This window comes from Xiphophorus maculatus, chromosome 11, assembly GCF_002775205.1.
Source record: "Xiphophorus maculatus strain JP 163 A chromosome 11, X_maculatus-5.0-male, whole genome shotgun sequence".
Lineage (NCBI taxonomy): Eukaryota > Metazoa > Chordata > Actinopteri > Cyprinodontiformes > Poeciliidae > Xiphophorus > Xiphophorus maculatus.
The window spans coordinates 14,327,568-14,397,585 of NC_036453.1; the positions used below are offsets into that span (position 1 = coordinate 14,327,568).

General features: G+C 40.7%; 5 protein-coding genes and 1 non-coding gene across 7 annotated transcripts in view; 4 read left to right on the top strand and 2 right to left on the bottom strand.

Moving 5' to 3' along the window:
• Positions 1-9,554: 9,554 nt before the first annotated feature.
• On the bottom strand, positions 9,555-22,237 carry LOC102232317 (alpha-1A adrenergic receptor-like). The gene is made up of 5 exons (XM_005811602.3): positions 21,436-22,237; positions 18,438-18,689; positions 14,699-15,092; positions 10,673-10,794; positions 9,555-10,606 (listed from the first exon to the last, which is right to left on the bottom strand). Exons 1-5 carry the CDS (start codon positions 21,724-21,726, stop codon positions 10,322-10,324), a joined length of 1,344 nt encoding a protein of 447 aa, XP_005811659.1. The 5' UTR covers positions 21,727-22,237; the 3' UTR covers positions 9,555-10,321.
• A 24,363-nt stretch (positions 22,238-46,600) lies between these two features.
• On the top strand, positions 46,601-50,391 carry LOC102232058 (hepatitis A virus cellular receptor 1 homolog). The gene is made up of 7 exons (XM_023341926.1): positions 46,601-46,715; positions 48,281-48,482; positions 48,638-48,777; positions 48,874-48,945; positions 49,108-49,181; positions 49,403-49,511; positions 49,607-50,391. The coding sequence occupies exons 1-7, from the start codon at positions 46,682-46,684 to the stop codon at positions 49,687-49,689; spliced, it is 714 nt and encodes a 237-aa protein (XP_023197694.1). The 5' UTR covers positions 46,601-46,681; the 3' UTR covers positions 49,690-50,391.
• A 4,518-nt stretch (positions 50,392-54,909) lies between these two features.
• trnad-guc lies at positions 54,910-54,981 on the top strand. The gene has a single exon. It is a non-coding gene; the product is annotated as a tRNA-Asp (tRNA).
• A 1,179-nt stretch (positions 54,982-56,160) lies between these two features.
• Positions 56,161-64,433, top strand: LOC102231803 (hepatitis A virus cellular receptor 1 homolog). Of its 2 annotated transcripts, none has more exons than XM_023341763.1 (7): positions 56,161-56,288; positions 56,629-56,970; positions 58,957-59,025; positions 59,245-59,306; positions 60,578-60,668; positions 61,722-61,746; positions 63,306-64,433. In XM_023341763.1, the coding sequence occupies exons 1-7, from the start codon at positions 56,255-56,257 to the stop codon at positions 63,463-63,465; spliced, it is 783 nt and encodes a 260-aa protein (XP_023197531.1). In that variant the 5' UTR covers positions 56,161-56,254; the 3' UTR covers positions 63,466-64,433. The 2 variants fall into 2 exon arrangements, with proteins under 2 accessions (XP_023197531.1, XP_023197530.1); XM_023341762.1 differs by having other exon boundaries at positions 59,242-59,306; positions 63,306-64,431.
• A 178-nt stretch (positions 64,434-64,611) lies between these two features.
• On the bottom strand, positions 64,612-68,086 carry LOC111610008 (urokinase plasminogen activator surface receptor-like). Its single transcript, XM_023341870.1, has 5 exons — positions 68,020-68,086; positions 66,943-67,047; positions 66,702-66,857; positions 66,513-66,620; positions 64,612-65,893 (listed from the first exon to the last, which is right to left on the bottom strand). The coding sequence occupies exons 1-5, from the start codon at positions 68,066-68,068 to the stop codon at positions 65,619-65,621; spliced, it is 693 nt and encodes a 230-aa protein (XP_023197638.1). The 5' UTR covers positions 68,069-68,086; the 3' UTR covers positions 64,612-65,618.
• Positions 68,087-68,420: 334 nt separating this feature from the next.
• LOC102231536 (cornifelin homolog B-like) overlaps positions 68,421-70,018 on the top strand; it is a 2,060-nt gene continuing 462 nt past the window's right edge. Inside the window, exons 1-3 of the mRNA XM_023341871.1 lie at positions 68,421-68,513; positions 68,824-69,402; positions 69,713-69,867. Coding sequence (XP_023197639.1) covers positions 69,297-69,402; positions 69,713-69,867 — 261 coding nt within the window. The 5' untranslated portion in view covers positions 68,421-68,513; positions 68,824-69,296. The remainder of the gene's footprint in view (positions 68,514-68,823; positions 69,403-69,712; positions 69,868-70,018) is intronic.

A 70,018-nucleotide genomic window follows, 5' to 3' on the forward strand; every position in this document is an offset into this window, starting at 1 on the left:
CATGTTTTCAAAAAGCTCCTGAGTTTTCTGAGCAGAATCGAAAGCCAAGTGGACCATCTGTAAGACACTTGTGCCTTTCAGATGTTCCCCTGGCTCACACATGTCGGGTATGATGCTCCTCGGGATCCTCCAGCCTTTGGTAATTAAATAATTTATGGAAAGGTGGAAAATCATGAGGAGCACGATGGAGGAAATGGTCCAGCTAAACCACACTGTGCACATGTACAGACAGAAAAAACAGGCTGTCATGTACACAGAGCGCCAGCTGGATAAAGCAGACAGGTTTCTAAAAAAGTGTGCCACAGATCTGAAGTCTCGTTCAAGGCGTCTCATGTTTTTTGTGATCTTTATGGGGCTTAGTGGGTCCTCCCTCTCCACAATAGTCTTCTGGTGGAAACAGAGGTTTTCCATAAAACCTCTAAAGCGATTGTTAATCCTCATTTCGGCTGCTGTTGATCCTGGTCTCTATGAAAACTGTGTGGGCTTAAGTGTTGCTTATGCTCAGGGTGCTTGGTCTCTACATGGCGAAGCAGTTTGAAGCTTCATTGCCTCATTAACGAGCTGGTCACCACATTATGCAGAGCGGGCTTGGAATGTGGGAATAACCTACCAGGGTAAATCTATTTTCCTGTCTCTTCTCTGGGTCTTTTCCACTTCGCTAAGAAACTTTCCAAAGACATCTGATCTGTTTCTTACTCATTTTGCTGCTTGTGGGCTCAATGTTGGCGCGCAAGACGTAACCGAGAGAATCCGGTTAAATGATTTTCAAAACAATAGATCCTCCAGACTCAAGTAATACATAAAACGGAAATATTTAATTATTTCTTGCCCGGGGGTTGGGCATCACTGTATTAAAGGATCTCTATTCACCTTTCACGCTGGGGAATAGAGATTGGCAGTATTAAGAGGAAAAGTTGGGTTAAAGTCCCAGAGGAAATAAAAATTTAAAAATATATAAAATAAATAAATAAAAGAGGGGTGGGGTAGAGTCCCTCCCAGATGTTTGGGTTCGAGTCCCAAACCGGGTTAAGAGAAAAAAAAGGAACCACAGGTTTCTAGGTTAGAGTCCTAGTGAAAGTCCTTATTGGTAAACAAGGCAAGTATTTTCTTGAGTTTTGGTTTTCTACATTGAGGGAACTAAACCCTTAGAGAATCCTAAAGACCTTTATCGGAAATAAAGGCCCCTCTTAGAGCAGTAAGAGGCAGAGCGACCACAAAGCTGATTTGTTGGATTCTGCAAAGACGTTTGCAGTCTAAAGAGGATAAGCCACCCAATTCAAGAAGAATGGGTCTACGTGGTTCCAGAACGCAATCTCCTCCTCCGGGTGAAATGTTTGACTGTATGATAATTAAATATGGAGAAAAAAAGTGTGTATGGTGTGGATGAATCGGTAAAAAGTGGTATTTTCCCTATGGGTGGTTCATTGAAACTGACTGTTTTGAAAGGAGTTCCAGGTGGATTCCAGGTAGATTCCAGGTAGACTCCAGAGATGCGCATCACAGCAGCTGTTCCTCCAGGGCCGGCCCAAGGTAATATGGGGCCTTAGACAGAACCCTCTGGAACCCGTCCTACTAAGAACCTCAGCATCACTAACATGTTTAAATATCGATCAGGTGAATCTGTGAGAAGGAGACCAGGTTTATTGGCCCAGTTTAAAATCAATCACTGATTATTGGTTATTTGCTGTGATGCATTTGTGAACAAACCCAATTCAAACACAAAGATTACACCATATTGTAGCCATGGTAACACAACAATCAAACTATCAAGATGATTCTTTAAACTTTTACAAAGTAAACGTCCTAATTAAATCCTAAATGTACTATCTATTTTTCTCAGCTGAATGCATTAAATAAAATGTAATAACATTGTCATTCTCTATAAATGATGCTACAGGTTTAGATCTACGGTCTGTGTTACAATTAAACCATTTCTAGGGGCCCCTGAGTGTCTGGAGGCCCCTGAATGGCCCCTACCAGCAGCTATTGAGTTTTCTTTGCCTTGATATCCCAGTCTTATAATTCTAGATCTAGAAGTCTAACATCAAACTATTATATAGAGTTAACCCCTTTGAGCTTTTTGATCTATAAATCAATCTGCAGCCAGGTTGTTCTAGAGGTTAAATAGATATTATTAGGACTTAATTAGTAAAATGGCAGCAAATTTTCTTATTTCATAACTTCATAACCTTTGACCTTCTCTCCTCTGGTCTGTTTAACAGCTACAGTCTCAGATCAGCTCAGATCTCCAGGACTGTCAGCAGCAGAAACAGAAACTTTATACCTGTTGGGAAAAATATAGACTAGATTTGCTTTGAATTTCCCCACATGATGGCAATGATACAGTAGGAACCAATTAGATTCTTGATTAATATGGGTTGTTGCTATGTTGTTGTACGGAGTTTTTGTTCAATGTGCCCCTTTTTTAAATTTGAGCCCCGGCCCCTCCATAGGTCTCTGCACGGCCCTGACCCGGAGCAACAGAACCACCAACATTGAAACACCAAAATGATGAAACATCCATCAGTCAGACAGGAAATCCTGATTTACAATCAATCAATCAATTGAGTAATAAATCAACAAATTTATGGTTAATAACAACATTTATTCTAACATGATTGGACTGCAGTGAACATTAAACTCGTCCCAGCAGGCAGGTCAGGATTTTGTTTCTGTTTACCCAGCAGGTAAATCACCTGACTGGAATAAACCTGAAAACATCCAGATTTTTATTAATATGTCAGATAAAACAATGCAAAAAAATCTAAATTATTAATTATTCTGAAGCCACCTGGTGGAGAAAAGCTCCGATCAAAACAAACAATACTAGTAATAATAATAATAACAATAATAATAATCAATGATAATAAATGTGAATTTGATTCTTCCGGTTTAAATTATTTTATCACCAGATTAAATGAGACAATCTGATCAATGTGTGAGTGAGGAAGAGGAGGAGTGAGGAAGGCGCAGGCTGCTCTACCTGGGCCTGCGGCGCCACGATCTGATTGGATGCTGGGAGACACCAGTGTGTTCAAGTTGTGCTAAAAGCAGTTAGCCTGTCAGAAAGCTATGCTAGCCTAAAATAGCCTCAATGCTAAACATGTAGGAGCTAATACAAATGTTAGCATTTATAATCACATTTCTACAGACGTTCCATGAAATTGTGAAGATAAAAGGATAGAAAAACATTTTGAACCTGAAGAACAGATTAAAAATGATAAATATCTTTGTTATTTATTTCTATGACTTGTGATGTAAAGCAACAAGAACTGCTGTTGCTGAAATGTGCCGTAAAACAGGCTTTATACAGGAATCCTAGACTTGAATTTACTACCTATGTTTACTATCACTGCAATATTTTTACTCCATCCATCCATCCATCCATCCATCCATCCATCCATCCATCCATCCATCCATCCATCCATCCATCCATCCATCCATCCATCCATCCATCGTTGGTAGGTTGGGTTGGAGGTAGGATCTTAAAAAGGGAGGACCAGACTTCCCTCTCCCCAGCCACTTGTTCCAGTTCCTCCAGGGGAATCCCGAGGCGTTCCCAGGCCAGCCGAGAGACATAGTCCCTCCAGCGTGTCCTGGGTCTTCCCCGGGGCCTCCTCCCGGTGGGACGTGCCCGGAACACCTCATCAGGGAGGCGTCCAGGAGGCATCCTGACCAGATGCCCAAGCCACCTCAACTGGCTCCTCTCGATGTGAAGGAGCAGCGGCTCTACTCTGAGTCCCTCCCGGATGACTGAGCTTCTCACCCTATCTCTAAGGGAGAGCCCAGACAACCTACGGAGAAAACCCATTTCGGCCGCTTGTATCTGTGATCTCGTTCTATCGGTCATGACCCAAAGCTCATGACCATAGATGAGGGTGGGAACGTAGATCGACCGGTAAATCGAGAGCTTCGCTTTTTCACTCAGCTCTCTCTTCACCACGACAGACCGGTACAGCGCCCGCTTGACGGCAGACGCTGTGCCAATCCGCTTGTCGATCTCCAGCTCCCTTCTTCTCCCTCAATCGTGAACAAGATCTCGAGATACTTGAACTCCTCCACTTGGGGCAGGACACCTCCTACTCCCACCCCTCCACCCCCGACCCGGAGAAGGCACTCTACCCTTTTCTGGCTGAAGACCATGGACTCAGATTTGGAGGCACTGATCTTCATCCCGGCCGCTTCACACTCGGCTGCAAACCGCTTCAGCGAGAGCTGCAGATCACGACCTGATGAAGCCAACAGGACCACATCATCCACAAAAAGCAGAGACGTGATCTTAAGGCCACCAAAAAGGATCCCCTCAACACCTTGGCTGGTCCAGTGTTCCACAACCAGGACGAAAACCACATTGCTCTTCCTGAATCCGAGGTTCAACTATCCGATAGAACCTCCTCTCCAAGACCCCTGAATAGACCTTGCCAGGGAGGTTTAAGAGTGTGACACTCCGGTAATTGGAGCACACCCTCTGGTCCCCCTTTTTGAACAGGGGGACCACCACCCCAATCTGCCAATCCAGGGGACCTGCCCCCAATGTCCATGCAATATTGCAGAGTCGCGTCAGCCAACACAACCCTACAACATTCAGAGCCTTAAGGAACTCCGGACGAATCTCATCCACCCCCGGGGCCCTGCCACCGAGGAGCTTTTTAAGCACCTCGGCGACCTCATCCCCGGAGACTGAAGAGCCCAACCCAGAGTCCACAGGCTCAGCTTCCTCAATGGAAGGCCCTCCGATTTTCCGCCTCCTGGTGCTCCCTCGTCGCCTCCAGGTGGTCACAGGGCTCCCTCGTCGCCTCCAGGTGGTCCCAGGGCTCCCTCGACGACTCCAGGTGGTCTCAGGGCTCCCTCGACGCCTCCAGGTGGTCCCAGGGCTCCCTCGACGCCTCCAGGTGGTCCCAGGGCTCCCTCGACGCCTCCAGGTGGTCCCAGGGCTCCCTCGACGACTCCAGGTGGTCTCAGGGCTCCCTCAACGCCTCCAGGTGGTCACAGGGCTCCCTCGTCGCCTCCAGGTGGTCCCAGGGCTCCCTCGTCGCCTCCAGGTGGTCCCAGGGCTCCCTCGTCGCCTCTAGGTGGTCCCATGGCTCCCTCGTCGCCTCCAGGTGGTCCCAGGGCTCCCTCGTCGCCTCCAGGTGGTCCCAGGGCTCCCTCGTCGCCTCTAAGTGGTCCCAGGGCTCCCTCGTCGCCTCTAAGTGGTCCCAGGGCTCCCTCGTCGCCTCCAGGTGGTCCCAGGGCTCCCTCGTCGCCTCCAGGTGGTCCCAGGGCTCCCTCGTCGCCTCTAGGTGGTCCCAGGGCTCCCTCGTCGCCTCCAGGTGGTCCCAGGGCTCCCTCGTCGCCTCTAGGTGGTCCCAGGGCTCCCTCGTCGCCTCCAGGTGGTCCGGCCCCTGCGCCGACATTGTCCGCCGGACCGGCCTTCAGGGATTCGCCTCCTGCACCACCAACGTTGCCCCCTTGCTGGATGGATGGATAGTTTTGGCCCCACTTGGAGAACATTCAATCCCCATGAAGACAGAAGAGCCAAGGCTGGGTTCCCGAAGCTGCGGCAGCGGTTTGACACCCCCTATACCTTCTGGGCTAATTTACCCACCGACCTGCAGCTTAGGAAGCCCAGAAACACCATCCTGAGCAGATGGATTACCACAGCAAGGGGCAGCCATCTTGCTGTGGTAATCCACATTTTAGAAAACAAAAGAAATGTTTTAATCACACCTTAGCAGAATATAGAGACCAATTAACTAAAGTTGTGATTTTAGACTGTGGCAGGAAGCCGGAGTACCCGGAGAGAAACCTGCAAACTGGAAACTACTTTTTGAAGAGAGGGGGCAAAGGTCAACTAGACAAGCCAAATCAACCAACAGTCATTTTGTTGGACTCTGGGATGAAGCCGGAGAGAACCCACTAATGCACTTGGAGAAAATGCAAACCCCATAAAGACAAAAGAACCCAGGCAGGAACTCAGACCCAGGCAAATGTCTTATTCAAAGAAAAGAAAAGAAAAGAAATCACACCTAAGCAAAATTTAGAAACCAATTAAGTAAACAGTCTCAATTTCAGACTGTGGCAGGAAGCCGGAGCACCCGGAGAGAAACCTGCAAACAGGAAACCTGTCAAATCTTTTTACCTTTAAATCTAATAATTTAATTTAACTGAACACATCAGGATAAGTGTTCAGTCCCAGTCAGATTTCTCCAGCCTCAAATGGTCAATTATGATTTGTTCTGGGATTTTTTTATCTTCCGAATTTGTTATTTTTAGCTCCTCTCCAAAAGATCCTTGATCATGTTGAAGAGGAGGGGCTGGAGAAACTGTAACGTCAGGTGTGATTTCATTTCTTACCTTTTCCCAAAGACATCCGCCGGTTGTTCCTTGCCGTTGAAACGCCTTTCCAAAACTAGTTGCTGCCGTCGTCCAGACAGACCTGGGACACACTTTTGTCCGCTATCTCCTCCTAACCCGACATCGCCACTTTTGGAAGGTCCCAATGAATCGAGAGGGTTTCCTCCAGCGTTGAGGGAGAAAACGCCTCTCTCTGGCACCGAGAAGAGCATTAGAAATGCTCCTTCGGGCCGTGCTCCATCGGGCCCTTGCCGTGGCAATCCATCTGCTCCACCAGGTGTTTCTGGGCTCCCTCAGCTGCAGGTCGGTGGGTAAACTAGCCCAGAAGTTGTAGGGGGTGTTAAACCGCTGCCGCAGCTTCGGGAACCTTTCAAAGATCAAGTCAATGATGAAAATCTTGATCCCTACAGAAACACCTAGGATAAAACCCAGCAGCTGGCATGGCAACACGCATGAGAAGATCAAAACCAGCCAGAGTCCCACGTAGATCTTTACTGTGAGCTCTGGCCGGACCCAAATGCACAGATTTTTGATCTTCTCAAGCGTGTCGGCCATGTTTCCAAAAAGCTCCTGGGTTTTCTGAGCAGAATTGAAAGCCAAGTGAACCATCTGTAAGACATTTGTGCCTTTCAGATGTTCCCCTGGCTCACACATGTCGGGTATGATGCTCCCCGGGATCCTCCAGCCTTTGGAAATTAAATAATTTATGGAAAGTTGAAGAATCCCGAGGAGCACGATGGAGGAAAATGTCCAGCTAAACCACACTGTGCACATGTACAGACAGAAAAAACAGGCTGTCATGTACACAGAGTGCCAGCTGGACAAAGCAGACAGGTTTTTAGAAAGGTGTGCCACAGGTCTGAAGTCTCGTTCAAGGCGTCTCATGTTCTTTGTGATCTTTATGGGGCTTAGTGGGTCCTCCCTCTCCACGATCGCCTTTGGGTGGAAACTAAGTTTTTCCCTAAACGCTCTAAGGCGATCGCAGATCTTCATCTTGGCTGCCGTTGTTCCTGGTCTCTATGAAAACTCTGTGGGCTCAATGTTGGAGCAACACATTAAATCTTTAGAACTTCTTTGATCTATTGTGATGTACATGATGTCATCTATGACCTCATCAGTGAGCTCACTGGACTTCTGGGGCAAGGTCTTGCTTCTGATCGTTGCTATGGAAACGATCAGAACAGTTCTGAATGAGTCAAGCTGAAATAATGACTAAATACTTAAATATTAAGTAATATTTTTTATTTAACATGAAGAGATTAACAGTAGATTTCTACAAATTAGAATTTTTGCGTTTGTGGTTTTCCGTACCTGCGGTGGTATAAGTGGTTGTGTATTCCAACCCTGACTGGTTTCGATGGAGTAGGTGGGTGTGGCGGCGTGGCGAAGTGACCTGTAACACCATTGCCATATGTTTGGCTCTAGATTCCACATGTTTCGACTGAGCTGCACCAAACTTACTGGGATGGATCCTTATCCAGCCCCAGACAGGAATCCATAAGAATCCTTGGTGGGCGTGGCCTAATTTATCTACAGCGCCCCCTAGAAGCTTTTAAAACATCAGCTCCAAGCCATGCTTCAACCCAGACATATGAAACTTGGTACACATGTGTATCTCGTCAGGACCTACAAAAACATCTCTTGGAGCCATGGTCCAAACTCAACAGGAAGACGGTCATTTTGGATCAAAGCCGCCATTTCCTCTTTTTTATAGACGTCTCATCTGATCGAACTCGTCCTACAGCTTTTGAGATACAGACTTCAGAATCACTCAGCATAACCTTGAGGCACTGAAGGTCAAACAGTTATCACAGGATTTTTCATGTGGGCGTGGCTTAGTGTCAAAGTCTGACTATTTGCCATAAAACATCAAGGTGCAATAACTTCCACATACAAAGTCAGAGCTGCATCAGACTTTCTATGTCTCATTATAGACCAGCCCTCATCACATTCACATGGTTACCTGATGACATAACCTGCGCCCCTCCCACTTCCAACAGGAAGTCACCTGTTTTTTCTGCTGGATTTCTTACTTTTACACTTTGATTCACATATAAGTGACATAAATGACATGATGATGAAGTCTCTCAGAAAATACTGAAATTATTGTTTGATCCCTACTTCTTCACTGTGTGTATGATCAAATGGGATTATCTAACTCTTCATAACAACACATCATGTCTATCAAACCCTACAGGAAGTTCTTGCTAATCTTTCACTACTAAACAGGAAGTGACAATAACTCATCTCCTGGATGTCAGACATCAGCCATCACATTTTTACACAACATGTGCTCCTTTACCCAATAACAACACTTTTGATAAGCAACTATCGACTCACAGTCGACAATAAACGTTTTGATTCATATTCAATTGCCCTGATTAAATGATTTTTTCCTGTGCCAGCACCACCTGTAACAAAAATGTGCAGTGGTTAAGGATTTATTCCATTAAGCTTGGCTAAACAATACTGCCTGATTTAATTTAAAAAAAACAAAACAACAGAGAACTGTTTTTCATTCAAAGATCTAATCAATGCAGGTCCATCTGATGCAGTTGGAACCGATCCCGAAAGGAGGAAATGTTCTGGCCTGGTTTCTCCTCAGTCACCTGATGTTAGCATTAACTGAAAACAGGTGTTTTTTTGTTGTTGTTTTTTTTACAGCGAGTTTTAATCTTAATCTTGTTTGACTTCTTTGCATATTTCCACTGATTTAAGTTTAGCTTTTTATCTACACAAATAAATGAAGTTTATTAGTAAAGATCATTTCAGCAACAAGACAGTTCAAAGTCCTTCACAAGGGAAAAACATAGTACAGTACGCTGTTATGAAATAAGTGACCAATTTGTAATTAAATATACATAAATATACATGAATAAATGTTCCAGTTATGAATCAAAAGCAGTTATAAACAGGTGGGTTTTATCCTCGGTTTAAAAGAACTCAGTGTTTCGGTTGTTTTGCAGTTTTCTGGGAGTTAGTTTCTGACTAGTGTAGAATAGAAGCTACTTGTTTGGTTCTAACTGCAGCGGCCAAGAGGGGCCAGAACTTTTAAGAAATGAGCAGGGATAAAATTACATCACACTATAATGTTGTGCAACACCACCGAGGCAATCTAAAAAACTAAAACTACAAAACGATGCAAAACCTGCAGTGATTCCAACTCAGGGTTCGGTCCAGATCGGCTCCAGATGAGAGCAGAAACACCCAGGCATGAGTTTACAACACAGCAAACAGGTTTTTATTGAACCGAACAGAGGAGGTGAACTCACACAGACCTGCTGATGCTGGAAGTAGAAAAACATTAAAACAGAGAATCAAAGCGGCTGCAGTTCTACCGCTGTCCGCCAGGTGGTGCTGCAGGAACACAGCAGCAGTCTTCCTGCAACCAGGTTAAAACTAACAGTTCCCAACTTCCTGCCTGTCTCAGAACTTCATCAAAACGTCATTAGAACTTCTTCATCCTCGGGTCGCTGCAGGAACATCTGGGGGGCACAGCTGGATTCAATTCAACACTGAGATATAAAAAACCCTTCACAATAAAAGTCATAATACAACCACTGATACTTTCACAATAAAAGCCTGCAAGGATATGAACGTTTTCATCACAATGTAAAACAGAATAAATAAATATCAAGTTTAAGAGAATCTGTACTTAAAATCAGTTTAAACTCGGCGTATATTTGCTTTATTTATTTTACAGCTTTAAGCAGATAAACTGACTCATTATGGATTTATCTCCTATTAATAAAAACTCTCTGATTAAATTAAATAAAATGCAGATCTGATCCGGTTCTGTTTTTACATGATCTTAATTGCCTCCTTCACAATAAAAGCGTGGAGTTCTTAGTCTACACCTGGAATTGGAGGAGCCAGGTGCGTCCATGAGACTGAGAGCCTGATTGGTCAGTGCTTATGACATCACTTCCTGTCTGTTCTCAGAGGGCGTTTCCCCCGTGTCGTTCCTCTTCCTCTCTGGTGATTCTCATGCCGTTGGCCCCGTCCCCGGCCTCCCAGCATCCTTTGCGAGCGGGAACGGACCGGGCCTTGGCGCCGACCCGGGCAGCGGGCGCTTGGCGGCGGAGGGCCAAGGCGGTGGGCGGAGCTTGGTGGAGACGCAGCAGGGGCTATGGCCGGCGGAGGACAGCGTCTGCTGGCTGCCGTTCAGGAAGGACGAGGCGTTTGACCCTTGCTGGCAGCGGTAGTTGTAGTACGCCTGCCAGCCCTGCCGCTTGCTCTTCCAGCGGCAGCGCAGGATGCGGATGAAGGCCTGCGGGCGGAGCAGAGCGGTGAGAAAAGCTCCGGGGAGGGGAGGAGCTTCTCCTCATAGCCTTACCTGTTTGAACTCGCGGCTGTAGCAGGGGTAGATGATGGGGTTCAGGCAGCTGTTGAAGTATCCCAACCAGAAGATGACCTTGAAGAGCGTTTCTGGAGGTCGTAGGCTGCTGTTGAACGAGCCTGAGGACCAACAGAGAAGAAGATCATCGTTTCTAACGAGGCTCGTTAAGGAACAAACCAAATTAACAGCAAGTAGCCTGAACCAGGAGAAAACATATGAATGTTCATTTATCAAAGTCATATTTTTACCATATTCATTTATAAATGTCACAGTTTAAAGCTAAATATTTAGCTAGCTCAGAAGTAAATCATTTAGTCTGAAACTAAATAGTGAAGAGAAAGTGAGACGAGAGAAGATAACGGAACAATGGAGGATATAAATGTTTTTATTTATACTTCATTATCGATGCACAGACCCACTTTTTCACTTCTGATATCAATATTTGAGGTTTAGTATCGGATCTGATACAGAAAAACAGCTGAATTCACTTCAAATGTTTCTTACACAAAAACACAGACATAAATATCCTGAATTACACATGAATTTGATAACTGCATCAGAAGAGCTCATCATAACACCAACAGCTCCACCAGCTGGTCAAACATGTTAAAACAACTTTAATGTGTTAGTCAGAGCAGGTAGGAGAATTACAGCCACTAGAAAATAACAACAGGTTGACTGTCTTTGTCAAACATGTCAAAGATAAACTTCAACAAACCTTCTTTCAAATGGTTCAGAAAGTGCAGGTAGAAATGCTAAATATAATGTCTAATGTCTTTAATTTGAATAAAAAACAGGCCAGTCAGACAGTATTCACATCATTCTACATAATCAGTGGAATCAAACCCTTCTGATAACGCTGGGAATAATTCAGCTTTAGTGTAACTTTAACATTTAAAATGAAAAATAAAAACTCAGCTTCTCAGTCTCAGCTTCGCCTCTGAAGGAAAGCTTCCTCGTCTTCCTCGGCTCGTCCCAGAGCTCGCGCTGATTATCCTCTGATGATTCGCAGCGTGTCCCTGGATCTTCCTGGACTTAAGCGGGATCAGGTTCTGGATCGACCCAGCTCCTCAGCAGGTGGATCAGCGCCGCTGCTCATGGACTTGTAAGGCCATCCTGCGCCTGAGGCTCTGATCTCTGACTATATATGAAGAGTTTCCTGGTTGAACCAGACGATGGAGCCATGTGACACCTGCCCGCCGTGCAGCAGTCCCAGGAAAACTCATCTTTCCAAGTTTGGAGATCCTCCTCCAAACCGGCAGCAGGGCTTATTTTGGTTGGAGTCGAGGGGAAGTTTTGGGTTCCTGCCACGTCGTCCAGCGGTTCCCAGGAGCTTCTGGAGGAATTCAGCTGGTTTCAGGCCAGTTAGAGGGACTCTGAAGTGGTTTCTGGCAACTGAGAAGAAAAACTATCAATAAAACCGACGACGACATGTCTGGGTCGCTAGGAAACCATAGAGGACACTCCAGACGCTGCCTGATGGACGGAAAGCAGGTTTCAGTGGGACAGCTGGACTGAACGGAGGAGCTGGACTCAGGGTTCCACCTGGAACCTTTGTTTTCATGTGTTTCTGGTACGCCGCATTTCTGACACACATCCGCCAACAGCAGCAATGGAGGACGAAGCAGCTTCTCTTAATTTTAGTTTCTGCTTCTAAACAACCAGATTTGAACAGGCTATTGTTGTGTTCAAGTTGGGCTAAAAGCAGTTAGCCTGTCAGCAAAGCTATGCTAGCCTAAAATAGCATCTCAACGCTAAACATGTAGCAGCTAATGCTAATGTTAGCATCCACAGCCTTGATTTCTAAAGAAGCTTCACTTGTTGTTGAGCTCATGCGGCTGTTTATTCAATAATTTAGCAGCAAAAAGGTTTTATGAATTGAAAATGTTGATTTTGTTGATATATGGTTTGATTAAAATGTGATTATTAATTACAGAGCCTGGAATTAGCTCCATTAAAAATTAAAACGTCCAACCCCTAATGAAAATATATTTCTGAAAATGGTATCCAGATTAATTCAAAGCTACAGAAAATTAAAGATTAAATTAGTTTGGACTTCACCTTTTAGTTTAAGTTTCAAAATAATGAAATTAATTTAAATATTTTTAGAAATATCTGATTTTTAAAATAGTAATCCTAAATCACCTAACTAATTTTATTGTTTCTGATCTCAGAGGAAAAGTTAAACGACTTTTTTAAGAAAACATAATATTATTTTAAGTGTAATAATATAAACTAAGCTGAGTTTAAGAAAATATAAAGCATTATTAAAGGCTTTATTTGCTACTTTGTTCTTTGTAACTCCTGGATCCGAAGGTCAGATGCTGCAGCTGCTCTGCTGCAGCAGATTTAATGCAACACTGCAGAGCTTCCTGTGAGGACGCAGTGCAGATCATGACTCAGCAGAGAGACGAGTCCCTGAGTGGACCGTCCTCATCACCGTCCTGAGCCTGTTGGAAAATGGAAACTCAGCCTGAGACAAACTCCCCACATTATTGAAGAGAAAACAGCTGAGCTGGTCTGGTCCGGTCCGGTCTGTCAGATAACCAGGCTGCAGGTCCTATGAGACTGAGTTTACTCTAGATGTTGAAGCAACCATGTTTTAAGAGTCCAGAGGAACCGGGTCGGGTTCAGAGTCAAACCAACCAAACCCTTTGAGCAACCTGTTCCTCTCCTGGCCTGTGGGGGCGCCGCACCAACAACCACTGAAGGAAACGACACAAAAACCTCTGAAGATGCTGAGAGCAACTTCCTTCTTCACCAAATGCAAACTAAAATGGAGGCGTCAAATTTCAGTGGTTGGAGGATTTCTCTTTAGTCTTTGCTTAAAAACCATGAGCCATTTCTCCTGCTAGCGCTAGGTTAGCACGTTTGTTTTGGTTGTATTTACCCAGAATGCCCTGCACCGTAGTCCACTTCCTGCTTTTGGAGCAGTCTCCGGTTCGCTTGGCGTTCACATATACATTCAAACCGAACCAGAGTTCACTTCAACCGAACCCAGACCAAAATTATAGGACCAGAGGTCAGAGGTCGATTAGCATTCAGACCTCATCAACCGAACCGGACTTTCTAGGCAAACGGACTGGAGTGGGATTAAAGAAGACGGAACAGGGCTGGTGGAAAGTGTTCGGTTTGGATCCAGTTCTTTTAAAGACGTAAAACTTTGGTAATTAGTTTGTTGAAATGAAAAACAGAACAGATGATTAGAATAACCTGTTGCTGGTGGTTTGAGTTTATTAAATCCTCCTCAGTACTCAGATGATCCGTGTGGCAGCACAGATCTCACAAACTGTTTACAAACCGCTTCCTGTCTGCTGGGATCGGCTGGATCTAGAGTGATAAACTTCCATGATGTGGGAAATAAACTTCCTGGTGAGGAAACTGGACCAGTTTCAGGTTCTTTTCTGTGAAAGTTGGTGAGCCGCAGCTGAGACTATTCCAGACATTCAGCATCAGTCGGCTCTTATTGGGGTAAAAATGGCTCTGGTTTCATCCTGGAAACACGGTGAGGCCTGCTGAGAGAACTATGGGCCCACAGCTAACAGCTTTCAGTGTAGAACCAGAGGAAATTATGTTTGCTCCGGATTGATGGGAGGCGGCGTGTCGGACTGATTTTCAGCTGGACTTCTTGTTTCTCCTCTAATGAAGCGCCTCAGTTCTGCTGTGACGGGTTCTGACCCAGAAACAGATGTATCAAAGTGAGAAAATAACATCCCACCTCCGATAATAATCTCATTAAGAATCTCTAATGTTTACTCTACTTTGACTTTTACTTCTGAAGGTTATGAAAAGCTGGACTGAACAACATTTTCAGTCCCTTTGACACATTTTTTGTCAGCTAATAGACAAATAGAAGATCTTTGATGGATGATCTGTTGAAGACACTTCAGTCTTTTTTAATCTCTATAGATTAAAAAAGACTGTTTCTGGCTGACTTCAGCTAACACCTCTGCAGACCCCACACATACTGGATATGGCCTGTCTGGTTTAGATGAACCAATCAGCATTGTTGTATAGACTTACTGATGGGCAGAACCAGGAAGAAGGGCAGCCAGCAGAGGATGAACATGCCCACCACCACGCCCAGCGTCTTGGCAGCTTTCTTCTCTCGTGAGAACTTGAGCAGCTTGACGGTGAGAGCGCCCCGGCCGGCCGAGGCTCCGCCCCCTGCGGCCTTGGCGGGAGGGCAGAGGTCGTGGATCTGCTGGTTCCGGCAGTGGATCCTGAGGGTGAGCTCGTTGGAGTCCTCGGCGCGGTCCCTCATCATGCCGGCCTCCAGGTTCCTGGTGGTGCGCTTGGCCACCACGTAGACGCGGCAGTACATGGCCAGGATGACGGCCAGCGGGATGTAGAAGGACCCCAGCGACGAGAACAGGGCGTAGAAAGGCTCCTCTGTGATCACACACACCGTGTCATCCTGCACACACACACACACACACACACACACACACAGCGGAACTTTAGCCTGACCTTTCACCTCTCAGTACCCTGGAGAACACCTGCTGCTGGTTTTCACACTGAGGAGAGTCATCTAAATAAACATCAGAAGATAAAAGTGTCTTAAAGAGAATAGATTTATATCCTGACTGAAATGATTCATCATGATTAATGGATTATTGAAATAATCAACTAATTTACTAATGGATTAACCGTTATCTGGATTATACAGACTCTAAAAAGGCCATTAGCTGAAAGGACAATACTCAGAGCAGAAGTTAAAGTATCGTGTGTTTTATAGCACAGTTAAGTAATTATGCTAACTTCAGTTGGTTTAAAAATGCTAAATACTGTGTATCAAATATGACTTAAAAGAAATTTTACTTCCTGATTTAATTCCTTGAAATTGCACCTTTGTCTCTTTGTCTGTACCTGAAGTTCTGCCCAATATGGCTCCTCTATTAACCCTTTAATAACGTTTTTACCAGCGTTGCTCAGAGAAGTAACTCCTGTAATGAGCTCAGCAGTTCCACCAGCTGTTTGCTAATTACTGCTGGCTAGTCTGAAGGTGCTGAGTGGGGGGAGGAGCTGCGTCTCTAAGGCGGGGCTAAGCCCACTCAGGCGTTTTGAACAGCTAAACGGTTGCTATAGAGATTGACGGATTTTTCAAGAATGAAAAAAATCAAAACAACACGGCAAGTTTGATTTTAATGAGGCAAAAAACATTATGACACCTATTGAGTCCGGTTATTGATCAGTTAATCCATAATTAATCCCCAGATCAATACAATGTATTGATGTTCAATCCAGCAGAAAGTTTGATATTTGAAAAAGGTTTTAGCTGCAGAGGCATCCTTTGCTCTAAAGGAATGCTGTTATTTGCTTTTACACAATAAAAAGTTTATTTTATAATTTCTATAAATGTTTGTATTTTTTTATTAAGATTTATTTATTTGCGTATTTTAATGCGTTGTTCATATCTAAAATAAAATAAGTTGTTAAATAAGAAATCTGCAGAATGAGAACTTTTGGGGGGGGTTTTACAGTAAATTGTCAAAATAATCGATTCCAAAACAACCATTAGATGCAGCCCCAATGTATAATTTTGACCCTGTTTGGATTATTTAAATCCAGTAATCTAAACAGTAATCTGCACAGGGTTCCTGTTAAACTGTCTCATCAACCGACTGAGGATGAAGACCAGAACCAGAAAATCCTTAAAGGTCCAAAATAACCTGAGCTTCAGGTCAGGATGAGAGGAGATGAGTCACCTGGTTTTCTTTATCAATCACAGAAAGAAGAAACAATGTTACCAAACGGAAAATATCATCAGTAAAATAATTTGATCAGTTTTTACTGATCTCCAGGTTTTTGAGATTAAAAAAAAACCCAGATTTGCTGAAGATGAAGGTGGGTGGAGGACTGAAGCTTCTGCTTCTGACCCACAGAGGAATTCAGAGACGTATGAACAGACGAAGAACCGTCTGCTGATGATCCACAAACAGATTCTGGGAACTAGTTCATCTGCTGCTAAAAGAACCTGAACCGTCTGGAACTGGAACGACTCAAAACTCACCAACACAGATAGAAATACAGATAATAAGCAATACTGACACAGCAACGCTGTCAGTATTGATAACTAATACAGAGAGATAAAGAGATAATATTTAATCCTAAAGTATTAAAAAGTAACATACTGAACAACCAGGAGGGTTAGATCCTGATTTCTGTTTCAACTCATCAGGTTAAAACAGCATTTAAAAATTAGAAATATTATTTCCTGCAGCTTATTATCTTACTTAAATGTTAGTTTTTAATAATTTAACAACTTTTAAATTTAATATAATTTATTAATCCCATCTAAAAAATTAATGTGTAGAATATGAGGAAAATAATAAAAACAGAGATTAACCTCACAGTGAAGTTTTCATCTGTTTATATTTTTATAAATGTTTTTCTGTTTCTGTTAAATGATAGATAATCTTTAACTTGTTTTTGATCATATTGTCTCATCGTTTACCGTTTGTGTTTCCAGGTTGATATTATTGTAGGATGTTCATATAAACTTATTCTTGTTCGTACTGATTTGACCTGATTCTTCTGGCTGGTGGTTCATGTTTCAGAGTGACGCAGCCTGAATCAATCTGAGGAGAGATTAGGGTGATGGTACAGAGCCTCCTTTCTTCACCACAGAGTAACCATGACAACTAGAGAAACAAAGAAATACTGACTTTCCCATTAATCATTTTAAAAAAGACATTTTTATAAAATACATTAATAAAAAGTGATTTTTTTCCCCCCTAAAATGAGTTCCTGTGTTTATCATTTTATCAGCTTTTGAGGCTCCAGGTGTATGAATATTTATGGGCTCATCTGTTTTTCCTCAATGCAAAAATGAAAATCCCCACCTTGAGTTGGAACCCTGAACACATCCAAAGGTTAAACTCTGTAAATGTGGTGATGAATTGAGGTGATAAAACAGCTAACAGAGTCTGGCCTCTAGTCACCATTCAGTTTTTATTCTGACTTGTGTCTGAATGAGGCAGAAACAAAAACAGCTGATCCCACCGGAGGAGGAAAAAGCTGCTAAATGATTTGAGTCTTCAGCTGTGGAGAAAATCTCAGTAATATTTAACTCAGTTTCCAGAGGATGAATGAACTCTTTGTTTTTCCGACGCTGTTTGCTAAAATGAGATGAAAACATGATGAGCCAATGTGACTGTGCGACCACCCACAGTGACGTGTGTGTTGGATTATTTCAGCTCGTCTCTCTGTGGAAACGAAGTTTCCCTGAACGCCTCGACGCTCACAGCCTCAGAGGTCAGAACTGACCGTCCATCAGACGAACGAAAGAGCAACACACTCACAGCAAATATAAACATTATAAAACATTCTTTATCTGAAAATCTGTTCCGCCATAAGCTTCACTGTCTGTGAATGAACCTATTAATCACCTTTTGAATCCAGTTATTAAATAATCACAGTATTGAAGTTCAGGTCTGAGCTTCTTCATGTTCTGAGGATTTTTTAGCTACAAATATGGAGATACATTTGTCTCAGTATTATTTAATCAAACAAAAACTAATCTCAATTTTTAAAAGTTGTGTGCAGAACGTGATAATAGTGCAAACTGGCTGCAGCATTAATATCATCTACATACAGATCTGTTTACATCCATGATGGAAATAAACTGAGATGAATCCAGTAAATAGTTTCCTCTGGTTTCTGGACCTGGAGCGTGAAAGCATTTAATAAATATCTGATGTTGTTCTTATCCTGTTCCAGTCAGACGGTTCTGATCTGGTCCAAACGGGCCCGGTGTTACCTGTGACGGCGGCTGCTTCCAGCCCAGCAGCGGCCCGATGGAGATGACCAGCGCCAGGATCCAGACTCCCAGCATGGCCAGCAGCGCGCGCCTCCTGGTGACCACCATGGGGTACTGCAGTGGGTAGCGCACGCCCACGTAGCGGTCGATGGAGATGACGCAGAGCGACATGATGGAGGCCGTGCAGCACAGCACGTCCACCGCCGCCCAGATGTCACAGAAGATCCGACCAAACACCCAGTAGCCAAGAACCTGCAGGAACCAGGAGGAACGTCAGAGAGACTGGCCCACCGCACCGTTCAGATTCACACACAACGCTTCAGGGATGTTCTGCTGGTTTTAAACCAGTCCCACCGGTTCTGTGAGGATAACCAGTAGGCTTCTGAACTGGAACAAAGTTTTTAAAGAATCCGTTGGACCTGAACAGAAAAAACATTTAGTTCAGCCTACATGGTGATGTGTGTGTGTGTTTGATATGGCTGTGTGTGTTTTAGAGTTTAGTTTTATTATCTTTGTTTTATAAAATGTCTCGTATGAAATGTCCATTTTGTGTGAATTTAAAACAAAGTTTCTACTGTACAGGCCTGTCACCATAACACATTAATCCTGGACGATAAATCGTCCCAAATTATCATGATAAACGATAATATTGTTGTTTTGAGACAATTTTCAAGTTATATTATAGGTAAGATCAAAGATCAATAAACTATGAAATCTAATAAACATTTAGCACTGAGAGATCTGGAAGACATTTAGATATCCAAAACAAATAAACAAAACAACAGAAACAACAAATAAAATTAATTATTAAATTAAACAAAATTATCCTTCAAATAAAAGAGAAATCTAAACACCAGAGTGAAAACTTTTATTATCCGGTTTTTGGTAGACGGAGAAACAATAAATCATGGAAATTATTGAGTTAATTTTAATTTATCCTGTTAGTTATTGATTTATTGCTTTTTGCAACAGGTTTATTACTGTATGTTAAATGATGTAAAATTATTTACCTATTAGTTCTGGATTTAGCTCCATGAATCTTCTGACCATCTTTACTGTCCCCCACAGCATGATGCTGCCACCACCAAAACAAATCAGTCTTTGGTTCCGAAACTGAACAAACTTGAGCTTTTGACCAGCCAATGGTACCATGGGATAAAATGTCCCAGAAATGATCATAATAAAAGATTTTATTGACATTTTGAGACAATTTTTAACTAATATAATCATAAAATGAGAATAATGCAAGATCCTGTTTTTGCTAATCCGCAGTCACAGCGTGGTTCAAAGGTGAGGAATCGCTGCTGATGTTTCCTCTTCAGGATGAACCGGCGGCCATGTTGGCTGGAACAGAAACATTTACTGAGTTTGTTTCTGGGCTGGATCAAAAAATGAACCGTCTGGCCTAAAATAGAATAGAAAGGTGCGTGTGGATGTGCAGGTTGTGTGTTTCCTGCAGCTGGTCTTCATTACGCCGATTCTTTAAAACGAGTCAACAACTGTTTCCAAACAGAGCCGTTCTGTCTGCCGTCAGCTAATGGAATAATCTGATCTGCTGCTGAAGCCAAAAGTCATCTGAGGAAACAGATATTTCACATTTTTACACAAACTGATTAAATCGCTTCAACTCAAATGATTTCTGTTTTCACCTCTTTTATTTTCCTCCATCTGGGTGCAACTAATTATATCATTATTATTGTTATTATTGTTATTATTACTGCATTTACAGTAACAGTTCCCCCTACTACAGCATTACAAGTAACACCAACAGGATGTTAGTATTTCTACAAACGTTACATGTTTATGTTATTGTTCGAAAAGCTGCAAAACACAACAAATTATAATTATTATTGTAATATCAAAATATGCATAATCATAACACCGAAGCATTGCTTGGATATAATATATGGCAGGCTGACATTTCAGCTGACATTTCCTTTCAACTTTCAGACAGTGGTGAAGCGTAACCATGGCAATGCTTTGTTTTACGACGGGGAGCAGCTGATTAGCATTTCTACAGCTAAAATAATCCCTGAACTTTGACCCTGAAGAGTCTTCCAGGGCCGATCATCTCGTCTCCCAGACTCCAGCATCTCCAACCAGAGAGGAGCGGCTGAAGCAAAGGAGGCCGAGCAGCAGCTGATGATGTCTTAAAGGATATGCTGGTGTTAGCATGTCGTTACAGTCATTAGCCTGTTAGACAGCAACAGTCTTCAGTCAGAGGCCTGTTCAGAGCCGTAGCTGGACTGAGTGCTACAGGAAATCCTTCCAGCTCAGAGCATCGCCATCAGCAGAGACCTGGTGAAACCAGTTCTGATCAAATTTTGTTTCCTTTTGGGATAAATGAAGGATTTTTATTCATCTGTTTTTGTTCTATTGCTTTATTAATTTGGAGCCATTTAAAAAGAAGAAACGTGCATGTATATAAAATATACACATACACTCATCTGGTTGCCACAGTGATTTCAGATTTGGTCACTTTTCTACATCATACAGCTAATAAATACTATTTATTATATGTTAAAATATAAATAAAATATACTATTCCTACATGTTTATTACAATAAGATATATTGAATTGATTTGAATTTAATTAAAGGATTTATTCAATGTTAAAATGAATTGCTATTTTAGATTTCCAGGTTGCTGTGCAGCCATAATTATTACACTTGTTACATTTGCATTTATCTCACTAATATTAGCAATATGGTACAATAAATGCTGACATTTTCCATGTCTTTGTTATTATTATTATTATTAATGTTATCTTTTCCAATCTTGTTTTCTCAGCCACATAAAAAGGAAACCAAACAATTGAGTTTAAAGCAGAACTAAATATTGCTATTTTTCACCTTTACTGTAATTTTACCAATTTATTCAATATAAAAATAACTTTTCCTACTTTCTGGGTTTCGCTGGAGCTGTTCAGAGCTGAAAGTTAACAGGTATATAATCCATAATTATCAGAGACTGATCGATCAGTGTTGCGTTCACTGACCTCCAGGGTGGCGGACACGGGCAGCACGGTGGTGCCCAGCAGCAGGTCCGCCATGGCCAGGTTGATGATGAAGTAGTTGGTGGGGGTCCGCAGGTGCCGGTTGCAGACCACCGACAGGATGACCAGGATGTTCCCCACGATGGCGAACATGATGAAGGAGGCCAGCACCATTCCGACCGGCACCGCCCGGCTCAGGTCCAGTGGAGCGGCGGGGTCCGGCGGCCCGGTCCGATTGGAGGAGGAGTTCTGGTGGAACAGGTCCGGCAGGGAGCCGTTAGTCCGCAGACTCATGCTGGGAAGCGGTCAGATGTTTAAATGGAAAAGAACGTTCACTGCGGATAACAGCGGGACTTACTTTGATCCAGTCAGGGGAAGGGGGGGAGGGGAGGGGGGGGACTCTTTAAATGTGTTTTAGAGTCCAAACCGCTCCGGTTCCGCTAGTTTAAAAAGAGTTTTTGGATGAAAACTTGTAAAAAAGAGAGAAATGACCCGCTTCTGGTTCTGGTTAAATCCCGGGCTGAGCTGGGCGCTCGTGCGGAGCTCGCTCGGTTTGAGCGGGAGGCGCGCGCTGTGCAGCGGCAGGTGGAGGCTCGGGTCCGCTCGGGTCCATTCGGACTCCTTCGGGGGGCTTGGGGCTCTGCGGAGCGGCTGGCGGGCTCCTGCCGGCCCAGCGGAGCTCCTCCTCGGCTTGAGCTGCTGATTCAGGCGCAGGGAGAAGATCTGCGTCTCCTTTTATGGTCCAAGTGTTTAATGTGGGAAAGTTGGGAGAGATGAGGGGGAAAAAGGCAGAGACACTGAAACACACTCAGCTGCATCACTCCCTCCCAGAGGCAGAGCGGGACTCATCTGATGTCAAGATGCAGCTTCAATTTAAACCTGCAGCCATAAACTACAATGTTTTACTGGGATTTTATGTGACAGACCAAAAGGGTAAACAGCTGTGACGATTGCTTTTCAATCTGAAAAGTGTGGACGGTCCTGGTGGTACTGCAGGGACTGATGGATTGATCAATGATTGGGATGTTGTACCAAAACAGCAATCAATTTCTGCACATAATCCAGCTGAATTAAAGTAATTTAGAGCCATAAATGTTACATAAATTTTTTTTTTTAAACTGATAAATGCCTATTTAAGAAAATTGTGATTCGTCCCCCATTTTATCGCTATTTTTAGGCATTTAAATAAAGAAAAACTTAAAACTTTTCCCAAAAGAAGATGGATGCATTTTCTTCTATGGGGTGTTAACATTTGTGGAAAATATTTAATTAAAAATGGCATAAAACAAGATCTTAGACAGCACAACTGGTACTTTTAGTGTAATTTATTTGTGGAAATTCATTGCAATTGTCACTTAAACAAAATTATATTTAAAAAAAAAAAAAACCTGCCTAAAACACGCTCCATGTGCAGAGAGTATAACCTTTAGTGAATCCTCAGTAAAGCAACAAAACGTGTGACTGATTCTTCCTGCTGAGTGCCAGTTTCAGGAACAAAATGTTTCTAATGTTTCACATCTTTAGTAAAACATAATTTCTTCCTTGTTTGTGTTTCATACTAAATCTATAAGAAATAAGGAATGAATTGTGGCACAAACAGAAAAGAGAACCAGATTTTTGACTATAACCAACACAAATCAATGCAATCAAATATCAGACTGGTGGTAGTTTATTAAAATAGCTTTATTCGTAACTCAGGAGCGCCTTCTGTTTGCTGCTCTGCATCTCATCCTCCTACGTTAAAGTCGGCATATTTCATGTTCCAGAGTCTGTTTCTCTGCAGACACCAGGCTTCAGCCTCCAAGTGAATAATTCAGTGACTGTAATTAACTCCTCATAATGGAGAGCAGAGGAAGGTTCGCCACTCATTTAATATCACTCGGTGCGTCGGCTGTTACAGGAGCAGAGGATGGAGGTATAAAACGTTCCTCTGCTGGAGGTGAGCCAGCAAATAAAACCTGATATAGAGAAAAGCCTCAAACTGCAAACAATTTCCTTCAGACGCTCAAAGCTTCGTAACCACAGCCGCATTCTCAGGGCCAGTTCAGTTTGGTTTAAGTTTATTTAATCATTTACACGTTTCTGCAGGTTTGGATGACTGTTCGGGTTTTGGTGCTTAAAGATTTTTTTTATTCTAATTGTGTTGGCTTCAACAGGAAATGTCAACGTTTCTCTTTTACTCCAGAACTCCATCTCTCTGTGATCCAGCATAGCAGCCTAATTTATGAGTGATCAGTTGTTTCCCACGGTCCACATAAAAATATTTGGCCATACCACAGAAAATATGAATATTTTTGGTGTTAAAGGGGACCTGTTATGCTCTATTTTATGCAAGTTGCTATATCTGTATGGGCAAATAAACATTTTTATTACATTTTTTTGCACAAAATCCTCCTCAGATAGTCAGAGCAGTAGAGCTCAAGGTTAGAATAGTTCAGGTTTTGGGTGTCTTTGGGTTTTAGACACCCAAATTACAGAACAAACACTTTCAAAACGAAAAGTGACTTCTGCATAGCAGGCACTGTTCAAACTTACCAGGGTTTCTTCTGCTAATTTATAATGTTTAAGTGATTAAAAGCTTTCTATGGTGTTTTCAACCACATGTCATGATATGGTTCAAAATGCGGCCGTTACATCAAGAGATGCCATTCGTTGTGTTACTTAATGTTTATTGGTTCATCTCAACTGATTCTTTTCTTCGAATGCCTAAAATTCAAAACTAATCTGAGTTCAAAATTGGTCCATTTATGGAAACCAGTTCAGTCCAGTTCAGGTTGTTTGACCTGAACCACAGCAGAAAATGTGATTTTCTTTTCCCGTCTGCTGAATGGATGGATGAATTTACCCTCACACCCCCACCGTAGAGGATAAAGTACTAATTTAATTCTAAAGTTAAAGTAATTTCTAAAAGACCAGCTTGATTCAACATAATTGGCTCTAAATAATTGGATGAATTTGATTGTATTTGACCTTTCACCCCTTCACTAGAAGAGTTAAAGCCATTCACTGAGTGATTCTGTTTACTGCTGTAAAGTTGGCTTTACCAACAAGCTTTAAAATTCATGCGCATTTTATTGCATTTTGCTCAAACAGCCGCAGGCAAGGTTGTGTTAATTAAATGCAGTCAGGTAATAGTGAACAGTTGTTTTAATTATCAGCATGCAGGACAGTTATTTCCTTTTCTAATTAATGTCTCCCACTTGTAGCCGAACAGATAATATTCTGAATAACATATTCAGGCTTGAGGCAATTTATTATTCAGCCGTGAAAGTTTTAAAACAATAGCCCTAAAACTTCATGAAATTATGTCACAAAAACACTCAAGAAACTAGATTTAATATGTAAGATGTGAACTTAAACATTCAGGTTTACATCCATTCATCGTAGACATGACGAGTTAATTTGGGACATTTATGGATTAATTTAAACCGTACTAAAACCATAAGAACTGGGTGAACAAGTTGGGATATATTATATAGATATTGTTTCTACTGATTATATAATTATGCAATTTGACATTTAGAAAATAAATTCACTTAATGGAAACACGGCAAAAATGTTGTTCCATAAAAAGTTTTGGTGCTCGGTTGAGGTGGGGGTTTTTTGCGGGGGTTTAGCTAAACTGCGATGTTGCATCACTGCATCACACAAGTCACGTGATAAACAACCAGATGTTACTACTGGTGGAAACGCAGAGGAGGAAGACAGGAAGTTGTTGGAGGATGATTCCGCTGCTACTGCGTGTTTTTAAATGACTTATTGTGTGGAAAAAACTTATTCACATGTGGATTAAATTGCATTTCCTATTTAATGGAAGCTCAGCAAAACTGTGGGTTTCTTTTTAGCAAAATGTTGACAACGTTTTGCACACATTTATAATGGAAACGATGCATAGGGTCAAAGTTAGTAAAACAATGTGCAATATTTGGCCAAACGTGTAAAACGCCATGAAGCAATTTGAACCTCAACCTGCACATGTTTGGGATTTATGGAGGGGAAAGAAACACCAAGGCAGCTCTGTCTCATGTCAGCAGATTCATTCAACCTGTTATTAGCATATATGCTAATGCTAATAACAGGTTAACATGTTAACATTGGAGCCAATTTTTTGTTTAGCGCGTAAGAGTTTTTGCTAACCTTCAAAATGTTTATCGCTCTTAGCTTCCACTGCATTCATTTTTCCAGATAAATTCTTCTTGTTTGCGTATGCTGCTTATGCGTCAGATTTACAGACGTACCAGAAACAATTAAGCACAAAAGTTCCACCTTGGGACTTTACAAAAGGTACATAAATAAAAGCAATTTTTTGTGTTAAATTTTTTAGCTCATTAAAATGTATGCTACTACATAATCTAACCTCTGTAAAGCCTTGGCTCTGTAAAATCATGTAACTATGATTGAATGAATCTGGATTTGCTGCAGTTCCTCTCGTTCAGCTGCTGGTTTTTGAGAGGAAACATTGACACTTGGTGGAGGTCACTTCAGCCCCCCGGGGGTCCGTCCACCAGCACCACAGCACTCAGTTCATTCCTGGAGGCTCCATTAACAAAGCTAATAAATTTCCTGGAAACGCTGAAGCTGACGGCGAATGTCCTCAAACACAGAAATGATTTAATGAGCAGATTAAATGCGTCTGGGCTGCTTCCCTCCGGAACAATCAGAACCACCGGGTACTGACCCGCCGAGGAGGCGGAGCGGCTTGTTTGTCAGGTTTCACTCAGAAACAAGACACCGGGTCCGGATCCAGGCCGGACCGGGCAGAGTCCCGCCCCGCCCTCTGGGGGTGATGCAAGACCAAGGCTGCATCACTCCCAGTCAAGGTCGCCCAGTTCCAGCTGGTAAAAGTAGCCTAGCTGCTATTTCCAGTTAGCAATGCGCAGAATCCCGTCAACAACATGGCAGCAGTAACCGCCCTGACAGCGGCAGCCAATCACAGCGCAGGTCCACAGGCGGGAGTCTCAGGTTCAGTTGGTGTTGCCACCTTCAGTTTGACATCTGATGAGTAACATCACACAGGTTTCTCCAGCGGCCCATTGGAGCCACAGTACAGTGACGGAAAAGGAGCAAATTTCTGCCAAAAGCTCAGAAATTCTGGGAATATTTTCTAGAAAGAAATGAAGTTTGTTTTTTTTTTAAAGTAGAAAATGTGCAAGAAAAAAACTCTGAAACTGTGAGAATAATCTAACAAATTGCCTAGAAATTGAAAATTTCTGAGTTTCAAAAATCAAAACAATTATTAGAATATTAATAATATTCTAAGATATTTTTCAATTAATCTCAGAAATTAGAGACAAAATGTGAAATTTCCTCAGTTTCAAAAGCTCAAAGTTTAAAACTAATAAGTTTCACAAATTTTCTATTTTTGCAGATTATAGATCTTGTTTTTTTTTTCTAGAAAGATTCTGTTTTTTGGCACAAATTTACTCCTCTTTTGTTTTTCTCTCTGTGATGGCCCTAATAGGCCGCCGTAGGTTCCTTCATCAGCCTGGCATTAAAACACTGTGTGACCCCCACATGGAGGCTGTTCATCAGTCAGGAGGCACAGAGAGCTTTCTAACGGTCTGAGCGGAGGAGGAGGAGTGTGAGTCAGACTGAGGTGAGGCAACGTCAGCACAGCTTTAAATTCCACACAGACTCCTTAAATCTGCCGCTGACAGGCTGATGGGGAGGATGAGGAGGAAAACGGTCAGAGGACCCAGAGTCTAAAAAAGACCAAACGCGTCATCAAGGTCCTTTTTCGCCTCCGGAGCTCTTTAATGATCTCTGTTTCAGTCACTTATCGATTCTCTGGTGGGGTTTTATCTCTTGAAGCTGCTGTGAGGGAGAGCGTATGATTTGAGAGACAAAGGGAGCTGAATGTGCAGGTCAGCGCCGCTGCAGGTTGAATCTAAACATAAACAGTCAACAGAGACAGAGCCGTGTTCGTTCTACAGTTTAAACGTCCAGTTTGGTCCAAGGCTGAATCCACCTTTACAGACAGATTTTAAACCCATGAGGATTAAATCTGCTCCTTTCTCTCTTTTAATTGTTTACACTGAGTGATGCTGCCTTTCTGGGAAAACCGAACCAGCCAGTGTTGGTTCCAGTGTTCCAGTTGGGATTCGCTGCTGGTTGGGCTATGTCACCAGTGTGCTACAAGCTGAGAACTTTAGATTTATATGTATTTGATACATTCAGCCACTAAACGAACATGTTTACTGTGAACAAGAGACAAAACATGCAAAGTCCAAACCAACGGTTCACTCTCCTGGTTTGTTGGTTGGTTCATTCATGGGTTAATAGGATGATTGGTTTTATTGGTTGATTGGTCTGTAGGTTGGTTCATTCATTGGTTGATAGGATGATTGGTTTTATTGGTTGATTGGTCTGTAGGTTGGTTCATTCATTGGTTGTCTGGTGTCGGTGTAGCCATGGACTCAGAGTTAAACTTAAACAAACATAAAGTCCATAACCAAATCATCCAACTGTCGCGTTCCAAGTACTGTCAGAAATGTGGCTGTAATAGTTTTAGTTATGGAGCTGAAGCGGCGCCATACTTTACTGATCTCAGAGTTTTTGTCATCAGAAACATCTTTACTCTGTTTCCAGAACCAGAACTAGAGAGGCTTGTATGAAAACACGAGATGTTCTAGAAACTGTTCAACACTGAAACTGTATTGCTACTGCAGTGGTTTAGCACTTTACGCATTTATTTGGTAAAAATTAATTGTACTGCTTCTTTCTTTAAACCTCATGACTAAGCTGTTGTTTATTTTATTTCCTCAGAGATTTCTATGGTTTGTAAAACTGTTTTATTTGCCGTGTGAGGAACGAGGCTCCATAAATAAACCAGATCTTTTCAGGTTTATCTTTTACATTTCTGATGGCTGGACGTGTCATCGCCTCATGTTGTTGTTTATCTCCACCGTCGCTGACGGATGGAGAAGCTGGTGGCGCTCAGGAGCTCTGATGAACACACACATCATCCAGAGATGTCGCAGTGTGTGTGTGTGTGTGTGTGTGTGTGTGTGTGTGTGTGTGTGTGTGTTTGGCACTATGATTAGTTCAATAATATCTGCAGGGCTCGTCTGAGAGCGAGCCAACGCTCGGTCAGCAGATGGTGCTTTTAAAAGGTTGTGATGCTGCTCATTATTCAACTGCAGGGAAACTTTAGCGCCGCGGCCGGCGAGCTCAGCAGCAAAAACACTCCGTTACCCCACAGACCTTCTCCTCCTCCTCCGCTGCTTTCAGGCCCTCAAACATGTCAATTATCCTTTTAATCCAAAACACAAATACAAGCAATTATTAGAGTTTTAGGGGGACTAAGCGCTGAGCAGCACTGGCTTCTTCCCATGACCCCCGAGGTCGCCATGTTAGAAAACATCTCACGCAGACGGAAAGACAAAAACTCCAGTTTTCAGAGTCTGCGTTGGCCCCCTGAGGCCCCCTGAGGTAGCCGGGCCCCTGCTGACCCTCATTATGTTCATGTCTGAACCCAGAGTTCAGTTGGACCCGCTGGTTCAACATTAACTCACATCTAAGGTTTCAGAGTGAAGTCTTTGGAAAAATATGACTTTTAAATGAAATCCTGGCATATAAAACTACAAAGTCATAATATTAGCAGGAGAAAGTCCTAATTTTATGGCTTCCATGCAAAGTTAATTGTACGCTATATTAATCATATAGTGGGTTTTTTTTCAGTAAAGCCCAAAACAATTTACAATTTTTCCTTTTTAAAAGCAAATATGCAAAATCATCTTTTAGTTTTGGATCTGCAATAATTTAAAGAATCATTTGTCTTTTTTACAAAGCAACATTTGCTTTGTAAATTTAGTTTTGGAAGAAACCTAAAGTCAAAATGCACTAGGACAGTTTTGTCCCGCGTGACAAGAAGTTTGGACACCCTGATCTTAGTGAACTGAGATGAGTCCTGCAGCACAGTGTGTGTGGGTGCTTGTGCACGCCCACACACTGTGAGCCAAATTCTGCATCTCTCTGTGCGCGTGTGTGTGTGTTGGATTGTGAAGGTGGCCCTCTCCTGCCTTGGCTCTGATCCGGGTTTCAGTGTCCCACAGGAACCATCAGTCAGTTCCTATTCCTGCTGCCGGCCAGGAAGTGATGCTGACTCAAAGTGCTGAATCTGGGATGAATCTCTGCATCTCTACCACATCACAACAGCCGAATGAAACATCATCAGTAACATGTGCAACAAAATATGAAAACACATTCATGTTATTTTCATAGAAAATATCAGTCTTTCCAAATCTATAAAATAGTTTATCTAAAAGCTCCAGAGTACAAAACTACTCAAGATTCCACACTGTTGTTATTTTTTTAAACAATGCGTTTAAACTGGATTTAATGGCGTTTTTCCTCCTAATGGTCTGGTCGACCCAGTTCTATTGGGTCCAAAGCTTCATCATCTGTTCCAACTCTGGCTGCTGTGGTTCTCTTTCTCTCTGCTCTGAGTCAAACCAACCAAACCCTCTGAGCAACCTGTTCCCCTCCTCATCTGTGGGGTCGCTGCACCGAGAACCACTGAAGGAAACGACACAAAAACCTCTGAAGACACCGAGCGTGACTTCCTTCTTCACCATTTTGGAAACTAAGATGGAGGCGTCAGATTTTAGCGGTTCTAGGATTTCTCTTTAGACTTTGGCTATAAAACCATGAGCCATTTCTATAGCTAGCGCTAGGCTAGCACGTTAGCTATGATTGTATTTACCCAGAATGCCCTGTGCTGTCGTCCACTTCCTGCTTTTGGAGCGGTCTCCAGTCCGCTTGGCGTTCACATATGCATTCAGACCAAACCAGAGCTCACTTCAACCGAACCCAGACCGAGGTTTGGAGGACCAGAGGTCAGAGGTCGGTTAGCGAAACAAACAAAGCGAACTGGACTTTTTAGGCAGACGGCCTAGAGTTTGACTAATGCAGATTAAATAATGACTTCAGTTGGATTTCGTTAGTTTTAAGACCCTAAGCGTTGCAGCATGGTGTACTTTCTTTTTTCAGAGACTGTGTGTGAGAACATGGTGTTTGTCCTGTAGGGATCATTGATCTATCATCAGCGCTGTCATGAAGAACAGATTGGTTTGTTTTCCTCCAGCAGGAAATGAGGGATGAACTTCAGACGCTCTGGGAAGCAGAAAGAAAAAAGAAACACGTCAGCTGAGAAAGTTCAGTCAGACAACGAGGAGAGGAGTCATCAGGTAGCAGACTGCCATCAACACACAGGATGTCAGATTCACACACCCTTCAGTGCTGGTGAAGTTAGAATTGACAAAGCATGACTTTCTGTCACTTTAGTCTTTTAAAAGCAAGACCTGACGCTCCAAACGATTCATTCTGATCCGGTTCAAACTATTGACCTGTCTAATAAAACTATCCATGTCTAAACTCCGGCCATCTGGCTTTGTCTCAGCGAGCTTCTTCAAATATAAATCGAAAACGCTGCGGCGCTCTTGATGCAATCTAGTCGAGTTTCCTGCCGATAAACAAACAAAGTTTCAACTCTAGGATATGATTTCACATCAGGTGTAGAAATACACACTGCAGATCCAAACCATCACTGTTCATTAGGCATCAACATCCTGGCTGCTTTGACAGACGTTAAAAAGTCTCATCCAGGTGACTTTTACGTCATTGATGTGAGAAATGTGTCATAATTCTGCAGCAGAAAAAGCCAGATAAACTTCCAGAAAACTGCAAAACAGCCAAAAACACTGAGTGTCTTCAAATCTAGACTAAACCCCCTAAAACTAAAGGTAATTTAGAGTTGTTGCTGAAATGTTCTGCACTATTAAACTGGAACTTGTTTGGATCTGGTGACCATTCTGTCAGTTCAGAAGAACCTTTCAGAGGGGCAGTGCTATGTGTTTTCCAGCCACAAAGAGCCTAGTTACAGCATCATCAAGCAGCTATATTTCCTTCAGTTGGTATAAAATTGCTGTTTGCAGCTGAATGGTTGCAATGGAGATTAAAGGATTTATCAAACATGATAGGATCAAAGCAACACTCCAGGGTTTTTCTTTTGATGATGGAAAACATTATAACATGGTGCAAAGCTAAAAAAGTCAATTTTACATGATACTGTCTACTTAAAGTCCATCCGTAGACAGCGGCGGCCATTATTACTGCTGTAAACAGAGCGCTGCTGGACGTCGTCTACTTTCTTTTTCTGCGCATGCGTGTCGCTTCGGGGATCACACAGAAGTCTGGTTGCGGTTGGGTTTAATTAGTAGAACCGTGCAGGTAAAAAAGTTGGATTTCAGCTAAAAATCATAATTCTGGATCTGGTCTGCAGCAGTGTTTCTTTGTTGGGATTGATCTGCTGATCGGGACACCAGTGCTGAGAGCGGCCTGCAGCTCTCTGATCTTGAATTATTCCTCTCCGGTCTAAAAAGAGCAGCACGCCCCTTTAAATTTCAGCCCCACATTCCTGGGATTGCAGCTTTCAGCGCTGGCCGCTCAGGCGTGCGACAGCTTGGAAACAAGCGGCGTCAGGCTCTCCGTTGTTCTGACCCTGATGGACCAGCTCTGCATGATTCTAAATAGGGAAATGCAGGACTTCAGAGTTTGGGAGAAGTTTTAGTTGATTGTCCTCCTCCGCTCCGGCTGGACCGGCGGCTTTCAGCAGCTGGTGGGAGTTTCACCATGATGGATGGAGGAGGACGCCATGCTGCTCAGCTGCAGGACTGATGTCATAACGACTGAATTCAGGTCAGATCCGGACCTTAACCTGATACCTGGAGGTTCTTACCGCTGCAGGGAGCCGGGGCCTCAGGATGATCAGAAGAAGAGAGTTTTCCCTCTGATGGTGGAGCAGATTGAGGTGTTGCGTAACTGGATGATTCAGAGCAGCAGATTTAGTGATGAAGATGAGGATGGTGAGGTTCAGCAGCAGGTGGAGGAGGAGGGGGAGAAGGCTGCTCTGGAGTTTAAAACCATCAATCTGAATCCTTCAGCTCAGTTTCTGCCTTAAAAACATGTCCAAGATTTTATAACAGACCATCAAAATGGAGAGGAAGAATATTATTTAAAGTCTGGCTGCATACATGTTCAGCTTTTTTATTAACAGCTTTTGGATTGCTATGGTAAAACCTCCTAAAACAAGAATTATTTTCCTTCCAACTCACTGTTATGTAATATTTTGTGCTGGTTTGTCACAATCTCAACAAAGACAGTGAAAGCTACACAATTTTTAAAAAGCAACTCCAGCAAACCAGTTGTGTACCCATTTGTAACATCTTCTACGTCTTATAGCTGATTTTATGTTTTCTGTTTGTTGGTTAGTTGCTTCATGTGTAAATGTTGTATTTTATGTAACTCTTTTAATAGAATATGTGTACTGGGTTTTGTCCTGTGAATTATATAGTGAGGCTGTTTTGATTTTTCTGCTTACTTGTCTTGAGACAAAGGATGAAATTTAGCTGTTGTGCCAACTCCTGTATATTTACAGTGCAGTGAATTGTGGTAATGTGGATTAAACCTTAAAGGGCTGGTATTATGTTTTTTCCAGGCACATAGTGTCATTTACATTATGTTCCTGTAGTGGCACATAGTGTCACTACACAATGTGTAGTGACAATGCTACATATACCAAACATGACTTAAAAGAAATTTGATTTCGTAATTTAACTCCTTGAAATTGGCTCCCTGTCTCTTTAAGAACCTCCTGGTCTTTCTGAAACTCTGCTTTCAGGAGCCCATCTCAACGAAACTCCTCCATGATGTTGTTTTCAACCATTCTGGAGCTCAGAAGATGTGCAGTTCCACCAGGTGTTTCCAATTGCTGCTGCCACTAGTGTGAAGGAGCTGCATGGGGATCTGGGGGCGGAGCTTTGTGGAAAGAGGTGGAGCTTTGTGAGAGCAAGCGTTTAGACACCAGAATAGTTGGCATGGAGATTAAAGAAATTCTAAAACATGCACAAGAGAATCAAACAAACACTCCAGGAATGTTTTAGATGAGGTAATAATATTAAAACAAAAAAGCAAAACTTTACATAATACTCCTCCTTTAAACATCTTTAATCCTAGAAATGTGGATCTCCTGCTGAAGAATCTACTTTGGTCCCCATAAAACCAATGGACTTCAGGAAAAGTCCTAAATAGGCATTAAAAACAAATACACACCCTCTCATACCCCCCCCCCCCCCACACACACACACACACACGCCCACACACGTGGCTTACCTAAACACACACACATGTGCGCTCGCACAGACACACACACTCGGCTTACGGCCTTGAGGATTATTTCTATCCTTCCTGAAGCATTTGAGAGCTTTATCGCAGCATCTATTTACTCTATTTCTATCTGTGGAACATGTCAGAGCACTCAGAGCCTCTGCTGGCTTTATCCAGATCGCTTTTATTCACTTTAAACTTTGCCAATATAATTTAAATGGCCTTAGATTAAAGGTAATTTTTTTGTTTTTAGTTCCATTTGGGCAGATTAAAATAATAATAAAAATTATAGGGGGTGATTACTATTTCCCAAAGACAGGTTTAGGGGTTGTTGTTTTTTTTTTACCTTTAATAAAAACAATTAAATAAACAAAATATATTAGAAATCTGCTGTTTTTATTTTCTTAAGTCCTCTTTATCTGATATAATAACATCTGTTTGATCTGAAATATTTATCTGTGCTTTTAAGGGTGTAAAAACTTTCACACTATTGCACCATATTCTGTGTAATCTGCAGCTCCTGTTTCCGAAGAAATTATGAGAGGAATTTGTTCCTTTTCAAACAAATTGTGTAAAGTTGCATGTGAGTTGGCTTGATAATTTATTTGATAATTTTTACAAATATTTTTACTTTTGATTGTCTGAAAAACATTAATTTGATGGAATAGGATAAAAAACAAATCTCTCTTCTGGAGAAACAGTAGAAAAATTATTCCCATTCATGTTGCATCCATAGTTTGTCTACAGCCTGAGGCTTTCCTGAATAAATCAGAAACATAAAATAAACTTTGTTTTGTTTTGTAATGTGTTGTGCTTCATGCTTCTGTCTTGAAAAACTGAAAATAAAAGCAACAAGATGAAAAAAAAGCATAATGAGGAATGTGAACTCAAGCACAATTTGTTTAATATAAAGTTTTTGTAATATTTCATGTTCTGTTTAGTTTATGTTTTTCTTTGTGAAAACACAAACAGTTACAATAAAACCGTCATGCTGTATTTATGTAACATTGCTTTTTTTCTTGTTAGTTTGAACACAAATGTTGATTTAAAATCAGACTCAGCACATTTAATCCACCCATCTTAAAACTAAATATCTGTTTTCAAAATGTTTTTCTATCTGTTTTCATGTCCATATTCAACTGGATAAAATATGAAAATATAACCAAACATTAAACTGACTTCCTCGTTGTGTGAAACTCCCTGGGAGACGCGACAGCAGGCCTTTAGATTTCACAATGGAAAACTGCCAAGAACAGCTTTTATGCTCCAAGTACAACTGTTGGTGCTTTTCTTTTCTTCTTTTTATTTTTTTTATTCACATTTCTTCAGATGGATTTACTTTTTTCTGCAGCAAAAAGTCCTTTGGTTTATGAAGAGAGCCACAAAGTTATCAAGAATCTTTGTACCTTGTACACAAAGAAAGAGAAACATTTAAATTGTTCATACTAATTCACTCCTGCTTATGTTGTTAAATTTAACTTTGAACGTTCCTGGATTTCTAAAGTCATACTGATTTTCCTGAAATATAAATTTTATACAGTCTGTGCTTCTGAAATCTTACACATTTCCAAATATGTAAAAGGCTGTACAGTGGATTATTTGGTGGTTAATAGTTTTAATTGTTCTTTTTTTTAACCTTGTAGTTGTGATTTTACTGTGAGTATAATGTTTAGTTGCTTGTTGATTTTACAGTTACTAATTATAAATGTAAGTTTTATTTTAGCTTGCTGAAGTTCATTGCTTTAAGCTGTTTATTTTAACTGTTTTAAAATGTGGTCAAAGGAAACCTAATAGTTGCTATAAATGTACATTTAAATAAATTAGGACCAAAGAGAGAACCATGAGGGGCTAAATCTAATAATGTTCCTAATTTTATTTCTGATCTTTTGGTTTTCATTTTCATTATATAATTTATATATATATATAATTCCTCTCATGTTGTAAATCAGTTTCAACATTTCTTTAAAAATGTTTCTACAGCTACATTACGTTGTGAGAACATATATATATATATATATATATATATATTTTTTTTTTTTTTTTTTTTTTTTTTTAATAAAAACTAATAACTTATTAGTTTAATTTTGTATACTTTAAATCTAAGTTCTGCATATTTGTTCTCGTTGTTGGAGATTTATTATATAAGTTAGATTTCTTCTTGCGTGCGTTAATAATTCCCTTAATAATCCTGGGATTCTCCACATGTTTGTGCTAGTTTATGTATTTACATAATGAAAAGTGATTTTCATGTCCTGTATTAAAACGGCCTCTTAGCTTCATGAGCCTAAGCTACATTTTAATCAAGTCAGAATATGTTCGACCTGGTTAAATTTATTATCTTTAAAAGAGATTGAAAAGCTACATGAAGGGACAGATGATCAGTTATATTAATAAATGAAACATTTCAACTTCACTGTCATTTATGCTCAGATTTTATGTTAATGTTGCTATAATCTGAGGTAATAAAGTCTGTTATATTTCTGTGATCAAATTTAACAATTTAATATTCAGATCTTCACAATTTAAATATTCTTATGCTCATTTTAAAATGCAGCAATTACAGCCAGAAATATATTAAGACATGTCCTTGAGGGTTGATTTATGCAAATAACACAATTTTAGACTCCCAATATTAATTCCTAGAGGTAAAAATTATAATTACCTTTAATTTAGACAGACTTTGTTGTTTAAAAATACAGTATCAACATAACATCCAATTTCCCTTCACTTTCTGTTTTTCCTATTAGTTGCATATCAAATATTTGTATTATTTCTTTTTAGATTAATCTCATAAAGTTTATTAGGACAGTGCACATTAATCAACAGTAACAATTCATGGCAGTGTAAATATGCAGGAATTAGTATTGAAACCAGCAGAAGTATTAAAAGTCTTAGGCAGTCAGATGAAAATCTGCAGAATTTTCCAATTTTTTATCCAATTATTAAGATAATTATCAGAATATTTGATAGAGTAATCGATTACTAAAATAATGTAAATTTCCAACTTTTGTACTTATGCAAAACTCAACTTTCCTGTAGCAATCCAATCAATCAATCAGTCAATCAATCAAGATTTCACCGATGAATAAAATATTAAAGCCTCAATGTTGCCATCCATCATGAATTCTGACTCTTCCCTTCCTGTTCTTTTGATTATAAAAGTCAAGTTGGAAACAGAAAGTGTACCATGTTCATTTACCTTTAACTGATCAACACCTTTAGAACAGACACTTTTCAGCAGTTTTTCAGAGAGCCTGGTCTGAACTGATGCAAACAGAAGTTTCTTGAAGAACCTCAGTGGGAGTTTAAACAGCAGAGCAGAAAATAAATATCCCACAACAGAGGAGGCTGGTCCACCTACTGCAGCTCAGCTTAACTCCTGCAGATGTACAGCTCGATAGATTTATTCTTTCCATATCGATTATTTATAACCTGACCCTGTGAGTGTGTGTGTGTGTGTGTGTTTATTCTTGTTTTTCTGTCTCCAGGGGACACAAGGCAGGAATGAACTTTGTGAGGACAGCATGTCAAATCCTCTAATAAAAACAAAACTTCTACTTTTTTATCTGGTGACTAACCTAACATTTGAATTCTTGTGAATGCTCTTTGATTTTTGTTTGTTTGTTTTTGACTCTTACTTTTTTCCAATATGATGTTTATCCAATTTGCAAATGATCGTTTTTTTGTATGTTTTTGTTTCATTTAATTTTTGAAGTATCATTAATCTGAGACATATTTCTTCCAAAACATGTTTAACCTTGAAGCAACCAGAACACCCCAGACCTGAACTTTAAACTTCATTTTTCTCCAGATCCTTTCCAAATGCCTGTAATGACATATTTATTCCAAGCAGGTGGTATCTCAGAATCATCAAACTATGATTCATAACATTTGCAACTGTTATGTTTATAAATACTTTGGATTGAATGTTTGTCAAGAGTGGTTCTACAAAGCTTACAGATACCTTGTAAAATGCTATGTTTTCATGGATTATACATTAAACCTGGGTTGTCTGTTTCACCTTTAATATGAGTCACTAAATATCTTAGTGCACTTATAGGGTGCCATTTGTAGTTACACAGTTAAAAATTGTATTGTTTAGCATCCTAGAGAAAAAAAATGGAGGTTCATTTAACATGATATTTTAACCATGTTATTCATTTATTTATGTCACAATTTCTTAATATTTCATTAGCAAATATTAATATTAAATTAAAAATTTAGCTCAAAACTAAATATTTTTAATACAGAGCTAATTATTTATTTTGTTGTTTTTTTTATTTATCCAGCGCTATTTTATTTACAAAAGAAATGTTTAGCTCCAAACTAAATCTTTAGATCTGAGCTCAATATTTAGTTTGAAGCTAAATATTTAGATTACACACAAAATACTTAGTTAGCAAGCTAAATATTTCATTTATTGTGTTTTATTCTTATGTTATTCTTTCTTATCTGTCATAATTTGCAGTATGAGGTGGTGGGGAAGATGCGATGAACCCAGGTTGTTGAGTGAGAATGATGATTTAATGGTAAAATATACAAAAATCCAACGTCCAGGCAGCACAGAAAGAGAGGAAGACTAAGATCTCAAATATTGGTAGCAACTGGTATAAACAAACAACTGACGGCAGAACAGACGTAAAACCAGACAGGTTGACAAGACAACTAGACAAGGAACACAGGTGGGATTAAATACACAGAGGGTAATCAGGGAAACGAGACACAGCTGGGAACAATCACGGGGTAGACAGGACAACACAGAGACTCAAGACGCAGAAATTTAAATGAATACACAGAAAAAAACAAATCCTTACATCATCTGTGGTTCTTAGAATACTGTACTACACTTTGAAGCAATTAATAGATGTTTTAAGGTGCTTTATAAATAAATTGGCATTGGCATCCAAGCTAAATATTGCTTGGAGCTAAATAAGGTGGATGAAAGATGTTGAAATACTTCCAGCCTTTACACTTTCCCTCATCAGGTTAAAATAGAGACCTGGTCAAATTAAGATAGAAATTTACTTTATCTAGACGTGTGAGAGTTTAACAATATTTAAAATGTTCATTCCTCTATCATATATAAATTATCACTTCAGTCTGTAGTCAGAGTAGAATCAGTCTTAGTATACTTTTATCTGTATGTGTCTAGCTTAATTAAATAATAGCTATATAATTGATTGCATTGATGGGTTTTTCTTAAGATTAATAATTGATGTTCATTTCAGAATTGGTCCCAAATAAATCTGATACAGGTATCGCCTTGCCTCTTTCTTCTGTAGTAGATCTTTAACACGATTCATCCCCTGGATTATGCAACTGATTGGTTTATGAAAATTGAAATCATTCACTGTGCTTCAACGTTTCCACAGCTGTACATTAAATTCAGCAAAATAAAAGTGAGGTTTAATATTTTGTAAACAGCGTGTAAAACATCAGCAGCGATCAGTATAATGCGGCAGCCTCCATTCGTAAAGCACTTTACTTTATGAGCGCTGGCTGGCATGTTTCCATCTCGGCTCTTTGGGGCCGAGCGCAGATCAGAGCGAACATCTGAAGCAGCTGCTGTCTTTAATCCACAGCTCCTCTGAAAGGATCCAGGTATTTGATGTCCTCTCCGCTCCGTAAACAGCCGGCCGCCCTGAGTGCTCGCATTAAGGAAGGAGGTGAAAACATGAATACTGAGCAGCCCCAACATCACACAAGGGAAGCTAACAATGGAGGAACATCTTCACATCAAGTCAACCCTGAGCCGTCGCTTCAAGGTGCCTTCATCGCTTCCATGAGGAATATAAAAATATGAGCTGAGGGACCAGCAGCTCATGTTTATGAGTATTATGGACAGTTACTCATATTTTAACATTTTTATGTACTTTATTGAGTTTTAATGTCACAGTTTTCCATTTTCTTTCGCTTTATTTTTTAATTTATTCATTAATAAATATGAACAGTTCGTGTAACAATTAAAATAAATCCTGAAAGAAAAGGAGCAGAAAGAAGCACAAACTTACTGTATTTAAATTTACCCTCTAATTAAGTTTCTTATTTAGCTACATAAAGAGAATATTAGGGATTAATCTCAGAAGACTATAAGACCATATTTTAAATATATGACAAAATATCAGTTCATTTAATGCCACATCATTTGATCATGATTTTCAAATGTCTTTTAAATGCAGAAAGAGATTTAGATTGTTTTTATCTGTTAACATTGTTGTTTGACTGAAATGCATCTGAAGTTTGAAATGAATCACTTTTTTTATTTCATTTTTTGTTAAGTTGTATTTGCTTTCTCTTTTTATGAAGTAGTGAATCATTTTGAAATGGAAGGAAAATAAAGTAGTTTTTAAATAATTTTTCTGAATTTTAGTTCATCGTTCTGCAGAGAGGAAAACATTTCAGAAATTCCAACAGTCAGTCCAATCAATTAACCAATTAATCAGACAATAAATTAAAATGAGTTCAATAATTTCCATTTTGATGATTCATATTTTTTGAAGGGTAATTTTGTTTGCAGAATCCCTTTCATTTTGATTGTGTTTGTGATTTTTAACTTTTATTTCCGGTTTTATTTTTATGTTTTTGGATGTCGTATTTTATTTTGGATATCTCAAATATCTTTCAGTTCCAGTGTGAAGTGATCTTTACAAGATTAAAGTTTATTATTAAACAGCGTGAACTTACACTATTATACCATTATATGTATATTACTTGAAAATGGTCTCAACAATATCATAGTTTATTGCAATAATCATTGGGATAATTTATCATCCACTAAAACTTGCTATTGTGGCAGGCAATGATTCTTGTAAAATGGACAAAAACTACCTGGATTTGCTTGGTAAAAATAATATTTAAGCGTACAGCTATTTGTGAGTATCACTAAAGGGTCACATGAGAAGCTGCGGTGGGCCAGATTGGGCCCCTGCGCCATCAGTTTGACTCATGATCCAAACTCTGCTTTCAGTGATGTATTTTGGACTTGACTGTGTGCATCTTCTGCATCTGTTGCTATAGGAACATCAGGTGTGACGTGTTCTTCCATGCCTCATCCACTCCAGCGTGCATTAGCCTCCAGCTAGCCACAGATTGCTTTATGCTAATGTGAGCAGGCGGTGGCGGCGGCCATCATTAAGGCTGAGAGGCTCCATGAGCTGCTGCTGCTAAAAGGCCTGCAGCTGCCCTGCATGCGGCTAATTAAGCCGCTAATGTGAGAATGAGTCGCTGATGACACTTGAGACGTCGCTCCCATCATCTCTGATCTCATCCTCAACCAGAAACTTAGCAGCTTTGATTCAACACAGACCCGGTTTAATTGGTTTAATCTCAGTAATTGGTCCCGTTTAGTTTGGACGAGTGTTTCCCATCTGCATGCAGAGATGTGTTTGTTGGAGCTTTATAGCACCAGTGTGTCCAGGCAGAAAGACTTTGTATTTTTGAGGAATATGTATTGATGCAGGAGTGTGGAAACATCAGTCACAATAAGAGCTTTTTAAATCCATCAATCCTCTCCAGTTTGAGCTGAAGGACGATTCTTCATCACTTTAGGATACAAAACATTACGTCAGAGAGATGAGTCAGTTGGAAAGTTAGAACAAATTAATGTTTTCTGATGTGTATTAATATTCAGGCTTCAGAATCAGAACTTTATAGAACCACTTTCCTCTGTAGGTCTACTGGGTCAGAACCCTGAATCTGCTTTGGTCTAATCAAAGGGTTTCACCACAACCACCCCCCCCCAGCTAAAGCAATGCCATTATTTTTGTACATTTGTTGCTCTTTTTACATTTAATTTCCATCCACACACGTTTGACTGACGTTCTGTGGTTTACAGGCTTTAGATTTGTTATAAGAGCCTGTTGTGAATGAACAGGCAAAACAATAAACTTGATTTAAATGTTGTAGAAATAAACACATTAATAAATGGACATCATTTAATTACATACAGTCAACATTTTACCAATAACACAAACAATCCCAGTTTTAGATAATCCAATGCAGTTAAATTAACGCAAAACTGGTAACATGAACAAAACTGGACCTGAAAACAGATCATAGCGGTAAAATTACCAACCCTCGACAAAACGATGCAAACAACCTGAATGTCAAGTAAATCAATGTCGAGTTTTGTACGTCCATATCAAGTTTTCACAGCCGGCAGTTTAATGACAGCGCCCCCAGTGGCTGGATGAATGAACGGCTTGGTGAAATGTCAGAAGTTACTTTTTCTTGTAGATTTTTTTTTTCCTTATTTCGACACACAAAAAACTGGCAAGGGAAAATATGACAAAGACAGAAAATAAAATTTATGATGACAAAATTAACACATTTACGGGGTTCCATGTTTGGGTTTTTTTTTTTTTTGCATGTTTTTTCTCTTCTCTCCAACTTTCTGGCGGCCCTCCCACTTTGACAAACGCTGCTCTACAGAATCTCTGAGACCAGAACCAGAACATCTCAGATTAAATGGGCCTCTGGTGGGTTCTGACCTCTGCAGGTCTAAATGGTGTTTATTTGAGTAAACAAGGGGAGAATCTTTAGCTTTTTTTGGTAAAAAAAAAATTAAAAAAATTAAAAATAAAGAATGTTTTCTCCTCCATGTGGGATGTTTTGTTGCTTGATCCAAAGTTTTCAGCCTGAGTTTCTCTGCAGCTCATTCTGGAAACTCAGAGCTGTTTTTCTGTCTTTAAGATGCTGGAAGAAATAAACATTTAAACACAAGCTGCTGCCTGAGGTCGCCATGGCAACCACCAATAACCTGACATCAGCCGGCTGCAGGTTGGCCTCGTATCCGTGGCCAGGTTAACGAGTCCCTGACCTTCATCCTCCTCCTCCTCCCAGCAGGCGCTGTGTTCCTGTTGTTGATGCAGCAGCGGCGACACGATGTTCTGCCGCTCAAATTGAAGCTGATTGCAGTTTAGTATTCAGTCAGTCAGGAGACGCTGCTTCATGAAGCACAAACTGAGCATTTCAGGTTCTGCATAACTCAGATATAAATATTTACATTCAGATCCGCTGCCGGTTCTGCTGCTTTTACTACAACGGTTCTGTTAAGACAGGAAATTATTGTTTCACGATCAAAATATATGCATACACGCCCAGTGATGTTACACTAAATGTTTCCCAGCAGCTGAACTTTGACCTCCTTCTGACTGGTATTTCACCTTTGACTCTAAGGACTCATTTGAAATATTAGAATTCTGATTTGTTTCGTAAAGGGGGCAGTGCATATTAATCAACATGAATAAATCACGTAAATATGAAAAAAAATTACAATTAACACACATAACATGCATGACCTATAATTTATGACAGATTTCAAAGTATAGCTAAAAGTAGAATAATTCAGAGTAAATATTTACGATAAAAATAAAAACAAGTCACATCCGTAAGAAAAAAACACATAAAAACATAAATTTAAAAATGATCAAAGAATGAGAACAAGCCTGATTATCTAGTAAAAAGTGATTTTCTGAGCGAGTTCAGCGACGTAATATTTTATAGATCTACAACTGGAAAACCATCACACAGAAAAAAAATGCAGCTACAATTTAATACAATAATTGAATTTCAATTCAGTTAAAAATGTTGCAGTGTGTTTTATCTTCGCTGTCTGTGGAATAAAATCTCTTCAGACCTCTGAAGGTCTGAGCTAAATTAGCTACTCTGCAGAGTTAAAACCGACACATGAACAGAATTTATAAATTTATTTCTTATTTCTGAATATTCAGCTTGCTGGTTTCTGCTCCTTCCTGCACACCTGGTCCTCATTTCCTCGTCATCATCACAGCTGCACACAGTTAGTCGGAGGCTCCGTAGGTTATAAATACTTCCCAGGATCCACTGGATCCTTTCAGACAGTTTAACATGATCACAACAAACATGGACAGACCAGCAGCTCCTTGTGGAGGTTTGGTTTTAGTTCAGGAACTGGATAAAAAGTCATCAGTTAAACACACCAGCGTTAATCAAACCATTTATCAACCAAATAAGCAACATTTTCAATTTGAAACTTCTTTTAGTGCTAACTCGTTGAATAAACAGCCACACGAGCTCAACAACACAGATGCTTATAGTTTTTAATCTGTTCAGGTTCTTGTACCATCAGATTTGGAGCAACGTGTTTCAGGAAGTCCTGATCATTCATGGAGCTTCCAAATCCAGCTGTTAAATCACACTTTTATTTTTTAATAAAAAATAAAAGTTTTGTTTGGAGTTATGGCTCCAAACAAAACTTACATAATTGTCAAATGTTGGCTTTGATTTTTTTGGTCATTTTATATCATAATTTCTGGCTGATCCTTCATAGGATCCTCAAACAAACAAATGTACTTATTTTCACATTTATAAAATTGTTTATTAGCACCTAATTCCTGACGGGGAGCTTTTTTACTCCTAGCTAAAATAGAAGAAATATGACTCTGTAATTTTCAGCTGATTCTCCTCTTCCTGTCTAATAAAACTCTTGAAATGTCTCGGCTCTTGTTGCCCCCTTCCTCCATGTTTGTTGTGATCTGCTGACATGAACTCCCATCCGCTCCGCTTTGTCGGCTGTTTGATGGTTTTGAATCTTCTGTGTAAATACCAAAGTGAGCTAATAGCTGCAGTGTTTGTTTCTGTGTCGTGATGAGCTTTGAGTCCACAAACAGACGTCTGCCTCTCTGCTGCTGTTCAGACGGAGGTTATAAATAAAGGTTGAGCTGAATCTGGATTGGGCAGATGATGGGAGCTCCACCGCGACATGAACTCACTTTAATATGCTACAAAAATACATGCAGTGTTTTCCTCCCAGCTGTAGGAATGCCATTAAACAGGAATGTGGCACAAAATCATGTTGGCGAGAGCAGGAGCTAAAAATGACTGACCTTTGACCTTCCAAATGTTTTCACTGACTGACGGAGTAGAGGAGGCAATACTTTCTGAACTTTAACTTTTATTTAATTACAACATACTGGGAAAAAAAACCTGAAAATGATACAAAGCAAAGATCTTGCCCATATAGAATAACACTCATCCAGCGGTGCTGCACTGCCTTACCAGAGGAACCAAACTGAGAAACATTTGAGATGAAGGATCGGCCTTCAATGTGGCCAAAGAGGCTCCACCTTTAAATCTATGACAACTTCAGGTCTTCTGGGAAGATTTTCCTAGAGCATTAGGATTGCTTATGGGAATTATTGACCACTTATGAGGTCAGACACTGATGTTGGACGAGGAGGTCTGATCACTAATTCAACCCAAAGGTTTTCTATCAGATTGAAGTCAGGCTCTCATCCATCTGTTTATGAATTTATGCACATTATAATGTCACCAGGTGACTCTGAACCCGCCCAAATCGATGCAAGGGTGCCAATACTTTCTCCAGCTGAGCAGAAACTAAAAACAAGTTATTAAAGAGGAACGACCTCAAGTCAGCACACAGCTTCAGTTGTTCCAGCTGGAAACTAGAGGTCAGGATGAACTCTGGGTTTGAACCTTCAGAGTCACAAAAAGACGGTTACAAAGTTGGCCTTCTATCAGCTGAAGAACATTTCGGATGCATTAAAGATCTGCTGCTGTATCAACCTTCCAGGCCTCTCAGGTCATCTGAAGAACGAAACATGGAGAAACAGCATTCAGCTTCTATGCACCACACATCTGGAACTTTCAGAAAACTAATAAACTGCAGAAACACTGAGTTCCTTTTAAATCTAGAGTAAAACCCAGTTAGTTAGAGCAGCTTTTCATTCATAACTGGAACATTGATCAATATATTTCAGTATTGATGATTTTGATAAGTGCATTTGATGAATTGTAAAACTTATCATTTCATAATTGGATAAACATTCATTAAAATGACTAACGTTAATTTTAGTTTTATCTTCTGACCAGAGACGCAGAGCAGTGGTTCTGGTAGAGACGGTTCAAAGACACCAAAGCAAACAAAAGTTCTACGTTATTTGGACTTTTATTGTGAAAGTCCACCAACTGCAGGCCTGTTTTCTGATTGGCTGCAGTCTGAGCGGCATCCTGCGAAGCAGCGCAGATTTCATTCCCTCCTGGAGGAAACTGTTTGGTTTCTATCACATTCATTCCCAGCCATCTGTTACTAGTGATGTTTTACACTCACACACCGATCAGCCACAAAAATTTTATTAAACACATTTCACCAACAATCAGGTGTAACAAAGTGACTAATGGAGGCTAAGAAACATTCGTTACCTACAAAAATGACCAAATTGTGCAAATAAGCAGATATAACAGATTATTGATGATAATAATAATAATAATAATAATAAAAACACCAAATAAAAATGAAAATACATTGATCAGTTACTTTGGAAATGGTGAAGATTGGTTAAGACAATGGAGAGATTTGGACATTTTAAAGAGACGGATAAAATAAGTGAAACATTAAAGTTTGGACCAGATGATGATGCTCCAGATATTGAGGATATAAAATAAACCAACACAAAGTCAAAGCTGGAAGGGAGTGGATGGCGACCTGAGCTGGATCAGGATCGATTTAGCTTCTGTTGAGCCACCAAACCAACAGGATTTCAGTTCGATATTAAATGATTTAATCCTCCTGGTAAACCAGAAGCACTTCTCACCATGATGTCATGATGTTTCCACTTCAGACTGAGTGTGCCTCACATCATACTTTAAATATTTAACGGGTTTTATTTCTATTCTATAAAGTCTGTGAATAAGGTCAACCAAACATATGACTTGATTGATTTAAACCAGTAAAAATATAACACATTATTAGACCCGTCTGGTCATGTGACCCACCGATGGAAAGGATGGACGATGGTTTGGTTTAATATTGGGTCTGACAGTGAAATTTACTCCATGTTTCTTTTATCAGGGAGAGTAGCCCACAGCGCCGCCTGCTGGCCGCCCCTCACCCCAGTTTAAACCAGTTAATGGAGGCCGTGTTTTATGATGTTTCACTCTGAATGTTGGACAGTTGGAGTTAAACTTCCAGGCCGTTTGGTAACAACAGTCTGGCTCTATAAATACCCGGCTGGATGGAAAAGGGAAGTGAGGAAGTTTAGTCATCTGTTCCGTCTCTCTGTCCGTCTGCAGGACACACAGCAACATGCTGCTGCTCACCTCCGTCTGGCTCCTTTCAGGTGAGAGACCATCGGGGGTAGAGGTCATTAAATGGCGCTTTGATTAAATCGGGATTTAACGGAAAAGAGCCATTCGAATAGTTCACAAGGTTGATTTTTATCGTCATACCAACAATCTATTTATAGAGTCTTATTTCCTGAAACTCCCAGATTTGGTAGAGTTTCAAACTGCACAGTTTATGTATAAAGTTAGAAACAAACTATTACCAGAAAATATTCAAACATTATTTACTGATAGAGTGGGGGGACATGACTATAGAGAAAACCTCAACTTCAGAACTTTGAATGTTCAAACAATGAAAAGAATCTGCATTTCTGTCATCGGAGTGAAGATCTGGAATAAACTCACTAAAGAGCTGAAGCAAAATCCAAGCATGAGGTATTTTAAGAAAAGACTCAAAATGGTTAAAGACTCAAAATGGTTACTATTCAAAAGTGTAAGGATGAACATGGATGACGAATTTGGCTGGGAGTTACAGAACTGTGGATGACTTGGGCAACTGGGTCCAGGTTTGTGTGTGTGTGTAAATAGGTATATATTATTTATGTATATATGCATAAATATATGCATGTATACAGTACATAGATACTTATGTATATATGGGTGTATGTATTACTTTCATCTGGTTCAGGAAATATTATTATTGTCATTATTATTATTATTGGGGGTTTTTTGTTTGTTTTTTTGGAAAGGATACTGGAAACAGGAAGACTATTCATGCTATGAATTAATGAATGGAAAAGGGGTTTTATTATACAAGTTAAACTTCATCATACTCCTTTTCACTGAATAAGTGGTGCATTTACATGTATTTGAGTATGTAAATTTGATAGTAAGGTTTTGTATTTACACTTAGAAACATGAAAGTATTATTATTATTATGTTTTGTTGGTGAAATGTCTGTCTGAAATAAATTATCATCAAATCAAATTTAATAAAACTTGTCTAAATGCAGAAGGCTAAGCCTGAAAATATGATTTCTTTCCTTTAATACACATGTGCAGGAATGTTGTACGACGGCAGAAAAAACAGGAGTACATTTACACCAAAAAACTCTGAAACTTAAAGATTCATCTGTGACATTTTCTAGAAAAAACTAAGAAATTCGAGTTTAGAAAGTCAACATTTTACCAAAAAAAAGCCCAAAAATGTTAAAATTAACCTCAGAATTTTTCTAGAAAAACAAACATTTCTGAGTGTTGAGATAAAAATGTTCAAAATTTGAGATACTTTTTTTTTTTTTTAGAAAAATCCTAAATTTGGGTTTGTTTTGTAATGAGCAAAAAGTAGGTGTTCATTTTTCAGCTATTGTTCCACCATGTTTAATTTATAAATTTCTGTTTCAAACTGTCTAATTAAAAAACTAAATATTTTGTTTGAAAACTAAACGAAGGCATTTAGTGTCCAGCTAAATGTTTAGTTTACAAACCAACTACGTTTTCTAACTACACGGATCAACTCCTTCAGTTCTGGATTGGACAATGACATCAGGAACCCAAATATGAGTCTTCAGAAGAACAGAAAAGGGAAAAATTACTGAAGCATCCCTCTGTTTCTGCATCAGTGGTGCTATGTGTGTCAGCTGTTGCCACGGAGACGGTGGTGGGTGTGGCCGGGCAGGTGGTGAAGCTCCCATGTCGGTTGGAGGAGGCAAGGCAGAGCGGAGTGGAGGTGTGCTGGGGCAGGGGGAAGCCGTCACTGTTTACCTGCCACAACACCTTGATCAACGGCGCCGGGGGTCAGGTGACCTACCGACAGTCAGACAGGTGCGCCACTGATGGTCACACAGGTGCACTCAGAAGCAGGAAAATTCTGATTGCGCCTGAACGTTTCAAACTTTTTAAGGAGACCAAAATGTTTATTTGATTGTCCTCTCCTCATCATGCTAGCGAGTGAGGCGGTGTCCTTCTGTCCTCTGTAGGTTCTCGGTGTCCCCCTCCAGCTCCGCTCTGTCCATCTCTGGGTCTCAGCTCTCAGATGCCGGTTTCTATCACTGCAGAGTTCAGCTGCCCGGACCCTTCAACGACCAAACGTCCACCGTCCACCTCATCATCATCCGCCGTACGCCCGCTCCTCCTCCGCCTCTGATTCTGATGATGTAGGCTGTTGCGTCTCCAGCTGCTGGCCTGAATCGTTTTGCCTTCTGCCGTCTTGCAGCTCGATCTGTGACCTCCGAACGTCCGGGCCGCCAAGATGTGGAGAAGTCCAACACACCCGACACCACAACGAGTAGGTGCAATCTGATCTGAGAGCAGGCGGCTGCTTAAAGGGGCAGTATTATGCTAAATCAACTGTTTATAGTTTTTAAAAATGTTTATGTTATACCCTCATCAAAAACATACACTGAGACGTTCATGCATGATTTCTAAACAATTCTGGACTTATTGACAGGCTTCAACACAAATCAAAGAGGAAGTGATGTCACAGGGGGTGCAGGAACAGAGCCAATGGTAGCTCAGGTTCAGGTGGGCTTACACCATCATCTTCTGCACCAAGAACAAACTCAAATCATTGTTTATCAATTCATTAGTTTTAATAAGTTAGTAAACGGCTTTTCTTGTCTAAAGTGTGTTTTTCATTTGTTTTTGTTTTGTTTTGGGTTTTTTTACAAAAAAAAATGTTCATAATTCTTTTTTTTTTAAAAAATGTTTTTACTGATCTCCTGCCTGTTCCTTCCTCCGGTCAGTCTCCGGTCCAGGAGGAGCCGGTGAACTCTCTGCAGAACTTTATTGGAAGCACTCTGAGACTGGCCTTCATCGTCTTCATCCCTGCTGTGCTGTTTGCTGCTGGTTACAGTCTGTGCAAAATAACAAACTGGATCCAAAATATTTAGCAACATTGTTCAAAATGGTTTAAAGTTGAACTCTTAAAACTCATCTGTTGGCTGCAGGAGTTTGGAGATCTAACCGGGAAGCAGAGCCTGAAGGGAGGCTGGACCAATCAGAGGATGAGGAGGAGAGCAGCTCCGCGTGAAGATGAACAATCATCAGATTACTGTGAACCCCGACCTTTAAGCAGCTTCTCCAATGTTCCTCTTTCAGGACTTAAAACGTCAGAGTGCCATAAAACCAAAGTCTTCATCTGTTGTTTTCTCTGTCAGCATGAAGCGTTCATCTTAAGAACAGAAAGATGTTAAAGATTGCTTTGTTTTTCTTTTCTTACCCTCGTTGTGTTTATTTTATTATAAAATGAGATTTGGGTTTTGATCAACCGTTCTTGAGGCCAATTTTCTCCAGTAAGTCCTGATGTATTTCTATCTTCGTTCTAAACTCTTACAGCAACTCGAGACGTTCAGCCTTCTACAGAAGCTGCTGATCATGTTTTCTATCTCTGTTATTCAGTCTGTCATGTATTCATCAATCACTGCGTGGCCTGGCTGGGACAGACAACTGGTCAACACCATGCAGTTTCTTTCCCCAGTACTCAGCTCTTCTGCTACAAAAGTTTTATCCTGTAACATCAAACTTTTTTTTTTTTTTGCTTAAAAAATGACGGAAAATAGTACATGTACATATCATTCTTTTATCCTTATTTTATTTCCTCTAAAGCTTATACATTTAAACACTTTGTCTGCATACTGCGAGTGTTTGAGACCAAAGTCTGTTTCCTCATTTTAGCACTAAATCTTGGCCAGTAAAGTTGTTCTGAGTCTAAATAAATGTGGCAAATCACAAACTGTGTTTTCCATCATTCAATGTTGTTAATATCCTGACTGAGGTTTGACCATTCTAAGTGATTTAGATGTGGAGGTGGACCCAGGGTTGCCACCTCTCAGAAATCAAAACATGGGACGCCCACCACGGCGCGTCGCCCCGCTGTCATGGGTCGGGACGTCTGCTGCAGCGATAGACATTATTTTATGGAAGTGTTTTTGGTTTTAAAAAGTGATCCATTGAGCAAACGTTCATTCATAGAGGTCAGTTAAGAGTACCCCAAAATTTAACTCCAACCAGCGTAGGAAACTTTAAACACGTTTAATTAAGCAAGTATAAAAAGCATTTGGTCAACTACTCAAGTACTGAGTGACTGATCACAACACCTGATTTAATATTCAAAATGTATCCTCAGGCAGCCAAAAGTATAAAAGGTTTGTGAACATTCTGGCGTTTTACAGAGTATTACTAAAATATTTATACAAATAAGGAGTTAGGCTTGGAGGCTGGTTCTAGACCAAATTTACCACAAGGCCCAGGGTAGTCAGTGTTGTTTTATGGCAACACTTAAAAAAGAATGAGACAAATAAACAAACAAAACAAAACAGAGCAATATTTCTAAGCCAAAGAGCCACTTGTGTCTCCAGAGATCCAGATCCCTGCAGATGGAAAGCGTGAGCCTGTACAGCAGCTGCACTGTAACTTTTAATTCATTGTTAAAGTAAAATTGTGAAGGTTAAAAAAAATTCACCACTGAGCATTAACATAACACATTTATTTAGTCTAACTTCTTTGGTACGCCGTTGGCCCCCGTCTAGATCCGCCCCTGGGCTGCAGGTCTATGTCTGGTGCATAAATGACCACTGAACAATGAATTCATAACATATATAAACATTTCAAAATAAAACACACAGAAAGCTCTAACAAAACTTGTTAAGTCTTGGCTGGTCACCAAACGCAGGATGTCCAGCTGAGGCTGCAGAGAATGATGAAGGTGGACCAGTGGAGTGTTTCTCCTCTGGCTGACCAGAAGCTGCAGGTGATGCAGAGGAACTTGAGGATGCTGCAGGGGCTCCTGGGAGGTCAATTGTAAAATGTAGGTAAGCATAATTAAACAAAAATGTATCAATGATGATTATCTGGTTTATTCTTGAAACAATATACTCACTGAGACCCAAAACAGGCTCTGGTCGTAAGGGTGGTGTGGTTTTGCTTAATGAAATTTTGAGAGTAAGAAACTCTGGAAGTACTGGTACAGGACGAAGCTTCGAAGAAACGTCTTCGAAGCTTCGTCCTACATCACGGGGCAGGAGCCTGCACCCTGTGATGCCTGTGCCAGTGAATGAAGTTTATGCCTTATTATTATAAAACAATAAACACTTGCTCAGGATATTGTGATGGGCCGTCAGTAAACAGCTTCTGTATTCATCCGATGTAGAAGTGTACTTTAAAAGCAAGACTTTTCAAACAAAATCGCTTATGATTTTAAATAAATTAACTAATAGACTAAATAGTAATAAAATACACAGGTTTTTTTAGCTATAGCTTGATAGATTTTTAAAAACTTTTAACATCTTACCTCGTTTACGATGGGATTTTAATATAAGCTGAACTTGCTAACTCGTTCCAAATCTTAAGCAGTTTAAAAAAACACACACACATACACACACACACACACATATATATATACTGTATATATATATATAGACCATAACTATATATATATATATATATATATATATATATATATATATATATATATATATATATATACATACAGTATATACACTGTTATAGTCTGGCTCTAGAACCATAACAAATCAAAGGGAAGCAACGCATGGGATAACTTAAAATGGGATTTATTTAACAAAAAATCATAACTGGTTGGAGAGGAGAGGGAGGCAGGGAGACAGAAAGGAATGAGCTGCTTAGGGAGAAAAAATGGTGCATCTTAAACTGGATCTGGTGTCATTCTGGAGACACTGGCCAGCTGCCTCCACTTCCAATCAGCACCAATTAGAAGATCCAAAACAGGAATGCTAGAGACCCAGAGGAAAGGCCTTGGACCGTAACAATATATTTATAGAACTTTCACATTCTGCTGAAAATGATCACTTACGTTATTTGGAGAAGGATGTTTACCTCGGATGCTGTTGTGAGGGAAAGTCGATCGGCCATTAAAGTGTTTTGGGGATTTTCCTGACGCTACTACAGTCGCTTAGATACAGCCGGCCAATCAAAACAGCCTTAAAGTTATTCCTTATTATAATCACAGAGAAGACGTGGAAACAGCGCCCCCAAAATCTCCCCTGTGGTCAAACAGTGCATTACATCCATAGTGTTAAGAACTACCATAGAGAATGCATAGGAAGAGTTTAGAGAGTTAAGCTTAACTATTTTTGCAGCCCTAGCTACTGAGGGAATTAAATATGCCCATTTACTTTTGAAAGTAGTCTGTCATTACTCTATTAAAAACAATTAATTACACTAGGCCTGCCGCAATCTCTGCAGGTCTGACTCTTCCAAAACACAGAACGTCATTGACAGAAATGTGCAGAGGATGCTGTACAGTGGATGATGTTCTGAAACCCACAATCTGGTGAAACAGTTCTAGCTTGATGCACATTCTACTATTGTACTTCTTCCTAGAACCTCAAGTGATCATTAATAAAACAAAGCTCAATAAAATTGCTCAGACAATTCACATGATCAACGCTCTCACACTGTTCAGTCGCCTGCAATTTTTGACCTTGCAAATAGGATTCACATCTTTCTACAAGTATTTACAACCCCTGATTTAAGAGTTTGTTCTGTTCTAAAATGATCTGCTTTCATTTCCTCGTCCAGCAGATCAGCTGACCACAGAGAGCCTCCTGACCTCAGCTGAGGTAGGAACATGACAAACCAGTCAGCTTTACTTAATGTCTGATGTGACGTAGAGAGTTGATGTGACTGAGGAAAAACTGCAGCTAAAACCTGGATGTTAATAACAGATGTGACACACAGACAGCAGACTTGGTGTGTTTCACTGCCGATCAGTGGTCATAATGATCTGCTGCTTTTCCAGAATCGGTTTAGATAGAAATAATCAAACAGTGACAGTTTTCATCCAACCTGTCCCTGTTTTAAACCGGGGCTGATTTTAGAGACGTTTAAAAACAGCCGTGTTTTTTGTACCAATCAGACGTTTCTGAACAGGAATCGAGCCGATCACTTCCTGAAGAAGTTGATGGTTCTTCATGTCTCTCTGTTTGTAGCATCAGCAGGAGGGCAGCATGATGTCTCTGGGTCTGCTGCTGGTGGTTCTGGTCGCTGCAGTTGGACTCCTCAGTAAGGGTGAGTTTGCTGTGGCTGATTTAGCATCAGTCAAGGACAAACAGTGAATGTGTGGACCTTTAAAAGGGAAATTACTGAAAATGAGAGCCAGTTATCATGTTTGTTGGACCCTGCAAACCGGATCAGCGAGATTCCACTCTTACAGTTTTATCAGAACTGTCCCACCACCTGCTGAGCAACCTGGGCGCGCTGACAAAGGCTGTTCATTTTCTTTACTCAGCAATTATGACATAATTATGAGATAAAATAATGAGATAAAATGCCATCTAACTGTTCAGACTGCAGATGCTTTGAAATCTATTCAATGCTTATCTGATTTAGTTCCACATATAGTAGTTGCACAAATTAGATTTTTCCTTGGTCTGATAAGATCAGAATTGAGCCGTTCAGACTGCTGTGAAAAAGACTGACATGGTTCTCATACGCCTGCAGTCTGAACGCAGCTTTACTAGACTAAATTTCCTACTCCTGCTGCACAAGGTGAATTACGGTGGTGGAGGAATGGTGATCTGGGTTTGTTTTTCCCCCACAGGACCTGAACACCTCGAAGTCTGTGATTGGACCAGAACCTCCTGTGTTTACCAGACGGTTCTGGAGTCAGAAGTGACCCGATCTGTCCAGCAGCTAGAGAGGAAAACAACCACTGAGGCCGTTTACTGCTGCACATGATTCTACCAGCTCTGGGATCAGAGTTGGGATCAATTATTGTATATTTTTAAATGTTTCTGGTGTTTCTGTTTGCAGCAAGAAGCAGCTCAAACTGAGTCTTTGATTCTCTTCTGTTCGTTTCTAGAAACTCTGAACCGTTTCTGACATCAAAACATTAAAGGTCGCCGTTAAACTGATTCATTCATTCATTCATGACTCTGCTTGTAACTTAACTTAAGACTTAACTTGAACCCTACTGTGGTCGTAGGTTTTGTATATTTTGTAAAAATCACACACGCAACTCTTAAGCTGAATTTTGCATATTTTTACGATCAGGGAAAAAAGCTTAGCTTTACATGACAAACAGTCGGAAGTAAAACCAAAGTAAAAGGTAAAAACAACAAACAGCTTCCAGGCCAAGAGAGTCTCGGCTGATTCTGTGGGCGGGTAATACCCCACATGCAGCCAGCCTGAACTAAATGACACTGATTTGCCCCAAACCTTTATTTCCTCACAGTGGATAAAACTGGTCGGACACCATGCTATTTCAGGTCACTCCTCGTTAGTATAGTGGTGAGTATCCCCGCCTGTCACGCGGGAGACCGGGGTTCGATTCCCCGACGGGGAGGATCAACTTTTTCATTTTTTTATGAAACAGTTTGGACGCATAGAGCCGAGTTTCCAGTCCAAGTAACAATTATTGCACAGTAGCTACTGAGGGAAGTAAAAATGCCCATTTACTTTTGAAAATAGTCTGTCATTTCTCTATTTAAAGCAATTAATTAAATGGAGATCAACAACAAATACAGTGAATTTATTTAGGTAGATTTGATCATTAATAAGAACTGATGAGGACTAGATTGTCCTGTCAACAGGAGTTAGTTTATGATTGTATCAAGGGCAGCGTTGACGCTGTATGTTGGTCCTTTTACTTTGTATGAGTGGCGCCCCCCAGTGGACACTAAGGCAAATAGACGGTGTTTACAATGTAAACTCTTATTGATGAAATCTATTCATTTGGTGAGACAGCCAAGACCTGGAGATGTTATCAAATTAAGCTTTATAATCTATTTTTAGATATTAATTTCTATTTCACCAGCTTGTTGTCGGCTTTGTTTGTCTAATAATTACCATCATGTTGTAACCACAGCGGGAACTGAGACCTCTGTAGTCTCTGTCTGTATTCATAGCAGGTGTTCTCTGTAGAGATGGTTTCTGCTCTCGCCTCTGAAGAGAAAAATGATGTAAAATGCAGTTTGAGGCTGAGATACAGAATCAGAACAGAGAGTCCAGAGGTCCAGACCTGGTGGCTCTCTGGCATCGTCATGAAGCAGCAGGTCTAAGCTGTGATGTGCTGTTAATTTAATCTGACTCAATGAATTAAGCTGTTATTTTTGATCATTAATAAAACAAAGATGCTGCTTTTCTGCACATCCTGTTGATTCAGTTAATGTGAAACTAAACTTATTGTGACATAATAACAACAACAGCTTGATTCTGGTGAACAAAAAGACTAAATGAAGCCACTAAACCTAGAAAATATTGCATGAATAATTTAAAGTTGAGTTGTAAAGTTGGAAATAATGTTTATTATTTTATTAAAAGCTTATATTAGAACTGTTAGCTGCAGAGACACTTTGAGACGCTATGACACATGAAGCTGTTTCAGATTAAAGCTGTTTCTGTCGTTTAGATGTTTATTAAAAGATGAGAGGAAGCAGCAGGTCTGGGTTGGTGTCTCCAGTTCCTGGAAGCTCTGAAAACTTGCTCTCTGTCCCTCAGCCTCTCTACTTCCTCTCAGGCCACTCTGAGGTTTAGTTCTTGTCGACGCCCCGTGGGAAGCAGCTGTGGTGACAGCAGAGTTTCAGCAGCTGGTAGTCAAAACGTGCTGCTTGTTCATCATGAAGGTCGCGCTGCTGATCGTGCTGCTCGCAGGTAATCATCCTGTTCTGATCCAGTTTGTGTTGCTACAGTTCTGTGTGTTTCTACATGCAGGATTTTGGTTCTTTTAAATTAATTATTTCCATCTTGTCTCTGAAGGTTCTGGTTCTTGTTAGAAACTTTCTCAGATCAAATCAGCTGCAGAGACGAAGCTCTGCTGATCGCTGACATGTTGTAGTTTCAGTTGGTCTTTAGTTTCAGACTTTATGACTCATTGAAGTCAATGATGAGCATAAAATCATATTAAACCACTTAATTACAATAAACTGGTTTCTGTCTGTGAAATGAGCCAGAGATGGAGACGTTTAACTGATTGTTAATATTCTGTTTTCAGTGTCAGGATGTGACGGCAGGAGCGTTGTTGGTCAGACGGGTCAGAATGTGACTCTGCCTTGTGAATATAAGATAAAAGACCATGGAGCAGTGCATGTTTGCTGGGGAAAAGGAGAAATACCAAGTTCTGGCTGCAACAATCAGCTCATCTCTACAAACGGACATGAAGTTGTGACCAGTGTTTCCAGCAGGTATCAGCTACTGGGACAACTGGATCAAGGAGACGTTTCTCTGACCATCCTCAACCTCACAGAGGAAGATGCTGGAAGATACGGCTGCAGAGTCCAGATAAACGGACCATTCAATGATCAAAAACATCATTTTGACTTGAGAGTTGAAAGAGGTGAGAAATTACTCAGATTTTCCTTTTCTTAAGGCGGCAGCTCTGTGGCTCAGGGTAACATTGGTGACTGTTAATGAAAACTTTAATTTCTTAAAATTCATAAAGCTTTGAGACTAAAGTTTAGTTTAACTCTGAGATGTTATCAGTGAAGAAGGAAAGTATAAAGCATCTCCTCTTCCCAAACAGTGACAGCAGCTGATTTTTGGTGCTTTATTTTACCTGAATGGTTATGATTTATGGCTCACATATGACAGACTGATATCAGGTCTTAATCCTTTACAACCCAAAGAGGAGTCTGTAGCCCAGGGGTCACCAACCTTTTTGAGACTGGGAGCTTCTTCACGGGTACAGAGTAACACGAAGGGTCTGGGATACAGACATGAATTTTCTTAGCTCAGCCTTTATAACAATAATACATATATGTATATATTATTACATGCGATCTAATAATATTTATGTTAGGGACTACTGACAATAGTTATCAGTAATAATTTACCATGGCAGCTATGGTTAATTATGTGATCAGAAGTTCTTAGTTCAGAGTTTTAAGTTTGATTCCCTTTTGGAGATTTTCTGTGTGAATCTAAAGTCACTGAGAGTTTGGATTGTTGCAGCAGCAGCTGAGATTTTCCTTAAAATGAAAAAAAGAAAAGAGAAGTTTTTTATTATTATTATTATCCAACCCTCTTTACTATTAAAATTATAGAGAGAAGAAAAAGTTATTTTGTGCCAAAACATCTTGTATGTAGCGCACATCAGTGTGAGTCTGTGGGGGTCAAAGGGCACGCCAAAGCCTAAATCTGATTGGTCAGTTTGCTTTTTCTGTGAGCTAAAAATGATGAGTGGAGTTTGAACCTCCCATAGTTATAAGATCCTGCCTGAGTTTTTTACAGTGCGCGGTTCTGGCGGGTCGCCGGTTTATTAGCTTTTCTTTGTGGTTTTGTAAACTTAAAAGCTGACGGGTCACCAGCTGGCTGACACCAGCAGTTGTCGAACAAAAATGTCCGACTATCACTGCACCTGACCTGCAAGAGCACAGCCACCTCTCCAAAGCAGCACAAAACTAAACCACTAAAGCAGCAAACCCTTTTTCGTTTTTTTTTTACACAAACGATGCTAAATAATAAAGACATGGAAGCGAAGCCTATATACCTGTGAGATCCATGGAAAGAGGAGGATGTTGATTCCCAGGTTCAGGTGGAGTCAGACGTCCAAAGGAGGAGAAGGTGAAGCAACAATGTTTGCTTAATTTTTACTCTTGTGGGGAACATTAAGACTAGATTAAGTTGTTTAACTCGCAGTCTTAGCGCGACGCTCAGGAAGAGCAGCAGATGTCAGCTAACTGGTGACCCATCAGCTCTCCAGTTCGGGAAACATCAAAGAAGCTCAGAAACCGACGACCCGCCAGAACCGCACACTGTAAAAACCGGGATCCAAACCGCGCTTAGAACTACGGGAGGTTCAAACTCCTGTCATTCATTTTTAGCTCACAGAAAAAGCGCCAAGCTGCCAAATAAACAAAAGCAAACTGACCAATCAGATTTAAGCTTTGCTGCGCCCTTTGATTGTCCTGTCAGTTTTAGTTGAGTCTCTGCTCCATCACGGCTCATTCAGTCGGTCCAATACGTCCTCAACATGTCCTGAGGTTCTGCAGAGGTTCTGCTGAAGAGCCATGACTGGATTCAGGTTTGTGGAACCAGAGAAAGAACTGAAAGATGCAGCAGGACAGGTCAGTCTGGAGGACTGACTGTGGTCACCATCAATAGTTTTAGTTCTTCAGATATTTGTTGGTTAAAGTCCAGAAACCTAAAACTCATCGATGTATCGACCCAGAGCAGAGAGACTGGCAGAGAATCATTTAGGTTTGATCTTTTGTGCTTTATTAACATTATTTTGGAGAGTTTTCTGAGATGTTTGAACATCGTGTCTCATATTGATCTATTCATTCGCCGATGATGTTGATGGTGATGCTGTGTTTGTGTCCAGCTCCGACCACCTGGGCTCCATCAGAACCTCAGACGTCCTCAGAGGGACCAGCTGCTGCTCAGACTGCAGGTATCTGTGCATGGAGGCTGCAGGGTCCAGGATGACTCAGTCTGATCAAAGTGTGAAAGATTAAATCTTGTTTTGTTAAACAGGAAGTTGGTTCTGAGAAGGAAACATCAGACCCTGTTGTTCTGTAATGTTTCTGGTTCAGCATGACTCTCTCCTCTGTTGCCAAGCTGCTGATTCTGCTGTTCTAAACTCATCTGCTTTCACTTCCTCTTCCAGCAGATCAGCTGACCACAGAGAGCCTCCTGACTTCCTGTTCTAACAGCAGCAGCTTCACACAGGAGGTGAGCACCATGAGGTCATCCTGAGACAACAACCAGAAAAGCCAGTCAGGGTCACTCAGTGGCTGATGGGTTCCAGTTAAACTCGTGTCTGCCTCTAGACCACTGGTCATAATGATCTGCTGCTTTACAAACACGAGTTTAGAGTGAAATAATTGGTCTGGGTCACCACAGTGGCAGATTTTATCACGTGTTCCAGTTTTAAACAAGAGCTGTGGCTTTCTGAATCAGATGCGGTTCAGAACCACATCGACCATCTAGATCAGACGGACCGCCATGTTCGTCCAGTTCCTGTTGATCTCAGCAAACAGATCAGCTTTATAATCACAGCATCATCATCAGGCGGGAGCAAAAGCTCATGAACTCTCAGTCGTGTTGAAGCTCAGAGCTTGCAGATGAGGATTCTGCTCTGGACTCGTTGCGCTACCAAACTGATGCTAGTGTTAGCTAGCCTCCAGGTTTGTTGTGGCTGAAAACTAAAGCTATGATGGAACTACAAACCCCATAATTTAGATAATTTATCCCGACTCCTTCCTGCTTTCAACCTCCTGAAAACATCTTGCATCATCTACATCATGACTGCATGATATTGGCTAGTGGACAGTTAGCTAACGGTTGTGGAACTGTCTATGTGCACTTGTTGAAGTTGAGTGACCAAGGGTCAAAGTTCACATGGAAGTGCTGGAAAACACCATCTGACACTGCAGAGCCTGGCTTCCTGAAGATGTAATGCAGCGATGGAAACACTTCTGCTAATGCACTAATGGCGGCGCAAAGGAATGTGCTTAGCTTTAGCTAAATATTATGCATGTCTAGCGCTTTAGCAATAACTGAACTAATATTTGTAACTAGTGGGCTTGGGTTAGCGCAGCTAGCTTTTTCGCTAGCAGTTCCCACCACTGCTATAATGGAAATTGAATATAAACTTTTTCCTTATATTCATGTTGTTTTTCATATTTAATGTTGGTCATAAATTCATCTTAATCATTTATAGAAACTCTTTGTTTCGCTCCATTTCTATGCTAACTTAGGGTTAGAATGGAGCTCTCAGCGTTCTGATTGGTTGCTGATGTCCATGGCCCCACCCCCAGACGCTGATTGAAGTAGTTCCTTCAGATCTCCAGTCCTGCTGCTTCTACATGCATGCTGCTCAGAGTTCTGGTTCCGATCCGTTCTGCTGGTCCAGCTGTTGGAGAGCAAATGGTTCTAGAAGCAGTAGGAGATCCGCTGGAGTTTGGTTCTGATCTGATGATGCTTCATGGTTCTGTCTGCAGCAGCAGGAGGGCAACATGCTGACTGTGGTTCTGGTGCTGGTTCTGTTCTTGCTGGTGGTTCTGCTCACTGCAGCAGGACTCTTCATCATGGGTGAGTTTACTGGGGCTGATTTAGCAGAATAAAGAGCAAAGAGTGAACATGTAGAGGAAACGACCAGAGCTAGCTGCTAATTTGGTTCAAATGCTAATGCTGACACAGTTTGGTTCAAACTTCACAGGTTTCAGCTGAAGCAGAACTCAGTTAACCACATCAACGCCCAGAACTTCCTATTTAATCAGCACTAGAAAACAGACCGTTTGTTTATGGAACGGGTCAAATTTTCACAACTAACCGAGTTCCTGGAGTCAGAAGTGAGGCTTTAGCTTGTCTAATTCAGTTGGTTTCAGTTAGTTTTTAAAGTGTTTCCTAGGTTTTATTAGTTAAATATTGTTTAGTTATTGTGGTAGTTTTAGTTTTTTCACACTTTGGTTGATTTTTAGGTGCAGAATTAAAAAATGGTGAAAGTGTTGTGATTATGTAAACATGGATTGGGTCATGAATGCTCAGCAGAAGAATCCATTTTCTATAAATTTGTTTGGTTTTTGTTTAACAACCAGCTGACTCCGAAGTTTTCTAACAACTTCTGCTGCTGGCATTTTGTGGCCTAGCATAGCCTAGCGAAGCCTAGCCTAGCGTAGCCAAGTGTAGCCTAGCCTAGCCTAGCATAGCGAAGCCGCCAGGAGGAATATAGAAGCCATAATTTACAGACAGCTAAAAAACTAAAATATCACTAAAACGTACCCTTTGAAAGGCTAATAAATAAATTCATAAACACAAAGGATATTATATCTATAATTTCTGAATGTTACAGTTAGTTTTATAACTATTCCAGTTAGTCTTAGTTTTTTTCCATTAAATACTGTTTTTATTTATTTCAGTTAAAATGTTTCAGTTTTCATTATTTCCTTGGTTCAGGGTTTGGGGTCATTCTTTTTAGCTTTTCCTGTTTTTGCATCTGATGTGTTTTGATTCTTACATGTAATTAATTTTATAATCCGAAACCAACCAGATTAGTGTGAACTGTCAGAGGCTGTACTTTCTTTTTTATTACTGAATCAAACATTTTGGTGCTTTTAAAATTGTTTCTGATGTTTCTGTTTGCAGCCAGAAGATGGAAGCAGCTCAAACTGTGAGTCTTTGATTCTTCTGTTCATTTTTATAAACCGAACTGTTTCTGTCGCCAAGAGGTTAAAGGTCACCGTTAAATGAACCGCTGATTCATTCATGACTCGGCTTCGTTGGCTTCTCCTGGAAACGTTGATGCATCTTCATCAGAGCATCATCATCATCATCGCTCGCCTCAGTGTTCAGAGTGAAACTCGGGCAAAACGCCTCGAACCTCACCGCAGGTTTCAAGCCGTTTAACTCCCATGATGCAACATGGCCTTCATCAGCTGCTGCTTCATGATCCGAAGAGGTCTGTGCTAAGATGGTGGAACTGTCCGGACTTTTAATGGTTTCCGATCAGGCGGTTCTGCCGGCGGTTTAACCCATTAACCCTTTACTGCCTGGATTAATCTGATAAACCAGTTTGATCTGATTCCACCGCTCAGCCTTTAATACGCAGAATATTTGTAGATAGAAACAACTAAACTCTGCAGCATTAATATTGAGACCCTTTAATAAGTGAAGCTCTGAGTCAGATTTCCTTTTTCACAAGAAAGCGAAACCTGAGCGTTTGTCTCTGACTCATGTCATCCTGTCAGCGTTCAGCTGATGCAAACAGTTTAAAATGTCACGGTTCAAACATTATGATGAGAGCCGAGCGTCACGAGACCACCGGGGAAACAAAGCGTTAACCGCAGGGCGACAACAAGCTGCAGAAGAAGAAACGACCTTTAATGTTCCTCTCAGTCAGCCACACACTGACCCACATCTGCACGTTTAAAAGAGCATTTCTCTCTAAATCACCCGAATCACCACAGCAGGAGTTTCACTCATTCATTTTAGTTACAGAAAAACATTTAGATTCATTCTGAACAGAAGAGTAAACTAGTTAAAATTATTTACTTCATTTCAGCTCAGAGAAAAAAACATAAAAATCTGACCAATAAAATAAAATAAATAACTCTGACCACCTCAAGGTTTTCTTTTATCTCTCATTAAAAATAATAATCCATAAAAAGCAGTGTCATTCATTTTTGACCTTTGATTTTCCACTGTCTGTTTATTTTAGGAAAATATAAAATATTTTGTACAAAACAGCCAGAAAAACATAGAAGAGGTTCAAAGATGTTGATTTTATTTCTATATTTGGGTCTGAAGGTGTTGAAAAGATTTAAAGTGAAACTTTTATTTTTGTTTCTCCTGAAATGTAAAAGTTATCAATTTAAATGTGCTTCATGGGTTAATTTATGTCAGTAATTACCTTCAGAGTAATAAACTTTAAAATGTGTCAGTGTTTCCTACCACAGTTTTTCCTTCCAGTCAGTTTTCCATTAGCATGGATTACTGGCCTTTTGTTGCTTTTATTTGTCCTGGTAAAAGTTAAACTGCTGATGAACATTTTTCTGTTTTTGATATTTCCCGTTACTTCCTGGATTTCACTTTTTATTATATCACTGAATTATTCCAGCTTCTATTTGCTGAGTTTCTCTGCAGTTTGTTGTGATTCTTGTAGCTTTAGTGGTTATTAAATCTCAGCGGGTTCTGCTTCATCAACTGGTTCTGGTTCTGGTTCTGGTCCAGGCCTCCCCAGCAGAAGCAGCAGCTGTGGCAGCAGGTCCAGTTCAGCTCCACCTCCTCCACCCTGCAGCTGCAGCTGCACCAGCGGGCCTCCGCCGTGGAGAACGTCTACCAGATAGACGGAGCCGCCGACAGGGGAGGAGACTACGAGTTCTGCCCCTGAGGCTCCGCCCACTTCCAGCATCGCCGTGGAGACAGGAAACATAACGGGAGCCGTCCAATCAGAGCTCAGCTGGCAGGTTGATGTTCAGGTCAGAAGGTCAGGTTAGGGGATGAGGATCATCATCATTAATATTATTGTTAATATTATTATCATTGTTATTGTTACTAACGTTTGACATGAAGCTGATTCAGGGTTTAAATGTTTAAAACGAGGATTAATGAATCATTTTTAACGATCTGAGCTTCGTTTCTGACGGTGATGCTAAACAGTGAAACGCTCATGACTCAAAACCTGGAAGGTCAGGGGTCAGAGGTCAGAGACTGGAATGACATCATTAGAGAAGAAACTTCCTGCGGGAAACCATTAAACTCTGTGGGGAAACGGAAAACCTTCTGCTGGATCAGAACCGCTTCTGGTTGGTGGGGGAACCCAGAGGTTCTGGTTCTGGTTCTGGACCTCCTGGAGGAAGCAGGTTCTTGTTTTTCTGTTTGTGAACTTTGTGATTTTATTTCTGTGTTTATTAATTTCTGCCTGGAAACCTGAGAAACTTGGTCCATTAAATCCACTGAAAACTTTTTACTGTGGATCATGAACACAGAGTCTGACTGACTGAAGGCTCATAGTTAATATTAATCCCAGTGTAAAGTCAGATTAAAGTGTTTCTGTATTTTAACAAATGTTTCTTTGATGTTTCGTCTCTTTTGTTTTTTCTTTCTGTCGTTTTGAGAATCCGTCTGGTTTCCTGTAGAAATAAAACCTGACGGTTTTTCTCACCTGCCGTCATTTGAGACGTTGAACGTGAATCAACAACAATAACCTGGAATATAATCCATATAATCCCTCACTAATCTGCTCCTCTAAAGCTGATTAGTGCGTTGGTCTTCTTCCTACTTTAAAATAACTTTGCTATTTATCAGTAATTATATTTAACATCTCAATAAAATCTGTTTAAATTCACTTTTTTCTTATTTGTGTTTAAAGTTGAAGCCTGAAAAACTAATCCAGCACTGAGACGGATTTAGACAAAATAATTCAAAACTGAGCAAATTTACAGGAAAATGACAAAATTTTGAAAGAAAAAACAAATAAACCATTTAGACAATTTATCAGCAAACAAAAAACAAATGATTTAGGTTTTAGTTACACTTTAAAAAATGAATCCAATGAGTTAGTATTTGGCAAAAAAGAGTAACAGATCAGATCATCCAATGTAATATGATAAAAATTATGTAATTAGACAAAAAAATAGAGTCCAAATTCTGGAGTTTTAAGCACTAAAATTATTCTAAACATTATATAAAACTTTTTAAAGTAATTCATCAAGTAATCTAAAGTGTTTAGTATTTTCACTTGGTCGCCAAACGTCTCAGCAGACAGAAGATAACAGGTTAATTCATAATGCTGAAAAGTAAACAATATGTTTTGGTAAAGTGAGTATCTGGAACCCGGCCGGTCCCAGGGTGTCGGATGACTCAGACGGTGAATCAGAACCAGAGGAAAGAAAAGCTGACCCAGAAACGTTTCCAGTTCAGTGTGACAGGAGCAGATAGCAACTGTTTGTCTATGAAATCATGTTCCTCTCATATTTACTCTCGTCATTTCATTCTTCATGTCTCCTCCTCCCAGCTGCCTGCGTTGCCAGCTAGATTTCTCCAGATATAACGTTACAGTCTCCATCATTTCCCTGTTGTTTACGACACAAAGGCTCCCAGGAGGCGAAAAACCAGCCGGGAGCTTCTAGAAAACGAAATCTGTTGAGCTTCTCCTGGACACGTTAAAAAACTAAGATAATAAAACATTTTATCCACTATGTGTCGGTTAATATACTGAGAACAGGAGAAACCCTAAAACAAACCCCTGAGGAACTCCGCGTGAAGGACTGACAAAATCTGACTTATATAACAGAAAAATAAAATCTAGACCGGTCGTCGGCTGATTCATTACAAATCATGTTCAAGTAAAAAGAGATTTTAAATTCAGAGGGATCTGGATCACTTTAAAAACGAGTCGTAGTCTTAAAAATCACACATTTAATCTGTTTTATCAGGTATTAAAGGCTGAGAAAACCAGAGAAACGAGAAATTAAAACTTTGTTTTATATAGTTTTATACAATTAAACTTATGTAAAACATATTAAGTGTAATATTTACACTTTACCAGTCTTGCATTGATTTGTCATTGATTAGAGCGCAGACCAGCAGACCAAGCAGCAGCTGGAGCAGCTCCAGTCTCACACCAGAACCGCCACTGGTCTGTGTGGGTGTCACTGGTGGTACTGGTGGGTCGTTGCACAAACTGGTTCCACAGCAGCTCAGTCCGCTGATGTTGAAAAGAACGTTGTCTTCCTGGAACAGGCGACCCAGGTCGGCTTCACACAGGTTACGAGTCATGCAGCCCAGAAATGGATACTCTTGATCGTCCATACTCACTGTGGAGAGAAAAAGCAGAACTGATCGACCAGATCAACCAATATTCAACAACTACTGGGACTTATTGATTAGATCAACCGATGTCCAGGAATCACTGGGAGGGAAACCCTGGCTTCCAGCTGCTCTCAGCCTCACTGCGACTGCAGGGCCTGAAGTTTGATCCAGGATCTGCTGATCATGTGATCTTTCTGTGTCTGGATGAAGGACAAAACCTCTGGGACAATTTATTCTGGATAGAGGAGACCAGAATGGAGATGTTGGACCAGAATGATCAGAACCTAAACAGCTAAAACAGCTAAACCCTAAAGCATTAATCATAATGCATCATATACATTATTTTACCTAACGCTAATGCTAACATGGTATTTAGTATAAGCTAATGTTAAAGTGCTAATCTACAGCAGAACAGCTGAAATTATTCCTGGTCCAGTCAAAGTTTAGACCTGTGCCTGACTGAACCAGGCACAGGTCTGGGACCTACAGCGAGCTGAGCAGGAATCCACCACAGGAGGCTGCTGAGGTCAGGCAGAAACCTTCTGCTGGACCAGGGGTGTACTTAGTTTGACATCAGGTTGTTCCTCTCAGTGAATCGTTCAACTGTGACCAGCAGAAACTCACAGATTGATGTGAAGCACTGACTCTCCTCTCCTGAGCACATGACCTCTCTGCAGTCATTGAGGATACAGGAGAAACACTGCAGGGAGTTTGGCACTGGAGGAGCAGGGACTGAAACGAGACGAAGAGAACATCTCAAGGGAAAAGAAACCTGGATCAGAACCGGCTTTAACGTGTTATTATGGATCTCACCAGGCAGTGTTAGGTCGTTGCAGTCGCTGGTGTTGCAGCACAGGACAGATGCTACAATAGTCGTCTCACCTGTGCTGAGCGAAAAGGTCGTATTGCCTGAGCTCAGACACACAGAGGCAGATTCACAGCCTTTATAGATGAGATGTTCTCCTGAAGCTGAACCAACAGGAGAATCAAAGAGCTGTTAGAGTCGATGGAAACCAGGCAGAATCATCATGTAGGAAAACCAGGAGGACGTTACCTCGGCTAGATGCTGTTATGCACATCTCCTCAGATGAGGAGCATGTCTGTTTTCCTGGGCTGGAACAACTCGGGTCTGTGCAGTTATAACAGCTCAGAGCTTCAGCTGCAATCAGGAGAGGAAGATCCAGAGACACGCTGTCAACCAGTGGTGCACACCGCTAGTCAGAATATTAGCTGCACTAATGCTAAAGCACTAACTGTAAACTTTAGTTCCACTAATCCTAAAGCACTAACTGTAAACTTTAGTTCCTCTAATGCAAACTCACTCCACCAACACAGTACTAAGGAGAAGCCAATGCTAAAGCGCTGTACCAACACATTTAACTCAGACTTCCAATTCTCCAAGTTGAAGTAAACCATAAACTGATTCATCCTCTGTTTCAGTGTTTTCTCTAATTATTCCTTCTGAAAACCCACTTTTTTATTGTTAAAAGAGAAATATTACATGCTGACCATATCATGGTCGACACATGCTGCACTGATACAGTAATTCATGTAAAAGCAGCCCAGATCAACTGCTGAGAGCAGGTACAGTTCTGGTGGAGTGCCAGCGGTCCAACAGAACCAGCCTGGCCAGTTTCCACCAGTAGTTGAGTAACGGAAAACAACCCCACAACCCTTCGTTAATTTAAATATTTAGGGTCCTGAAACTTTTAGTGTTTTCCTAAAACTATTCACAGCTCTACAGATTCAGAAAGTTAAAAATAAAAAACTTTACAGATGGTTAAAATGCTTTTGAATAAAGAGAATTATTCTGTTTTTAATTAGATTTTTTTATTATTATTATTTGCCAGAAATCATTTATGTCCTTTGCAATAATAAATGGAAATATCATTATGAACATTACAGTAAAATAAACTTTTCTTCTGGTTTTTCTCCCTAATCTTCACCTCAGATCCTCTATCAGAACCAGGTCAGGACTTTGACTGGACCGCTCCAAAACCTTAATATTCCCTCCAGTCAGCAGAAACCTGCTGGTTTCAGTGCAGGTTCTGTTCTGACTGAACCAAAGTGATCCAGACGAGCAGAGAATGTGTTCGTCTCTCCCTGGTGAATCATGTTCTGATGTGATTACCTGTTCTACAGAGGGTCCAGATCAGAGTCAGAGAACCGATCAGCTTCATCCTGATGTCCCGCTGGATTCTGGTACCAAACACACAAACTGAGCTGCATTTATATCCAGAACAGAACCGCGTCACTGACCCCAAACAAAAGCAGGGCTGGATCGTTGGCCCGGGTCAGCTGGTTCTCCTCCTGGGCTAAAACCAGAAACCGGTGGTCCAGATGGATCTCCTTCTACTGGTTTCATCATGTTTCATGTTCCTTTTATGTCCATTTACGCACATGTAATTTCCTTCTTCTTCTTCTCCCCAGGCGTCTTTATCTGCCTCCATTGTTCATCACATCCAGACTCCCAGGAGGCATCATGGAGGAATCAGGGAGCCGAAAATGGGACACGAACTTTAGAAACGATAACAGATCAGAAACGGAGCAGCGTTTATAAAGTTACCAAAAATGAACAGCAATAACCTGGATTATTTACTCTCAGAAGAGAAGGAATGGGTTTCAGTAAGTCACATTTTCATCATGTTATAGTATAATTTATAAATGTTACAGTTTCAAACACAATGTTTAGTTAGCAACATGTAGTTTGGAGCAAATATTAAGTTAGGAAGCTAATTATTTAGCTCCAAATTAAATATTTAGTCAGCTACCAAGCTAAATATCTAGTTTGTAAACTAAAACTTCAGCTTGCTAATTAAATATTTAGTTTGAAACCTTGACATCTATGGAAAACATTTTTTCTCATATGACAGGCTAAACGACTCAACGTTTTGCTGTTAATTTTTGACTGTTGAACTTTATGAACTGTTTTTAGGAACTGACAGCCCAGCGGCGAGACGCAGCTTCAGGTGATGGACATTTTTGTAGAAAAGCTAAAACAACAACTGAGGCTCCAGATCCGACAGTTTCATGACTCAACCACACCAGATTTTTCTGGGCCTCATCTGAACAATGCGGGATCGTCAGATCTGCTCCTCCCTGGACTGGTTTCACTGGACCGACTGGACCCAGCAGAGGAAGGGATTCCCATGAATATCTGTTTGCATTCAGGATCACCTGATTCATGATAATGAATCAGTGGTTCTGGATGAGTCAGGATGACAGATTCTCCTGAGACGAATGCAGCGACCGACTCAGGAGGAAACCAGTGGAACGCGCCCATCAGGTTCACCAGCAGCCCTGCTCCGTCCAATCAGAGCTCTCCGTCCAGCCGCTCCCAGGTGAGCTTCCTCTGAGTTCAGGAGCAGATTCTACCTGTTGGCTGCCGAGGTGAGATCCTGCTGCAGGATGAGCTGGACCGTCTCCACGCCGCCGCAGACCGCCGTGCTGGTTTCCTCTGAGGAGGGCGACTGGTCCACCGGGATCTGCGACTGCTGCCAAGACAAGAAGCAATGTACGTACACAGCACACACTAACAAGTCACGAAGGAGAGAGAATAACGCTAACCCGAACCGCACTGTGAAACATGGTGGTGGCAGCGTTATGCTGTGGGACCTGTTGGCGGCTGCAGACCCGAGAAAGAGGTCAAAGTTCAGCTTCCAGCAGTACAACCACCCGAGCATCCAGCCAGAGTTATTATGAGAAAGCAGATTCATGGGTTAGAATGGCCTAGTCAAAGTCCAGATGTAAATCCCACAGAGAATCTGTGGTAAGATGTTTAGTAGTGAAGGTCCAGACCCTGAGCGCCTCCTTGTGGTCCTCAGGCTGCTTCGCCTTCTGGTGCTGCCCCTGCTTCGCCTGTCGGACCACCAAGAAGTTCGGCCAGTGCCTCTGCCTCCCCCTGCTGGACGCTCTGGGCTGCGTCCGTCCCATCGCCATGTCTGTCAGGGTGTCTCTGCGCCAGCGCTATGGCATCAGAGTAAGGACAAAAAGCTGCTGCCTCAGTTTCTGTTCCTGATGATTCAATAAAATATTTTACTGATTCTAAATATTAACATCAACAGCTCAGAAAATTAACATAAAAATCTGATAAACTGGTCAACAAAACAGATTTTTCATCTTTAGTTTGT

What these genes read in the sequence shown, in the direction of transcription:
- LOC111610008 (XM_023341870.1), bottom strand. Translation starts at nt 68,068, where the DNA reads ATGAAGCTGATCGGTTCTCTGACTCTGATCTGGACCCTCTGTAGAACA. An exon ending in CTGGACCCTCTGTAGAACAG is followed by an intron (nt 67,048 to 68,019) that starts GTAATCACATCA and finishes TCCTGATTGCAG; the next exon opens with CTGAAGCTCTGAGCTGTTAT. An exon ending in TCAGTGCTTCACATCAATCT is followed by an intron (nt 65,894 to 66,512) that starts GTGAGTTTCTGC and finishes TTCTCTCCACAG; the next exon opens with TGAGTATGGACGATCAAGAG.
- LOC102231803 (XM_023341762.1), top strand. Translation starts at nt 56,255, where the DNA reads ATGAAGGTCGCGCTGCTGATCGTGCTGCTCGCAG. An exon ending in GCAGCAGCTTCACACAGGAG is followed by an intron (nt 59,307 to 60,577) that starts GTGAGCACCATG and finishes TTCTGTCTGCAG; the next exon opens with CAGCAGGAGGGCAACATGCT. An exon ending in AGATGGAAGCAGCTCAAACT is followed by an intron (nt 61,747 to 63,305) that starts GTGAGTCTTTGA and finishes GTTCTGGTCCAG; the next exon opens with GCCTCCCCAGCAGAAGCAGC.
- LOC102232058 (XM_023341926.1), top strand. Translation starts at nt 46,682, where the DNA reads ATGCTGCTGCTCACCTCCGTCTGGCTCCTTTCAG. An exon ending in ACCTACCGACAGTCAGACAG is followed by an intron (nt 48,483 to 48,637) that starts GTGCGCCACTGA and finishes TGTCCTCTGTAG; the next exon opens with GTTCTCGGTGTCCCCCTCCA. An exon ending in CACACCCGACACCACAACGA is followed by an intron (nt 48,946 to 49,107) that starts GTAGGTGCAATC and finishes ACTTATTGACAG; the next exon opens with GCTTCAACACAAATCAAAGA.
- LOC102232317 (XM_005811602.3), bottom strand. Translation starts at nt 21,726, where the DNA reads ATGAGTCTGCGGACTAACGGCTCCCTGCCGGACCTGTTCCACCAGAAC. An exon ending in GGAAGCAGCCGCCGTCACAG is followed by an intron (nt 15,093 to 18,437) that starts GTAACACCGGGC and finishes GTGTGTGTGCAG; the next exon opens with GATGACACGGTGTGTGTGAT. An exon ending in ACAGCCGCGAGTTCAAACAG is followed by an intron (nt 10,607 to 10,672) that starts GTAAGGCTATGA and finishes CTCCGCCCGCAG; the next exon opens with GCCTTCATCCGCATCCTGCG.